This window comes from Phocoena phocoena, chromosome 1 (genome assembly GCF_963924675.1).
Source record: "Phocoena phocoena chromosome 1, mPhoPho1.1, whole genome shotgun sequence".
In the NCBI taxonomy this organism is placed as follows: Eukaryota; Metazoa; Chordata; class Mammalia; order Artiodactyla; family Phocoenidae; genus Phocoena; species Phocoena phocoena.
Genome location: NC_089219.1, coordinates 75103051 through 75169334, shown reverse-complemented (window position 1 = coordinate 75169334; position 66284 = coordinate 75103051). Strand labels below are relative to the sequence as shown.

Here is a 66284-nt window from a genome sequence, read left to right as displayed (position 1 = left end):
ACTAATTTTTCCAACAAGGATTTGTGAAAATGTGGTAAACGATGGAGAACAGATTTTATTTTTAATGTTCTAAGAGAAATTACAACTTTATTGCACTAAATTTTGAGAATGTGTTGCCTGTACAAGAGTTTAAATTGGAGAATAGATTTTCAATTGCCTCACATAAGTGCCAAAAGGAAAAAAAGTCCATATGTTTCATAAGCACAGAAAACAAAAACTTTTAAGCGTTTTTTTACTACAAATATATTTAGCCTTTTCAAGGACAGGAACAATGTTTACACCAAAAATACAATAACAATTCATTATATTTATCACATTGTTTTAATTCATTCTCATAACATATTGTACATTATTATAAATTCTATTATAAATTCTATATAATAGTAATGTTCATTTAAAATTTTTCTGATTATGAAAATGATACATGCTCATTGTAGAAGTTCTGAAAAAAATAAAAGAGAAATCATTTTAGTAGTGAAATCCAGTTAACATTTTGATATACAATATTTTCTTAGAGTTTTTTCCTATGCATATGTGTACATATTCTACACAATATAGATATTTCATATTTTACTTAACATTAAGCATCAATTCCATTAAGAATTCCTCAAAAACCTAATTTTTATTTTATTTATCTTTATTGTTATTATAACAATATCATGTCCATATTTTTCAGCACTATAAATAACGCTAAGATGAACATCTTTGTAATTAAGTATTTGGTTGTAGTATTTGACTGTAGAACTACTTTTGTGAGTAAGAACTCAAGATGGAGTCATATGTAAAGTTATCCAGTTTGCTTGACTTAATGTTCCTAACCTCTTTTTTTTCTGTTATCATTATTGCTTTATTTTTTCATTGCTTTTTAAATTTATTTTACTGAGGTATAGTTGATCTACAATGTTGTGTTAATTCCTGCTGTATAGCAAAGTGATTCAGTTATACATATATATACATCCTTTTTCATATTCTTTTCCATTATGATTTATCACAGGGTATTGAATATAATTCCCTATGCTATACAGTAGGACCTTGTTGTTTATCCATTTTATATACAGTAGTTTATATCTGCTAATCCCAAACTCCCAATCCATCCCTCCCCCACTGTGCTCCTAAACTCTTGAGACCACATTTAAACAAGTGTTTTCAAAATTTTTGTACATCTCCTTGAAAGTCCTAAATGTTAAGTCCCTTGCCAGAAGCCAGCTTTTTATAATAGCAATTTGGCATTTCTAATACATCCTCTTTTTAGGTGCTCTGAAAAACCACGTTTCCTTTTAGAATGCTCCAAAAAACTGTTCAGATTTTAAAAAGCCACTTACCAGTGCTCAAACTGAGAACCTGGTTAATTTGCCTTCAGCAAAAGGAATTGGTGGCCACACGAATTAAAACAAATTTGGGGGACTTCTCTGGTGGCGCAGTGGTTAAGAATCCGCCTGCCAGTGCGGTTCGAGCCCTGGTCCGGGAAGATCCCACATGCCGCGGAGCAACCAAGCCCGTGTGCCACAACTACTGAGCCTGCACTCTAGAGTCCGTGAGCCACAACTACTGAAGCCCGCGCGCCTAGAGCCCATGCTCTGCAACAAGAGAGGCCACCGCAATGAGAAGCCCGCGCACCGAAACGAAGAGTAGCCCCCGCTCGCCGCAACTAGAGATAGCCAGCGCACAGCAACGAAGACCCAATGCAGCTAAAAATAAATAAATAAATAAATAATAAATTAAAAAAGAACGAAAACAAATTTGGAAGTGAAAAGAGGACTGAGGGAAAAAAATAAAGCAGACTCAGCTTTTCTCCCCCACTTCTGCATTATTGACAATATTAATGCAATTAACAGAGAAAAACCTTGGGTGGAGCCAGAAGGTACTGAAGAAATACCCTCTGGTTTCAGGCCGGCCAGGCTTCTCAGATTCCCCACAGCAGCTGGCCTGCCCCACTGCAGGAGGCACCCGGAGCCAACCAACTAAGGGAGAGTGCCAGGGAGCATCTCCCAAAAAAAAGGGCAGAAAGAAAATGCCTCCTTATCGTGACTTGTGGAATTGGGGAAATTCCACAATGGGAGCTCCCAGTAAAGCTTTACCAGAGGGTTAAACAGCAGACTCCCAAGAGAGGAGCTCCCTGGGAGAAGTAACCTTATCCTGCCTCTCATCTTGTCACTTAATCACACTTACATTGTTACCTCACTGCTGACATATCTTATCTTCTTAACTGGATTAGGGGCTGCTGCAAAGCCAGCAGGGCCTTACATTTCTTGTGGGGCAAATTCAAAGATCCGGCACAAAGCAATAAATTTAGAAATTGTTCAATGAGTAATTGAATAAAAGAGAAACTCTTAGCATCTCAGAGCAAATGAGTTTTCAGGGCTTTTCCTGCCAGCCTATTTTCGATGGGGGACTGAGCAAAGCAGCCAAGGGAAAAGAGGACTAGTACAGAGCAGGTTACCAAGGTCCTTATTTCCCTGGGCTGGCCCTGAGGGAAGCTCACCAAGTCCACATTCTGATTCCTGTATCTCAGTTAATCCATCCAACCTTCAATTAACTGAGATCCTCACCCCCACTTCCTCAATTTTTAGAAAAAAATAGTAAGAAAACAATAGAAATTTTTTATTTTATAAAACAACTAAAACCACTTTTCAGAGTTGGCTGTTGACTAGGTATAAATACAACCCAACCTCCTAAACAAGAAGTGTGTTCCAAGAAAACTACTTGCATGTGCTCTCAAAAAAAAAAGAGCTCCATTGACAAAGTCTATCATTCTTCCCTCCTAGAGATTCACCCTGAACCTGACAGGTACAAAGCCTCTGAGGGGCCATTCAATGAAGAACCCTCTTCACCTTCTTGGCCCGAGTGCCTCAAACTTATTTGAGCGCAGAACTCTTTTGAGGACAGCTGGTAAATTTTGCGGAATAAGCTTGAAGACATGATGCTCTCCACCATGTGGAATGACAATACTCATTTGGGTTTACCCTGGTGAGGAGGTCCAGTGGGGGCAGGGATGGGGGTTGATCATTGATGACTCAAGGGGTCAGTAGCTTCAGTAGAGGCTATTTCTAAATTAATTTTCAACACAGTTGTTGAATCTAAAAGATATTTTTAAGATAAACGCAAACTAATACTACTAGGAGATATTATTTCTCACCAACTGGATTGGAAAAATTCCACTTGACAACACACTCTGTTAATAAGACCACAGAGACACAGCATGCTCATACAACACAGGTAATAGGGTACAATGATCCAAGCTCTATGGAGAGCAATTTTGCAAAATCTATAGAAATTACAAATACATTTACTGGTTGACCCTGAAATCTCACTTCTGGAAATGATCCTGTAGATATGTCTACACATGTGCAATATGATATATATATATATCATATATAATATGTACATGATATCCGTGACTATTTATTGAAACATTGTTTATAATAGCAAAATATTGGAAGTAAATTAGTGTCATAGGGGTCTGGTTAAATACCTATGATTTATCCACTCAGTGGAATAGTATACAGTGGGAAAAAAATAAGGATAGTAAAGAAGCTCTTTGTATAGATATGGAAAGATATCCAGGATACACTGTAAAATTTGAGAAAGGAAGTTGCAGAAGGTATATATACTATCCTACTCTTTACTTTCTGTGTAAGAAAGGGAAGGTTAAGAATATATATTCACCAAACAATGGAATATTATTCAGTGCTAAAAAGAAATGAGCCATGAAAAGACATGGAACAAACTTAAGTGCTTATTACTAAATGAAAGAAGCCAATCTGAAAATAACTGTATGATTCCAACTATATTGCATTCTGGAAAAAGCAAAACTATGGGAACAATGAAAAGATCAATGATTGCCAGGAGTTGGTGTGAATGGAAAGGATGAATAGAGAACAGAGGATTTTTAGGGCAGTGAAAATACTTTGTATGATACTGTAATGATGGATACACATCATTTTACATTTATCCAAATCCATAGTATGTACAATAGCGAGAGTGAACTGTGGATTCTGGGTGATTATGATGTGTCACTGTAGGTTCATCAGTTGTTACAAATGCACCCCTCTGGTAGGGGATGTTGATAATGGGGGAGGCTATGCATGTGGTGGGGCACGGGGTCCAAGAGAAATCTATGTACCTTTTTCTCAATTTTACTGTGAACCTAAAACTTCTGTTTAAAAAAAAGTCTTGAAAAAAAGAATATATATTCATATTTACCTGTGTTAGTATAAGGTAATACTAATCCTGTAAAGTAGTCACCTATAAGAGGGCAAGGAAAGTTTGGGGTAGACAGTGACAATGTTGAACTTTACCTGAGCCCTGTGTTCCAGCAACCAGCAAAGGACTGCCCTCCTGTCTGAAATAAGGCCCATCTTCATCCTTCCTTGGAACACCCATGAGATTCCTGTGGATGACTCCTTGTTTACCAGCCACCTTCCTTTTCTTTGAGACATTCCTCATTAATGAACATTCTCTCTATCGTAATAGCCAGAATGAAGTCTTTAATTGTCCACTGCATTTTCACAATAGGCATGGAGATAGAGGTGGGAGAGTTCTCTGGGTAAATCTTTTTCTATCATTTAGATTTTCAAACAATGTGACTGCATCACCTGCTTTTTAAATTTTTAATTTAATTAAAAGTACAAAACAAGCAAAAGATATTTCTGATTAACTAATGGCTAAATTGAAAGTTCCATTAACCAGCCTCTTTCAGTCTCAGCATCCCAGTGAGTAATTTCAGGATAGAAGCATGTCCCACTTTTCAGTCTTTTCTACTGACTGATGAAGTGCTGGCTCTCTAATACTTTCCCAGCTTTCCTCCCTCATAAGTACACTCAGTAATGACAGCAGTGGAGAGAAAGGGAAAAGGCAGGGAGCAGTTTTGTCCTCTGATGTATACTTTTTTAATGCCTGGCTGATGAAATTCCCTACTTTGAGCCCATCATCTCTCCTCCTACTGCAAAAACAAAGGAATGTCATTTTCTCTTCTCATCCTCCACACGTCCCTGCCCTTTGGGTCTTCTTTATCTTTCCCTGTGGGTTGTCATTAACATTTTGGAGGCCTGAGCCTCCCTGTAACTCATGCATACTCACTCCCCTGTCCCTGCGGCCGGAGTGGAGTGGGATGTGGTGCCCGGCTTTGCTGGCGAGCCCTGGGAGCAGGCACAGGAGTGGAAGGAACCTGGGTCCCTGAGTGACAGTGAGGAACAAAGCTGCCCTGAGGACCTGCACATTCACACTGAGACTGTTGCATGAGAGAAAAAGAAACTTCTTTTCTAAGCCACTATGCGGCTTAACTTTATCCTAATGAACACAGTTTCTTTTCAAGAAAAGTGAAAGGGTTGTTCTAGATAATCTCTAAGAAGCTAATTGTTGTGAATCAAAGCGTGATTTTGCTACTTTAAGGGTTATAGAGGCTTTGAAGCAAAGCTGCGTTTAGAGAGCATACCATTGGGCACAGCTGTGATGCATGTGTTACTCTGTGGCCTAATGGATAAGACCTGGACTTTGGGTTCCGCCCTCATAACTTCAGTTCCTGGCTCTGCCCCTCACCACCTGTGACCTTGGGTGAATTGCTTAAGCTGTCTGAGCCTCACTTCCTTATCTATAAAATTCAGATAATACTAGGAAATCTTTCACAAAGTGAGATAATCCAGGAGAAGTTCTTGACTAATAATAAATGCTCAATAAATGGTAGTTTTTATCATTGTGGTTGTTATTGTTATTATGACCTTTGTCAAGAATACAAATCCCAACTGTAGTACTACTTGTATGAACAAGTTTTATCCACATTCTGATTATATGCTTTATATCATCATTTTAAAGAATTAACAGATAAAAGCATCATAAAAGATTGAAATTCCTGTGCAGGGTGAGGGATTGGATGTGGAAGAAACTTCTACTCTTTGCCCTGTATAGTTCTCCTGTCTTTTCTGGGAACCCTAGAGGGCTATACTTCCCAGCCCTCTTGCAATTAGGGCCTCATGACTAGTTCTCATTAAGGGACAGTGAGTCAAAGTAATATATATGACATCTGGTGCAATGTATTTCAGAGTGAATGTGAATTCTCCCTGGTCTCTCTTCCCCTGAAACCCCTGGTTGAGCTGGCAGCATCAAACAATGATGAATCCCCCATTGACCTAGATCTTTGAGGGATTAGGTAGAGCAAGTCCATTTCCCACCCTTGACTTCCCACTCCTCACATTGGACATATGGGATGAGAAATAAATCTTGTTGTATTGACACTGACTACACTATTACATTACCTATCCTTTTCTAGTATAACAGGTAATGACCAAGTCACCATAATATGCAAAATACTTAAGCCTTTGAACTGAATTGAAATGCCAACGTGCCCACCATCTGTCTACTGCTATAGGCCCTTGCTTGAAATCTCCATGACTAAAATTCCTAAAGGTGATGTAAGACATAGAAATTCTAATTATTTCTTTAACAAACATACAGAGATAAAAAAGTTCCAGGACTGATTAATATGGAGGTTCTATGATTAGAGCCACTGGTAGTGTAGGGAAAAACTATTATAGTTTGTGACTGATTGTATTGAGATGATTTTTTAATGCATTTTATTACATAGAAAGTCTGACTTTCGAGTCAGACTGCCTAGGTTTGAATTCCGACTTCATTTCTTATTTTGGGCAAGTTCCTTAACTTCTCTGGGCCTCAGTTTCTTCATTTATAAAATGGTTTAATGCACCTCACTTAAAAGGTTGTTATAGGGATTAAACAAGTTTATATATAGTTCTTCGATTACACATGACACATAGTCCTATATGTGTTAACTATTATTATTCTGATGCTTATTTCTAATAATCTAATGATTTCTGAAATCAGAAATCATGCCATATGGTCCTGGCATAGGAATAGACCAATAAGTCATTGAATAGACAATAGAGAACCCAGAAATAGATGCAAGACAAGACTGCTATCCACTTGGCTTGAATGGTGTCCCTGTAGCAGTGATTTACAGACAGCACCTGTTCTGACTGGCTTGTGTTCATGCTGTTTTGATTGTTTATATTTTGAATACACCCTTGGTCCCAGGGCATATGGAAATTTAGTACATGCAAAATGTACTTCAATTCAGTGATTAAGGACGATTTATTTCACATATATTGTTCGGTTTTTAAAAAATATTTTTTGATGTGGACTATTTTTAAAGTCTTTATTGAATTTGTTACAATATTGCCTCTGTTTCATGTTTTGGCTTTTTGGCCAAGAGGCATGTGGGATCCCAGCTCCCTGACCAGGGATGGAACCCGCAACCCCTGCACTGGAAGGTGGAGTCTCAACCACTGGACTGCCAGGGAAGTCCCAATTTCACATATATTGTTGACAAACACCTCGTTATATATAAGGTAGAATAAAAAGTATGACCATTACCTTATATAAAAGTACATTTTAGACAGATTTGAGATTTAAGTGTAAAAATGTAACAATGAAAATTTGGCTCTAAACATTGGTTGGAGAGTCCTTTAGTAGGAAACCCAGAAGCTGTACAAGAAGAGACAGATAACTACCTAAATATTAAAAAAAAAAATATATATATATATATGGTATGGAAAAAATACCACAAACAAATTCAGTAGACAAATGATAGATTAGGAAAAATATTTACAATGCATGTGACAAACGAAGGGTTAAGAGTTTTACTATACAAAAGCTGAAAGAAAAAAAAAAGGTAACCTAATGGAAAATGGACAAAATGTAAAAAGGCCAATTCGTGTAAGAGCAAAACCAAGATGGCCACTAAACACAGACAAAGATAGCAAGATGTCTGCCTCATAAGGAGTCAGGGGATTGCAAATTGAGGTAACCATGAAATATCCCTTTACAGACATCAGATTGGCAACAATAAAAAAGAGAGATAACAGCTACTGCTTTCAGGAATATGTGGAAAGGGGCACACTCACACATTACTAGTGGAAATGTGAAGTGATAGAGTATTTTGGAAAACAAAGTTAAAATAAAAAATATACATACCTTTTTCCTAGCAATCCTACTCATATGAAGAATTTTTCCACTTAAATAGAAGCACCAGTATGAAAGAGTATATGTACAAGAATGTTTATCGTATCCTTGTTTGCCATTAGGAAAAAATGTAAAACTTAGGTATTAGGTTCATCCATTCAATGGAAGAATAATGCAGTCATTAAAAAGAATGTGTTTAGGGCTATACCAGTTTTCTTGAAGGGATCTCCATGGTATAGTTTAGATAAGACAGATGAAATACAGAGAAATGCCTGTTATAAACACACACAAACATACAAGCACAACATAAATGTATCTGATCATATGAATGTGGGGAAAGAAAACATATCCATACTGTATTTTTTTAAAATTTAATTAATTAATTTATTTTTGGGTGCATTGGGTCTTCGCTGCTGCGCGCGGGCCCTCTCCAGCTGCGGCGAGCGGGGGCCTCTCCTCGCCGCAGTGTGCGGGCTTCCCACCGCTGTGGCCTCTCCCGCTGCGGAGCACGGGTGCCAGGCGCATGGGCTTCAGTACCTGTGGCGCACAGCCTCAGTAGTTGTGGTGCACGGGCCTAGTTGCTCCGCGGCATGTGGGATCCTCCCGGACCAGGGCTCGAACCCGCGTCCCCTGCCTTGGCAGGCGGACTCTCAACCACTGCGCCATCAGGGAAGCCCCATACCGTATTTTTATATTGATTCCCTGGGATGAGAATACAACCAAAGAAGCAATTTTTTAAAAAAGAATTTTAAGTGACATAATAAAAATAACATGTATGGGATTCCATTTACATAAACTTCTATATAGATAAGTGAGATGCATAAAAGGATGAGCACCAAAATATTAACTGTGGTTATCTCAGACAGGGTGATGAGACTTCAGGTCATTTTTACTTTCTTCCTTACATGTTTGTATATTGTTTTTTGATTTTTAAAATGTATTACTTACATAATCAGAAAAACATAAAACTATTTTCATTATTTGGGAAATAAGTAAAGGAATGAAAATCCTCAGCAAACTTCTAGTTAAATTAGATATTAATTTAGGGAGAAACTTGAAATGTTTTCATAGAAACACCTAAGTAATATTGAATAATCTCCTAATTTATTTAAATTTGATTTAAAACAATAAAAATATTTAAGTATCTTTTAAAGATTTTGTTCTAGTTTTCTCCCTTAAATAATAAAATGTAGCAAAAACCTCAGGTCATTTGACCTGAGTTTTTGTTATTCAGAGAGAAATTTTTCACCATGATTCAAAAGAGCTTTTGTTAAAAGGTTTTGTTAAAAGTTTTCTTTTCATACTTTTAATGAAATCCTTTAATTTTCTTCTTTAATGGGTCACTTCCTTGTATCCTGGTGTTTTCCTCATTTCTGGAGACCTGCTAATTTAATGGTTTTATTCCCCCACCCTGCTTCCTTAAATTTGACTGTATACTTTGTGGTAATCAAATTACTACAAGCTTGTCATGGCACACTTTGTCTCTTTATGGTCTCAACACAAAGGATTTATAGTGTTTTCAGTTCTTATCTTGTGAGTCCATTCATATGTATATGAAACCGTTGAAAAGCTGTTTATAAATGAAAAGCTAAATTATAATCCTGAAAGGACCTCTACCCCTTACGCTAAAAAGTGGTATTATAGTAACATATAATATTATAGTAACTACACTTCGGTAAAACTTAAATAAATAAATCATTTTTTTTAAAAGGAAAAAAACGTGATATTATAGGGAAAGAACAGTAGGCAGCAAAAGCACTGTCAGAATAAGCCTGCGAGAGCGATTAGACTGGGTGAGATACGGGCACAGTTTCAAACAGCTTAACTAGACACATACACCACATTTTTCTCTTTTCTGGCTCCCTTGGGCTTCTACATTCCAGCCCTCTCACCATTGTCTACCCACTCAGTCTTTTTCTTTCTTCTTTGACTGAAACATCTTCGTGGTTTTCTTGAATATTATGTTCCAGTAAATTTTCTTTCACAATGAGAAGCTTATTGGTATCTAATTTTAATAAATGTGTTCTCTCTTTAGTGACCAGTGTATTGAAAGCAAAAAGTATAAGCACAAACCTTCTCTGGTCCCTGGAGGGAAGTGTTAGTATGAAACCATGGATCAGGTCAGCGCTAGACAGCTCCACTCCTCGCTAGCAGGAAGCCTCACTTTGTTATGAATTGTGGGTAGGGCACTCCTTTGCTCCTTGACTTAGGCCCGTTCTGCCTTTCTAGAGGCAAGAAAGCTCATGCTGATGTCAAAAATGGGATCTGCAATACTTATGCAATAGGGAAGTTGTAAAACTTAAGCCATATTTTTGTAGTATTTTCCAATCCATTGCTGAAAGAGTTGCGGAAATCCAATGTTAGTCTTGTTTCTACCGCTACTGTGATTCATTTTGTTTCAGTGATGTAACAGGTAAAAATACAATCGTTGCTGATGATCAAGGTAAGTGTGAGGTTTGCATATGACCTAAAGAAGCAAAGAATTGTCAACTGTCTTTCCGTAACAAAAATCTTATTCAAAGGGTTCTCTGTAATGACTGGATGTCAATGTTTTTTCAAATTGGAGAATCTGTTTTGATGCTTTGGAAAATTCCAGTCGCTTTCTGCAGTTTCCTTATTGACAAGGGCTATCAGGCTTTCCGAGAGGGTCTTATCTGCAAGCTGCAGCAGTGGCTGATCGAGCTGCCAAACAGGTTCAGTGGGATTACACAGCTGCCTGGGAGCTGGAGGCCAGGCTGGGTGAGCTCCCAGCTTTCTCCTTTCAAGGTCTGCAGGCTTTGACCTGTAAATAGGTGCCTACACAGGGTCTAATCTGTCACACAAATATGTCTTAGCAAAAGTGGTAATGCCCCTTATTACCTGGCTTAGCAACAATCCCAAGACACATATTTAGAAAGGTACCTGTATAAATTGCTATACTTGAAACTATGCCTGGTATTTCTATAAAACCCTCTTAAGAGCTGATATAATGATTCAAAGTTATTTATAGTAGCCAATGAGAACAAGTCCCTTCTTATAACCCCAGCTCTCAAGAGCAGCCCTAAAATAACAAACCAACACGTATACTAGGTGGATGCCCTTTAGGATGAGCTCAAGTGTTCTGTTCTTGGGGATTGCGTTTTACTCATTTGAGATGACTTTTACCAATTCTACCCACCATGATTTGTGATTTTAATGCTTCCTTTAAAACATATTTTAATTTTTAATGTTTTCTTGATAGTTCAGAGAACAGTTTTCAATTTCTGAAGAAAAAACACCACCTTATAAAATTGGAGTAGTCTCTGATATTCACAGTTGGGAAGTAAATTCCTAGCTAAGATTTTTTTTTTTTATTCCTAAAATGGAGACAAATTGGGTAACAAGTGAAAAGTGCTGTGAAAATGTAAGCCATTATTATGAAGGCCATTGGCAGGTTATTTGTGGAAAAAGGTAATCAGAAGAGAGATTAGGACTTCCATTCAACAACTAATATAAATATTTTAAATATTTCCAGTAGTTAACACTTTCTAATAACAAAAGCCCTTGACAGAATAGCATTCTTCTTTTGAAGTGGGGAGGGTAACAACTGGGTCATTCTGTCATATCAAGTCTCAGCTCATTATCATGAATGATAGAAACTATTAAAACATTATCTTCCCTAATGTGCATGTCCCTGATTATTTTGTTTTTCGGTGTTTTTTTTTGCAGTACGCGGGCCTCTCACTGCCGTGGCCTCTCCCGTTGCCGAGCACAGGCTCCGGACGCGCAAGCTCAGCGGCCATGGCCCACGGGCCCAGCCTCTCCGCGGCATGTGGGATCCTCCCGGACCGGGGCACGAACCCGTGTCCCCTGCATTGGCAGGCGGACTCTCAACCACTGCACCACCAGGAAAGCCCCGTCACTGATTATTAATGTTAATATTTCTATAAAGTAAACAGAAGTTATATTAACAAGTTATTTTAAAAATATTTAGTGTTTAATACATATGGCAAGGCACCCTCTTCTTTAGAGGTACACTTCAATAGAACTGGCTCCCTTGTGGTAGAAAATCGTTAATTATTCAGTGTTAAACAATGACATATTTACCCAAACCTTTTTTTTTTTTTTTGCGGTACGCGGGCTTCTCACTGTTGTAGCCTCTCCCAATGCGGAGCACAGGTTCCGGACGCGCAGGCTCAGCGGCCATGGCTCACGGGCCCAGCCGCTCCGCGGCATGTGGGATCTTCCCGGACCGGGGCACGAACCCGTGTCCGCTGCATCGGCAGGCGGACTCTCAACAACTGCGCCACCAGGGAAGCCCTTACCCATCCTTTTTTTTAACGACAGTCGTTTTTGAAGAGATTATTTAGAGGTTTGTATTTAAGTTGGAAGGACTTAACAATTATTTGCTCTCATCATTAGCTCTGTGGTGGAGGGAAGGAGGCTAGTAGTATTTCCAGGTTTTCAGATTTTTTTAAAGTGGCCACAATTTTTAATATTAGATGAACAACTTTGAAACAATTTATTTTGTAACAGAGTGAACCAACAGGTGCCCTGTTTATCCTACAATAAATAGCTACAAGGTTTATAAATGATACCATATTATTGATACTATGGACTTCTTGGAGTGTTGTCTCAATTTCAGAAAAATCCTTTTTTCTCACAGTCTCAGTCTAATTTATGTTTCTATGTTAAGACTACTGCCTTTTCCTCACTCCTTTTCCATTTTTCCATCCATTCATTCGTTCATTCACCAATTATTGAGCATGTACCATGCTCTGGGGATAGAAAGAACAATATTTGAGCTGAAACTTGAAAAATAATTTGGGTTCTATCTGTGCTTGGTCCCTACCCTCATGGAGCTTACATCCTAGTCTGGGAGATGGACAGTAAACAAGTCAAATATATCATCGGTAAGAAAGATAATTACAATTTGTGATATCTGTTATGATCAGAGACTCTTTGTTGCAGTACTGTTTGAGCTGAGACCTGAAGGATGAACATGAACAAGCTATACATTCTCTGCAAAGAGGAATTCCTGTACAGAGTCCCTGAGCAGGAGATGCTGTGAGGGTCTGAGAAACAGAAAGGTGGTCAGCATGGTTGAAGAGTGGGGAGAGTGGGATGAGGTGAGGATGGAAAGGCGGACAGAAGCCACATCATACAGGCCCTCATAAGCTGAGGGAGGAAGTTTGGAATATCTTATATGAGCAGTAAGACCCTGAAGGGCTTAAGCAGGGGAGGGTCAGGTGAATGTGGAGGGGAGGGGTGTTCAGGATGAAGGGACAGTCACATGCAAAGATGTGGAGATATGAAAACGTGTGGTAAAACTTTTAAAATTCAGGAAAGAGCCCCACATTTAGAATCTTGCGTGCAAGTGGATCTGATGACTAAGTGAAGCAGCTTTCTACACTAAAATTCTGTCACTAGTCAAAAAATTGACAACCCCATAAGTCCAAAGCTTTGGAACACTGCACTATCTCAGTGAAACCAAACCCATAGTTTTGAAATCAATTTATCGTGCTCAGAGGACATATTAAATGAACCAAGTGAGTGACTTTGATCCATGGCTAGTCTTTCAGAGGACACAGAACAATATCATTCCCTTCCTTTTCTCTGGCCACAAGTAATCAGAAATAATTAGTGATCCTTCTTCTTCTTATTATTTTTTTGTGGTACGCGGGCCTCTCACTGTTGTGGCCTCTCCCATTGTGGAGCACAGAGTCCGGACGCGCAGGCCCAGCGGCCATGGCTCATGGTCCCAGCCGCTCTGCGGCATGCGAGATCCTCCCGGACCGGGGCACGAACCCGTGTCTCCTGCATTGGCAGGCCGACTCTCAACCACTGTGCCACCAGGGAAGCCCTGATCCTTCTTATTTTTATTGGTTCAGAAATGTCTGCCTCTTTAAAGGGTACAGGAGATAATTTGTGGCAAAAGCACCCATTTCTGAGTATCAAAATTGCCTTACCAGGATAGGGTTTTTTGTTTTTTAATTTTTATTTATTTATTTTTGACCGTGTTGGGTCTTTGTTGCTGTGCGCAACCCATGTTGGGCTTTCTCTAGCTGCAGTGAAGGGGGGCTACTCTTTGTTGCAGTGCGCGGGCTTCTCATTGCAGTGGCTTCTCTTGTTGCAGAGCACGGGCTCTAGGCATGCAGGCTTCAGTAGTTGCTGCTCCACAGCATCCGAAAGGGGGATTTCCGGTGGGCTCTTCACTGGTAGCCTTTTTAGTTATAACTCATCTTCCTAATTCCCCTTTACCTTTCTGTCTTAACCTGTAACTGACCTAATTCATGCATTTTCTTGTGTCCTTTAGCAAGCCAATTTCCCTGTTTTATTCCCAGAGCAGTTTTGGTATGTTTACATGGAGAATTCGATTTGTTTATAGTTTGCCTCATTCTCTGTTAACATAATGCTATGGAATGAAATCTTTGCTCCCCTTCAGCCCTGACAGGACTTGGCAGTGACTACTACTTATTTCGTTGTGGTTTCCATTTGGAGAAAAAGCACTCACTTCTCTTTTCATACACAGCCCTGCCTCAGACATTCCTCCTGATAGGATGTCCTTTGGTCTCTCTTCCTTTTATCTATCAGCTAATCTCACATTCTTGCTGAAGCAGACCCCTTGCCATTCCCAAGCACACGCAGAACACTCCCATCCCTTTGCCTCTGCTCATGCTGTTGTATGAGCAAAGAAAGAGTTCTAGCAAGGATGCCCTCCCCACTCATTTCTAGTGAGCCAACATTTCGTTCCTGCCTCCTTCACCAAGTCTTTTCAGAACCCTTTAATCACAAGTCTTTGTTTGACTTTTAATTGGGCATTTTTCCCAAGACCATGCAATGACCTGTTCAGGTTTCCTGAGAACAACAGTTAGAACCCAAGAAATCATTTGATAAACAAAGGGTTAAGCCTGTGGCTAGAATGGGGGAGAAAAACCAAACCGCCAGGTATTTGGGAAAGAAACAGATGATAGAGGGAAAGCTTAGGCCTTGGAATCAGATGTAATTTTTTAGTGTGGATTCTAACAGTCACTTACCAGTTCTGTGATCTTGAGCAAGTAACTTTCCCTCCCTGAGTTTCAGGCTTCTCGTCTGTGCAGTGCGGGTAGTGAGTCCTGTTTCTCAGAGTTATGAGGAGTAAATGAAAAGATACATGATTAACTGTTGGCCAGAGTAGGAGCTCCATAAATGCTAGTTCTCCTCCATTAAGTTCCACATGGAAGAGAAGCAAGGGATTGGTCTAGAATTCCTACCTGCATGTAGAAACTCAGGTGAGGTTCCAGTGTGTACAAAGTTGGGAACAACGTAGATAGGCAAGTAGAAGAAGGGTGAGAAGACTTGCAAGTTGCAGATTATGGAGGGAAGTGGGTCAGCAGCTATCCCAGGGAATGGAATACCCGGTGGTATCAAGTGTGATAGCGGGGTTTGAGGAAAACTAAAATCAGGACAGCCCTAGAAGTAGTTAGAAATTCAAAGCACAGGGATTAGAAAAATTGAATATGTGGACACTTGGGCTAGGCCTAGTGACTTTCTTTGACCAATGGAACGTGAGCAGAAATAAAATGTCAGCTCCAAGCCTAGGCCATAAGAGACACGCCAGGGGTAGCTACTGCTCCTTCAGCCAGGCAGCAAAATGAGGCATGTATAGCTAAACTGACCTGTAGCCTTATCAGAGCTACCCCAATTGACTTGCAAACCCATGAGCAAAAAGTAAATAATAATTGTTGCATGCCCTTGAGATTTCATGGTTGTTTGTTGTGCAGTGTTACTGCAGCAATTGCTGACTGATACACCATCCTTCTTATCTGTTAGTTCAATGGCATGAGGAGCCCCAAATTTGGTTGCTTCAAATTACAATTCAGTGGAAACATTTTTGTGTCCCTTGACACAAAATGGATGCATTCTTCTGAAGGGGCCTATGATCTCCCCAACAGAGCTCAAAGTTTCAGATACAGAAAGCAAATATTGTGTGTGTGTGTTGGGGAAGGGGGGGGCGGAGTGGATTGTTAGACATAATAGTGAGAGGAAATCTCTCCCTGCTACTTCGACCTATTATGGATTGCATGTTTGTCTCCCCCCCCCAATTCATATATGTTGAATCTTTAACCACCAGTGGGATGATATTTGGAGGTAGAGCCTTTGAGCGGTAATGAGGTCTAGGTGAGGTCACAAGGGTGGTGCCTTCCTGATGGGACTGGTGTTCTCATTAGAAGAAGAAGAGACACAAGAGTTTTCTCTCTCTCAAGGGTCATGCACTGAGGAAAGGCCATGTGAGCACAACAGCAAGAAGGTACTGTCTACCGGGCAGGAAGTGGGCCCTAACTAGACACCAAATCTGCCACACCTTGATCTTGGACTTTTAGCCTCCAGAACTGTGGGAAATAAAATTCTGTTGTTTAGGCCACCCAGTCTATGGTATTTTGTTATAGCAGCCTGAGCTGACTAAGACACTAGCCTTTGATTCTAGGACTCGTATATTCTTGCTATTGTATAAGTAGTCCCAGCTGCTGATAAAAAAGCATACTCTGCATCCTATAACATCATCCTTTCACAGGGCATTGTCTTCCCCTTGGCACCGTAGCTGAGCCTTCAGGCCATTCCACCATTCTAGAAAGTGACCTGTTCTGGGTGATGGGATAAGTGATAAGACCATGAACTCTGAGCACATATCCTGTGTCACACCGCTTTTGTATCATGAATTCCTCATGCAGGATCAAAGGTATGTTGGAGGATAAGATGACCTTCTGTAAGTCCATGGATGGTGGTGCTGGCCGAAGTGTTCTAGGAGGCCAAAGGTTGTCACGTCAAGGAGGACATGACAGAAGTTGCTCAACATAGTCGATCTGCCGCCAAAGCACTGGGTCACTCCCGGTAGGAACGTTGCCACACTGAAGACAGTGTGAATGAAGCTGATGGCAGATTAGGCAGCAGTTGGCAATCAGGTCAGTCCTGTTGAGGGGAAAACATCCACTTCATTCTACCAGATCATTTCACTGAAGGAATGAAGGAGAAGCAACAGAAATCGTGTATATCTAGGTAAATGTAATAGTCTATTCTTTTCCTCTTAAATTCTTCACAATATATTTGAAGGTTGAAGTCAAAATTATAAGATTTCTAATATGGGGTTTCAATGTAGGTAGATGTAAGGGATAAGACAATTATAATACAAAGGGAAAGGGTAAGAGGGCCTATATGTTGGTTGCTTCCACATTCCACTTGAAGTGGCAAAATATTAATTTTAAGTGGACTGTGAAAAGTTAAGAAGATATGTTATATCCTTAGAAAGACCAACTAAAAAACATTACAAAGAGATAGAGTCAAAATCACCATGGGGGGGGAAAAATCGCCATAGATAAGTTAAAATGGAATACAAGAAAGTGTTAAAAAACCTAAAAGAAGAGAAAAAATGGGAAACAGTGGAAACATACAAAAAATAAGGAATAAAATGGTAGACTAAATCCAAATACATAAATAATTTCATGAAATGTAAATGGAATGAATACTCTAATCAAGTTTCTTTCTGGTATTATTTCTCTTATGTCTGAAGAACTTGAAAAATTCCTTTAGAGCAAGTCTACTGGCAATGTTTTTCTTCATCTAAGAATGTTTTATGTCACCATTCCCTTTAGGAATCTGAAGGATGGCTTATGTCAGTATACAATTCTGAGTTGACAGTTTTCTCGGCATTTGAAAAATGTTGTGCTATTTTCTTCTAATCTCCATGGCTCTGATGAGAAATCTGTAGTCATTGGAACCATTGTTCAAAGATAGGTAATGAGATAACGCACAATTTTTCCTCTGGCTGCTTTTAAGATTTTTTTCTTTGTCGTTTTCAGTAGGTTGATTATGACGTCTGGGCATGGATTTCTTTAGATTTGTTTTTTGGGGGAGTTAGCTGAATTTCTTAAATCTCTATGTTTATGTCTTTCGTCAAACTTGGGAAGTTTTCAGTCATTTCATCCTCAAATATTTTTTTCATCATCACATTCTCTTCTCCTTCTGGGGCTCTGATGATGTGATTGTTAGATCTTTTGTTATTAACCCATAGATCTCTGAGCCTCTGTTCATTTTTCTAAAAATCTTTCTTCTATGTTGTTCAGATTGGAAATTTTATATTGATATATCTTTAAGTTCATTGATTCTTTCTCCATCATCTCCATTCTTTTGAGCCTATCCAGTGAAGTTTTAAATTTTGATCGCTGTATTTTTCAGTTATAAAATTTTCACTTGGTTCTTCTTTATATGTTCTATATTTTTTTGCTGAAACCTTCTATTTTTTTTTACTTCAGAATATTTCCAATTGTTTGTTGAAGTATTTATGTAATAGCTGTTTTAAAGTCTTTGTCAGATAAAACCAACATCTATGTCATGCTGGTATTTATATCTATTGATCATCTTTTCCTATGCAAGTTAAGATTTTCTTGGTTATTTGTACACTGAGTAATTTTGGCTTATAGCCTGCACATACTGAGTTTTATGTTCTGAAACTCTGGGTCTTGTTAAAATCCTATAGAGAATGTAGATTTTTTTTTTTTTTTTTTAAACAGACAATCAATCTGGCTAGGTTAAGGCTGCAAGTTTCAACCAACCTTCTGTGGGTTCTGCTTCCAATGTAAGGTCAGTTTTTCAAACCTTTGCAGCACTGTTCAGATCTGTCCCACGTGTACGTCATCTGTTAGTTAGTTTGGGGCATGGGTGGTGATGTATCTGTTAGTTCAGTTCTCAAAGTCTTTGATATGCTGATTAGGATCAGATCCACACATGCATAGCTCATGGTGAGCCCAGGAGTTCATGAACAATCTGTCTCAGTCTGTTCAGGCTGCTATAACAAAAACACCAGACTAGGTGACTTAAACAATAAACATTTATTTTTACAGTTTATTTATTACAATTCTGGAGGCTGGGAAGTCCAAGATTAAGGCACCAACAGATTTGGTGTCTGATGAGGGCTCACTTCCTGATTTATAGGTGGCTGTCCTCTCACTGTGTATTCTCACATGGTGGAAGGGGTGAGGGAACTCTTTAGGGTCACTTTTTTAAGAGCACTAATCCCATTCATGAAGGCTGCACCCTCATGACCTAAGCACCTCCCCAAGGACCCATTCCTAATACCATCACATTGGGCATTAGGTTTGAACATATGAATTTTGGGGACTCACAGACAACCATTCTATGGCACAATCTCTCAGGTCCTTTTCATTTCCTTGGTGCTCCACTTTTTGGTCTGTGCGCCACCAAGCTGAGGTGTTAGTTACATCTCTCTGCTGTTACTTCTATGACTGTGCTTGCATCCAGGGTAAGCAGCAGAAGGATGGAGAGAGAGAAAAAAGCAATGGGGTTTGTCTCACCTTCTAAGGGGGGGAGGTTACAGCTCCACCATTCAAAGTGAAAGTTTCCCTACCTTACAGAGTTGGCTTCTTTAGCTGCCATTGTGGCCTCTACCATCACTACCACAGGACTGCTTAGTTTCTGGAGCACGAGAGAACAGAAAGAAGAAAAAAAAACCCAGGGATTTCTGTACTTTCTCTGAGCATTTGGGGTTCCCTTGCACCTCCATGAGACAGACTAACGGGCTTCTCCTGGAGGTCTCCTTTTTTGGGTCCCAGTGCCTACTTCCAGGTGTGAGGTTACATTGCATTCAGGTCAAGGGGTACTGGAATTTAAAAAAAAGGTAAACTCACCACCAATTTGGTGTCCTTTGAACTCTGATCTTCCCCAATCCACCTGCTACTATTTACTCTTCAGAGTTTTCAAACAGGTGTTGTATGCATTCTGTTCATGTTTTACAATTAAGAGATAAGAGTGTACATTTTACCCAAGACCCTTGTTTGCCTTTTTGCTTCACAGATATTTTATTGTACTTGTCATGACTGCATTCTAGGGGGATCCATCTGGACCTGTGGGTGTACATTCAGTTTTCATTAATAAATTATATCTGAGAAAGAATTCTATTGTTTCTCCCTGTGTGTAGTATGTGGAACAAATATAACTGTGATTCATATTTTAAATACGCATTTATTTAATTCACTCCTGGGGTAAACAGAGACATAAAACTTCTCATACCTCCGGGCAGTCTTGACTATGCATTGAACTTTGTTTCAGAGCTTTGTTCCCTTTTTATTTGAACAATCTTTGGGTATGGAATTAAGAGGTTGCTGACTGGTGTACAGAGTAAAAAAAAAAAGTTTTCAGATTAGTGAACTTCTGCATTTAAAAAAAACTTTTTTTTTCAATGTAATTTCATAGAGATCCTGGTAAAAATGACATTCCCTATTGGGTCATGGTCATTTGAAATTCTTGTTGTAAAGTAAGTTTTTACCTTTTCTTTCCGCAGACATTTTAGATCAAATACACTCGCTAGTACCATGTTGCTGTTATAATAAAACATCACATTCTAAGATAATTGTTTTGTATTACCAGAATAGTATTTCAATTCAACTACTATTGACATTGTTGAAACATTGAAAAACATGGTTTCCCGGCAGTAACTATCCTCCATGTGAAGTTAAATTCCACTTTAGCAGTTATGTGTGTGTAGGGGGGATGGTTACATGAGGTTTTTTTTCACTTATCTTTTCTTTTCTATATTTTCCAAGTTATCTATGATTTTAAAGAAAGAATCATTTTCATCAGATTCAAATATGCTTTTAAAAATGAAGGTATTTGTGTTAGAAGCTTGGAAAACTGGGCTTGGATCCTCCTTGGTCCTGACTAACTATCATTAAATGTCTTCCCCCTGGGTCTCAGGAGTCTCATCTGAATGTGGTTATGACAGTCTGTTCTACCTACTCCCAAAGACTTTTGGTGAGAATCAGACTAGGAGGTGAAGTAAAACCACTTACTATCAATAAAATTCATGAAGCCTATGCTGATGCTGAGATTATAATGAGAGAAATAAGGCAGGAGAAGGAAATTTGATCATCAACACAGACACTGGCCCATTGGATACTGGGGTTGACAATAGGTTATTTTTATTTTATTTTATTTTTTTACGGTACGCGGGCCTCTCACTGCCGTGGCCTCTCCCATTGCAGAGCACAGGCTCCGGACGCGCAGGCTCAGCGGCCATGGCTCACGGGCCCAGCCGCTCTGCGGCATGTGGGATCTTCGCGGACCGGGGCATGAACCCATGTCCCCTGCATCGGCAGGCGGACTCTCAACCACTGCGCCACCAGGGAAGCCCGACAATAGGTTATTTTAAATTATGGCACTGAACTTTCCTTTCTTCTGGAAACAATTTTTGTGTATTCCTTGAAGGCAAGAGGTCAAAAACTGGAAACCAGTACATGTATTTGGATGATCCACTCACAGTTAACCTGTATAGTATTTTTTTAAATTCACCTCCTTAGTCAGTTAAAAAAAGGAAGATGAGGGACTTCCCTGTTGGTTCAGAGGTTAAGACTGCACTTCCCACTGCACGGGGTACGGGTTGGATCCCTGGTGTGGGACCGCATACCTGTGCAGCGTGGCAAGAGAAAAAAAAAAAAAAGAGGACGATGAGACAAGGAAGATGAGGTGGTTCTTTGTAGTTCTTCATTCCTTGAGCTGGGAAAGCAGTTGTTCCCTTTTAATAGGCAGGCATGTTCTCTGGTTCTATCCCTGGACTGTAAAATCATTGATAAGACCTGCCAGATCCTGGTGGGCACTGAGCTTGGACTCTGTTGTAGATGTCTGAGATCAAGTTGTCTTTGCATGAAACTCCCCTTTAGCATCTTTCAGCACAATTACCAAGTTTTTGTAGGGCGCTGGCCCCTCTGTTGACCATTACACTGTCGATAACTTTGTAGGCTCTTATCTTCTCTTAATAAAGAAGCCATGGGACATCCTAGGTGACGCAGTGTTTAAGAATCCACCTGCCAGTACAGGGGACACGGGTTCGAGCCTTGGTCTGGGAAGATCCCACATGCCGCAGAGCAACTAAGTCTGTGCGCCAACACTACTGAGCCCGCGAGCGACAACTACTGAGCCTGCGAGCCGCAACTACCGAAGCCTGCACGCCTAGAGCCCGTGCTCTGCAACAAGAGAAGCCACCGCAATGAGAAGCCTGCGCACTGCAACAAAGAGTAGCCCCTGCTCGCCACAACTAGAGAAAGCCCACGCGCAGCAATGAAGACCCAAAGCAGCCAAAAATAAAGAAAGAAGCCACTTATATGTATTAGTTGAATATGTAGAATTGAGGGCTCTGTTGAAAAATAGGATACAATGCATATATGCATAAGACTAAATATTTTACCACTTCAATTTACCACTTCTATAACATGTTACTTTAAGAGCACTCCTATTTAAAAGGACACACTTGTCTTAGTCTGCTCGGGATGCTGTAACAAAAATTCAATAGACTGGGTGGCTCAAACAATAGAAATTTATTTTCTTACAATTCTGGAGGCTGGAAATCCAAGATCAGAGTGCTCACATGGTTGGTTTCTGGTGAGGGTTCTCTCCTTGGCTTGCAGAGGAGCTCACACTAAAGACTGAATGTTTGTGCGCCCCAAACTCGTATGTTGAATCTTAATGCCCAGTGTATTTGGGTGGTATTTGGAAGTGGGGCCTTTGGAAGGTGATTACGTCATGGGTGTAGAGCCAACATGAATGGGTTTAGTGCCCTTATAAAAGAGAGTCTAAAGAGCTTCCTTGCCCCTTTCACCACGTGAGAACACAGAGAAAAGATGGCCCTATGTGAACCAGGAAGTGGGTTCTCACCAGACACCAAGTCTGTTGCTCCTTGATCTTGGACTTCTCTGCCCATGGACCAGTGAGAAATAAATGTTTGATGTTGATAAGCCACCCAGTCTTTGGTACTTTTGTTATAGCAGCCCAAATGGACTAAGAAAAGCTCACACGGACTTTCCTCGGTCTGTATTTGGAGAAAGGAATCAAGCTGTCTGGTGTCTCTTCTCACAAGGACAGTAATTCCATTAAACCGGGGCCCCACTCCCTTGACCTAATTACCTCCCAAAGGTGCCATCGCCAGATATTATCACATCGGGGCTTCAACATATGAAATTTGGGAAGATGCAAATATTTAGTCCATAGCACCACTTGAAATGTGTTTCTTGGCATCTACCACTTCTACACTGAATGGGCATTTCTGATCTTGCATATACTATGTTCCCCTCTCTTGTATGTGTCATAAATGATTCATGTACCACAATTTAAAACAGCACCTGAAATAAAATTGAGATTTTTCTAAAGTAAAATCATGGAGGTATTAACAGTTATTAATAGTTATTAATTAATAGTTATATGCGCTCTCACAAAAATGAGATTGGGAGGAAAATAACTGGTTTTATACAGTAAAAAGAGCCTAGCATTCTTTCCGGATTACCTGAAATAGTTAATAAATAAGTGCTTACCCGAAGTTCCCTCTTGACATATAACTGAATAATCAGAAGATGATTTTAATCAGGAGAAAAGTTATCAGGCAGTTTTTGGTTTGGTTTTCCCCTCAACTCGTTCCCTGCTCTTGCAAAAATAAGTAGCTCCTTACCCTGTGCTTTAGACAAAATCCTCCAGTAGAAGAATACAAAAGGCTAAAACTGTGTTTACTTACTTACCTCTCTCACTGTAATTATGGGTTGCTTTTTTTTTGTAGTTTCTTGCTTATAAGTGTAAGTAATGCTCTTTGGTTTTGTTTACATGAAAGAACCATGAGTTTCCAAGTAAGAAATGAAAGGAGGTTATTTCTAAATGCCGAAAATGCTTTTGTCTTTGTTTTCTTGGTGGTAGTGAGAGGTTGAGGGGGTCAGAAAAGTCTTCTTGTTTATTTAATTTTGTAAGTCTAGATTTGGTAATTGATATTGATAATTACCAAATATTGACAATATTTCATATTGATAATTTGGTCATTGACACCAAGTCTATTACTTGGTAATTGATAGAGAAAAGTAAACTGTAAGTAAGAAGCCACTGGTATTTATTTGTTGAATATGTAGAAACTCTATTGAAAACCTAGGATTTGGTATATGAAAGCATTTCTGACAGATTTTGCCCAGTGAAACAGCGGCCAAGCTGTTCTTATTTGCATCTCCAATCTTCTCTTAAAGGTTCCTTTAAAACATTTTTCTTTCATTGAGATTTTCCATGAATATTAGCTGGGAGTATAAAGATAAAAGGGCAGGAAAATACAGCCTCTTTTAAAAAAATGAGATGTAATTTGCTTACCATAAAATTCACCATTTTAAAGTCTACAATTCAGTGATTTCTAGTATATTTACAAGGTTGTGCAACCATCACCACAATCTAATTCTAGAATAGTCTCATCATTTTAAAAAGAAATCCCATGCCCTTTAGCAATCAATCTTCATCTTCCCCCAGTGCCCGGCAACTACTAATCCATTTTCTGTCTCTATGGATTTGCTTATTCTGAATAGTTCACATAAATGAAATCATAAAATATGTCACCTTTTGTGTCTAGCCTCTTTCACTTAGCATAACCCGCCTCCCCAACTCCGCAAAGTGCAGCTTGCAGCATCTTAGTTCCTTCCCTGACCAGGGATTAAACCTCCCAGGGCTCACGGTAGTGAAAGTTCCGAGTCCTAACCACTGGACCACCAGGGAACTGCCGAGCATGATGTTTTTAAGGTTCATCTATACCCTGCTAAACAGTAGCAATCTGATTTTACCAGGGAGGAAATGGAAACATATATTAACTTGCTCTTGGGTGTGAAAGTCACACATTCATTCAACAAATAAGTATGGAGCACTAATCTACCAGGTGAGGTTACAGCATTTGGGGGTGTTGCTGGTGTCACATAAACAAATAAATGGACATCTCATGCAGTATTAAATAGTAATAGGTACAATGGAGAGAAATAAAGCAAAATGAATAGATAGGGGTATTATTTTAGGTAAAGTGGTCAGGGAAGGGCTCTCTGAGGAGGTAACATTGGAGGTGAGACCTGAATGGAAGGAGGGGGCAAGTTTCCCTGAAATGAAATCATTTCAGGCAGAGGGAACAACAAATGCAAAGGCTCTGAGGCAAGAGTGTGTTTGGGGTGTTGGAGGGCGAGGAGAGGAGGGAGGAGAGGAGAGAGGTCAGAAAGTTAGCCTCAGGCAGGTGCAGGGCAGCCCATCTAATGTAAGGGAGTAAGGGAGGTGGAATATCAGGTAATGCCAGCTGGTAGATTTCGTGGTGGAAGAACAAGGAAGTTCTCTCCTGAATGTTTCCATTATCTCAGTGTAACAAAAAGAAAAGTGATAACTGAGAGTGAGGAGGGGGGTGGTGTCAAAATTAAGTTCAGAAAGGGAAGAGAATGAATGCACTGGGTTATTCAGTGGAGTTGTTTGGCAGCATCCAGGAACCACTTGAAGTCTGTGATGTTTTTCTCCAGTCACATTACGCCATTCAAGTATCAGTGCAAAGTATGTGGGAAAGTTAGTTTTAACCAGGGATTGGGGTTTTGCCAAATGAGTAGGACAATGGGAAAGAGGGACAAAAGAGTTGAGGATGTATGCTAGGGACTGATTATACGAAGACCATGCAATCTAAACTGGAAAAGCAAGAAGGGGAGTGATAGACTGGAGGGATAGTGCGATCAAAGTATTGTTGCAGGCAGTGCTATAGGGAGCTGGAAAACAGGAAGTGGTGTCTGAAGAGTTTGCAGTTATTGGTTATGACAAAGTCTAACATATGACTCTAGGACTGGGTGGCTGAAGTGGGTGAAGGACAAGATTATTAGAGAAGTTCAAGAAAACAATAGGCCAGGGTATTGGGTGGATCCTTTCTGTGAATAATGAAATCACCAAGAGTGATGACAAGAAAAATAGTGGAGAGAAATATTGAGGTAGATGTTAGCAGGAATGAAGGGGAAGTTGGTAGATGACTACAAAAGCAGAGGCAGCAGGTGGTATTTCAAAAGAGCTGTGGAATTTTAGAAGGAAGGGGAAATACTGATCTGGAATTGGCAAAGATGAGCAAAAGTTCACCATGATCAGTGGTTTTGGGGTATATGATTGACCAAATTAGGATTTGAACTAGTTCTATCAGATTTCAGATCATTTCCATTATACCACTCAGAGTTTGGAATTATATAGTTCTTGGACCTAGATTTCAATATTCTCTTGACATCCCTGCAGTGTATATTATGTGGCTGCCCTCAAAGTTGTATTGCTTTAAAACAGTTGCCAGGATCTATTTGAAAAGCTGGATTCCAATTAAAATTTTGAAAGTTCATACAGTGTAATTGGTTAATATGTTGAAGAAACTGGATCCTCTGACCTGTAGCTTCCCATAGTCTGGATTTTGTGATCACATTCCCATGGTGCTATCTAACATGTTCCTCTGTTCTCTGTAATTCCTGGAAATTGGTAATCAGATCTTGATCAGACTCAGGTTTCATTTTGGGTAAGAATACATCATAGGTGGAGTTGTGTACTGGATCAGAGGCCGTGTAGTGTCAGGTTGTCTCTTTCTCCCTTTGTGATGTTAGTAGTCATTGGTGACTTTTGCCTAGGTCTATTCCTAGAGCCCTTATTTCTTTAAGGTAAGAAATGTTGATATTGCATCAAATCTTGTTATTAGAATGACAACTCTGCAAAAGAGCAAATTCCCTTCAACTATGGGTTATCCTGAGGCACAAGTCATTTAGGGAAGACAGGCTATACCAGTTCGCTTTTCAAGGGGCTTATCTGAGGTCTCCTGTGGTTTTAAGGATGCATATATTTTGTCTTTAAAGTATTTAATTGTAGCTTGTCCTACTTTTCAAATTAGATGACACTTACAGGATGCAGTTTCACATTGTGGCTTAATATTTACAGTTAAATGGGAATACATTATAGGATTTAGTTCTAACACCCTTGAAGAGGACTGCACAGAGAAGTATTCCAAATGTTAAACAAGCAGCTTTCCAATGTTCAGCTGCATTTCACAAAAGCTCATAAAATATTAAAATCTTTCTGAAAGGTAACCAACTAAATAATTTATGAAAACAAAGGTTCAAGTCAGTGCAAGTGAAAATGTCTGTTCTCTTTTTCTATACAAGGAAATATCCCAGGGCTGTAGTGGTTTTGGAATCAGATAGATGGGGTCTGAATTCCCCTTCACTTATTATGGTGACCTTGAGCAAGCTACTCTGCATATCCCAAATATGTAATAAGAGAAGCTGAAAGAGTGAATATTCTAAAACATTATAAATTTCTAAATATTAGAAAACACATATGTACTTAGCAAAAGCCTCCTATTTATTACTTTGGTTGGAGGTGTGGGATGAGGTGAAGAATATTACCAATTGCCAGACACTGTTACGAGAAAACTAACAGAAAAAATTGCTCTATTGAGGACATGCCTTCTTTGATTCCCAGGGCAGTGGTGATGTGGTCAGCTTTAGGCTGAAGCCCTTTTTATTCAATTATTTATGGAACTGCATGGCAGACCATGTAGGTCTACACCAGAGGATCCCCATAAGGCAGTTTAGAGAGAGAGAACTGGGCAAATGCCAAGTTAAACTTGCCTTTGGTTCCACTAAGAACCAAGAATGGAAGACTGAGTAGCAGTGAGAAATGCACCCTACATTGCCTAGAAAATAACCATAAGATACCTAGATATTTCCCTTCTACTGCTGTTAGACTTAGCTCTCTGCCTCAACCTGCCCTGCCTTTCCCGCCTTTTCCTAGATTCAGTATGACCCCATCTCTAGTTTACCTCCCTGCTTACTAGAGCCCTGTTATCCCATAGTTATTTTATCTTTTGTGATAGTGCCGACACATAGTTGTTAATTCATGGGGCATCAGAATGATTTCCAAGTCACTGAGAAGCAAGTACAAACACTGGAAAATATATCCCTACCTCCTAGTTTTCATAGGAATCTGTTGATTAGAAACATATGAAAACTGAGGTAACTGTGGGAATAGGGTAGAAATTGTTAAAACACAAAAAGGATTTTACACAATATAGCTTATGTTCATATCTTGTCACTGTCTTAATTATATGCATATGTAAGTTTTGAGGGCACTGTCTTCTTAGAATTACATTTTTATAAACTTATTGAAGTGTTATGCACATACAGAAAAGTGGGATTTGCATTTCTAAAGTCATTAAATAGTGTCACATAGCTATGACTGCCTACATTGCTGTTGTGACCCAAAATACTTCTTAAAAATTGGGAATTTATACGTTAGAACATTCTCAACTTTAAAGCAACTTTAAGTTCAGTTGTGCCGTACAGCATCAGACTTAGTTCTGAATCATTCTTAGAACATTGCATAATATTTTATACTGGCCAATGTTTTATAGTTCCTGAACTCAACAAGATGACAAGTTGAATTAAGGATGAAGTTCAACCAAGGCTTACCACCTTACATTTTTCTATTCATTTTAACAGAGATATGCAACTTATGGTATTCTTAACAACTGTGTTAACTACAAAGAATAAAAAGATTTTGCAAACAAGAGTTGGAATGGAAACAATTTCTCAGATAGAGATCAAATTGTGTTTATAGACACCATTGGCAGCTTTATCATCAGCCATCTCCTGTGGGAATATTTCACTGGGACATAATTTTATGCCTTGACTATTCATTGAATAGCTTTGGTTCCACAGAATAAAAATAGTGTAGAACTATAAATAGTAATGTATGCAAATTGTAGTGTAACATTTCACTGTATTTTCCTAGATGAGAATTAAGATTATTTAACAAAGTATGTTCTTACACATCACTGAAAGAATTTTAAAACAACAATAGAGTATGGTTTAGTGGAGAGTCAGGCAATAGACTGGAAATTAAAGTCATTTGCTTCCTTCAAATTAAAGTTGACATTAGTTTTAAAATATTTATTCATCATGTACAGTGTATAAGATGTTATACTCTATGAAGAATATAAAAGTCAAGTATAAATAGTCTCTGCCCTCAAGGAGTTTATGAATTTTCTTGTATGGGAGATAGGGTGCACCTTGTAAAAAACAAAAAATAATAAACATACTTTGAGTGGGTATGAATAAAGTACTATTGGAGTTTGGAGGAAGAGAGATAGTGTCCATGTGGAAGATCAGAGACGACTTCATGAAGAAAGCAGCTGAATGGAATCTTAGAGGATGGGTAAGATTTCTGCAAATAGAGATGCAGGTAAAATTATTCCAGGATGCAGAGACTAGGTACTAATAAAGGAAGTATAGGTCAAAGCACATTTAGAGGCTGGAGCCTTTGACTGATAGGAAAAAAAAAAAAAAAGGAACTTACATAGATATATATCGTTGAAAATAGGGTCAGTTAAATTCACTCATGCAAGCATTTGTTTATTCAACAAATATTTCTTGAGTACTTACTAGGTGCAAGTACTGTGCTAGGAGTTAGTAGTATACTTATGAGGTACTCGGACAAAGGCCCCTTCTAATACGTAAGCGCTAAAAAGTTTAACTCTGAAATCAGATTGATTCTTATCAACCACAAACAGGTCCACTGCTCTGTGGCAACACAAGGTATTTTACAAATGTTACACAGAACATGGAATTTAATGCTTTTGAGAGTTGGTATTTCCAAATAACATTGTTTCTCAGTTTCAACCCAATTGTTTTTCAACCCAGTTTTAATTAAAACAAAGTGTTAGGTGATGGGGGAGGCTATATTTGCGCCTCCGTTTTACAAGTTTTGGTTTATGCTACAATTAATTTTGTGTTAGCATGCATTAACAGGAAGGAAGGAAGGAAGGAAGGGAGGGAGGGAGGGAGGAAGGAAGGAAGGAAGGAAGAAAAAAATAGACTTTAAAAAGAGACACCAGTGGTGATTTTTTTGGGCAGAAGGGTTCTTCCTAATTGAAAAGGAATCTCTGCAAATTTCCTTTAAATGGGCAGCTCCCTGTACAAATTAAAATGATTCGGAACGTTTCTAGAACACACTTCACTAAGTGAGATACACCTGTACTCATACCTTATCCGTCAAAACAATCTTTGTTTTCTCTCAAGCTAGGACTTGCACTATAGGACACGCCTCGTGCAGTGGTGGCAATGCGGAGGGTGGTGAAGGTGACTGAGTGGCAGCCAGGAGGGCACTTTCCCTTTCTCCGTCTCCCCAACCAGAACTTTGCAGCCTCCAGAGCAGACTCACCTTCCCGCTCCTTCTTTTTCCCGCCTCGACTCTTACTGCAACCCCCCACCCCCCTCGGTACGCTCTCTCTGCATCCTTCGGTCTTCCTTAGCTCTCACCCACCTCCCTTCCCCGCCCTCCGCCTTGCCTCGCCCGACGCCCGCAGAGCAGCAGCCGGCAGCCCGCGCGCCCCGTTGCGGCCCGGGGCTCCGGGGCATGCGCTCTGCGGCGTCGCCGCCCTCCCCCACCCGTCCCGCGGCAGAGTTATGCCAAGAATGTGAGGAGCCCGCGAGGGCCAGTGTCGGTCATGGGGAGCCGCCGCCGCGAGCGCGGCTTTCTCCCGAGCGGGACTCCGAGCTCTCCCCGCACCAGGGGCGAGCCTGGCTGCTGAGGCGGAGGGGGATGACGGACCCTTTGAGGAGGACGCTGTCCAGGCTCCGGGGGAGGCGGGGTCCTCGTGCCGCCGGGGGGCCCGGGCGCCGGGTGGCCACAGCAGCCACCGTGGCGGCCTCTTCGGCTGCCGAGGGAGATGCCGGGGGTGCTCCGGGCGGACCCCTACGCGAGCGCGCCGGCGGAGCCCGGCCGAGCCTGGAGCGACCGCCGCCGTCGCCTCAGGCGTGGGGTCCTGAGGCGCGGGTCCCGGGAGGGCGGCCGGAGAGGTCGGGGGCGCTCGGGCCTCGGCCGCGCGGCGGGAAGGAGGCCGCACCCTCGGGCCGCGGTCTCACTCGCGCCTCTCTGCACGCTCCGCCGGTCTCCGAGGGCAGCGTGGAGGACGACGCCGACTATTACGAAAACCTGCCCGGCGGCTCCCAGCCCGCGCCGGAGCCTGAGGGGGCGGAGGCGGAGCGGTGGCCCCCGCCTCCCCCGGCCGCTGGCTCCTCCCCAGGGGCGGAGGGCGGCCGTCTGGAGACAGGCAGGCTGCAGACCCAGTTGCGAGAGGCCTATTATCTGCTGATCCAGGCCATGCACGACCTGCCCCCTGACTCGGGCAGGCGGCAGGGCGACCGGGGCAGGGCGGATCGCGGCTGCCCTGCGGGAGCCCGGGCTCCGGGCCAGCCGCCTTACCCCTGCGGCGCGGCGGCCCGCCGAGCCTGCCCCCGAGACTGCGAGCGGGGAGGCGGCGACTGCCCTTGGCAGCAGGTGTCCCCTCCCCGGTCGCCTCCGAGGGAGTCGGGGGGAGGCCGCCCGCGGACTCCTCGGATGCGGCTGTCCTGCAGCAGAAGCCTCGACAGCCTCCGCGTGGGTGCCAAGCCGCCTTCCTTACAGCGGTGGCGGAGCGACAGCTGGATCAGGTGCGGCGCGCGCGGGGAACCGGACGAGCCCCCGCCACGTGGAGGCGGGATGGACGGCTGGAGCGGAGGCAGCTCCCGGGCCGCGGCGCCCTCCGGCCTCCGGCCTCCCAGCTCCGAGGACCCCCGCCGCTCCTCGGGAAGCCGTGGCAAAGAAGACGGACAGGAGGGGCTCCCCTTCCTCAAACCGCCCGCGGTGACAGTCAAGAAGCTGCAGAAGTGGATGTACAAAGGACGCCTGCTGTCTCTGGGAATGAAGGGTCGCGCTCGTAGGACACCCCCCGAAGTCACCCGAGCGCAGGCAACGTCTCCAAATCTGGGCGCTTTGAAAATGCGGGAAAGCCAAGTCGTCTCGGTGCCGCCAGACCAAAGAATTACGCTGACAGGTAGGATACCTTGCAATCAAAATGTGTTTACCGACCGGGCTTCTGTCTTAAGAGCGAAGAAGAAGGTATGGTTTTGCAGACTACGGTACGTGCTGGTGCCAAAGTGAGGGTCACGTCAGTGGCAGCCTAATGCCATTTCCAGGTTACCTAGTATAATGCCTTATCTCGGGTTTGTTTGTTTATTTGTTTGTTTTTTTAAGACAGTGGCATGAGAAACTTGGGGTTTTTGTTTTTTCTTCTCTAAGAACCAGTGTACCTAGTTCTAAGCGCAACAGTGAGTAAAGGTTAAGTTCACCACAGTTTGCTTTTCAGTCTCGGCTTAAGAGTTGGCCGGCGCTGCCTTGACTTTTATTCTTTGTAGCTCTGGGCTAATCTGTAGACTTTTGTGGAGTTTGTGAATTTGAATTTGATCCAAGTTAGACTTTATGGGCTTCATAAACTGTCATTTTACTCATTACACCTCCCGGTCAGAAGCGTTTGTGTACACAGATACACACAACCAAAACCCAAAACCAAAGCAAACCGAAAAAACTATCATGGTAATACTTCTTTTTAGTCAGGTAGGATTTCACGTTTCTTCTCTTCACCTTTCCCTCCCCTCCCCCTCCCCCCTAAAAACATAACAATGTAGGTAATCTTATTATTGTGGAAAATGAAGGGCACTTGGGTTTTAATCAGAAGAAAAGTATGTCTTATGTACTTTTTAAGAAAGTGTAGGCAGTTAAAGGAATTTGTAAAAAGTATATTTGTCCTAATAATAGGATTTTACTCCCTATTTTATATGTGTGTGATTTTTAGTTTTCACTGAAGGTTTAAGTTATCCATTCTAGAAATCTCTTACGTTGTAAATAGTAAAAGAATTCTCTTGTGAAAGAAGTACCTTTAAACTGAGCCAAAAACAACATGATCTTTCGGACTACACTTTTAAAGACTTTTAGTGAACATAATGACTTACATATCAGTAATACTTTAAAAAATATTAAATGCTGAAATGTAAAAGTATTCACAGTACTTGGCGGTTTCTCTGTTAAGAATTACAAATCCTACAGGACTAGGTTTGTACACATTAACTTTTTAAACCAATAAACACAAAACGGGGAGAAACAAAGTTCACAAAACTTTTTATTACACAATGAGGACAAATCAAATAATTCACTTCAAGTGTATACAAAATGAGAAGTTCTTTTGAATCTATAAATCTCTAACCCACACCTGTCAATTTCCCTCAAATTTATTCCATTCCACCTGAATAAAAAGATAGTAGAATGTAAATTTTTGTGAAGAGAGGTATACTTTATGCTGTTTATATTAAAATATACATTTCCAGTAGTAAAGTATTTGTAATCATTTATTACGTTTTAGTGCTATTATATCTTTACCTCCACTGATTTGGGTTCAGTTAACTCTTTTTAAGACAGTTAATTTTTAGCCATAACAAAAATCTGTATAAAACTTCAGTAAAATATGTATTACCCTTTTGTTGCAAAGGTTAGACATTACTATCTGATGGCTTTTAACACCCTCAGTTGTTGTGTAAACATTGAAGTGTTTTAAAACTAATAATAACTGTAGTAACTCTTAGGAATGAATTCATTGATTTTTTCATTGAGAAACTAATTAAATGAAACCAATTTTAAAAGAAATTAAATGACACATTAGAATTATTATGTGATGGTATTTTAGATATTTTACAAGAAATCTAAACAAAAGCTTAGATAATCTCTGGTTTTAAAAACTTTCTCAGGTGTTATTTCCTTTCAAATCATAAGTTCATCTTTTAGGAAAGATAAAAATAATTTGTGCAATGTTTATATATCTAGTATAGATTTGAAGAGTTAATTTTTTTTAAACTGTTTTTTATGAAGGTTAGTTGAACTTATTAAAACCATTCTGAATGCTTTGTGGGGTTTTCATATAATCTTTATTACTTCCCTTCCCTCCCCCCTCCATGGAGGTATGACAGCTGTTATTGCACAACAACAGCAAAAGCAAAGAAGGGGTTAAGTAGTTTGCCCAAGGTCACTTAAACTAGTATTTGGTTTATGTATACTAGTATATAGATTCAAACTATTATGTGGATTCAAACTCAGGTCTTTATGACTCCAAAACCCCTATTTATATAAGGTCAAAGGGACTCTAAATTTCTTTAGAGGTTTGATCCAATTAATTCTATTAAATTGCTTGGACTGAGGAGATGGATGGAATTTCAACAAGGTTTAGAGGGGTAAGTAACTTCCTCAAAGTTGCAAAGAAGATGGGGGAATCCTAGAATAGGTTTAAAGTCTTTCTTTTAGTCAATTGCTTTATCCATCTTAAACCTTTACCTTTAAATGTTTAGTTCAAATTGGTTACTGGGATTCTACTTTTAATCATGTTTTCTAAAAAGTTAACTGGGCAGTCCCGATGAAGCAGTACATTCTTGGTTGTATAAAGATGTTAAATAGCTCAGAAGGGGACTTCCCTGGTGGCTCAGTGGTTAAGAATCTGCCTGCCAGTGTTGGGGACACAGATTCCAGCCCTGGTCCGGGAAGATCTCACATGCTGCGGAGCAATTAAGCCCGTGCGCCACAACTACTGAGCCTGTGCTCTAGAGCCCGCGAGCCACAACTACTGAGCCTGCCTGCCACAGTTACTGAAGCCCACACGCCTAGAGCCTGTGCTCCGCAACAAGAGAAGCCACCGCAGTGAGAAGCCCATGCACCGCAACGAAGAGTAGCCGCCTGCTCGCCACAACTAGAGAAAGCCCGCGCCAACAACGAAGACCCGATGCAGCCAAAAATAAATATAAATAAATAAATAAATGTATTAAAAAAAAACAGCTTAGAAGGTTTATATCACATTTTTCTGTACAATATTATTTGTGGCGATGTTTTCTTTCAAAATAGTTATAGTTAGAATTTATAACACAGAATAACTATGTAAGGAGATAGAAATACCTAATCTGCTTAGGTGTTTTGGAAATTTTTGAAGCCATATGACAAATGGAAGCCAAAATGATATTCAGTTTTGATTTCTGGCTCCTACTAAGAACCACTAAAACTTCTGATAGTATAATACTGCCAATGATTTGATGCAGTTGGGAATGTAGTGCTCACAGATTGACCAATTTGTTACTAATTGAGATGATTATTTAAGAAATCTAAAGTCATTACACATGGTAAATATTGTAAAGTTTCTTCAAGCCTTAAGGTTACAAAGGAATTTTAATCTATTTGCTGACTGTACTTCATTATAACTCTTTATAAATAAGTTTTAATTAGCATATAGTACTCAAAAATAAATCGGAAAGCACTGGGTTGAGCTATTTTGGCCTTTTACTGCTTTAAAAATAATTAGCCTACTTTGACTCTACTCTTCTTGCTCTGTGATCTGTGAAAGAAAAAAAAATTGGGGCATGTAATATTCTGTTCAAAATCTTTAGACAGTTCTTTAAAGGTAGTATTAAATAGCTGGTGTGATCTTGTGCATTATATCTTAAAGTGAAGTTGACACTGTTAATGCAGATTTCTATCTATTCCCTTCTCAAGTATTTGTAGCTTCAATTTCTTAACTTTATGAGCTACATTATCTTTATGATTTTTTCCAACAAATTCTTTTGTGCATTAGCCCTCTCAAGACTAGTAACTATAGGCAAATACTTTTTGAGTGTCTTCTAGCTCTAAATTCTTCTGTTAGAAATTCTGCCATCGTGGCCCCAGAAGCAAGTGAGTCCATTTCTTTGTTTTTGTTTTTTGTTTTGGGAAGAGTGCCATAAAACATTGAAGTTGCTGGTGGCAGGAAAACATTGAGAGTTACAGATTCAGCAGAAAATAGTGTTGTGTTGATTTTTGAAAGTCCTCCATTTCTAAGTGGTGTTTATGTTTTGAGAATCCTAAGGCTGTTTTCCAGACCTTTGCCACTCAACGTGTGGTTTGCAGTTATAGAGCAGAGCTTTTCAAACTTAATGTGTATATGAATTCTCTGAAAGTCTTGTTAAAATGAAGATTTAATATGTGTGGGGGTGGGACCTTGAGATTCTGCATTTTAACGAACTTGCAGTGTAGATGCTGCTGTTTGGTACACACTTTGAGTAGTAGGCTCTAGAATTCTCAGTATCTCAATCACCTATCTTGATACATTTTAAAAAGTTTTGAAAAAGCATTCTACTTTATTCTGATACTTGATACTTAAACTAACCCCTATTAGAGCAAAGCACTTGAGCTCTTTCTGCTTCAGTTTTATGTGTATGAATTTATACTTACTACTTATATATGCCAAGTTTAAGCAGATCCCTCCATGTTAGTCTCATCTTGCACCAACAAAAGTGAGATTTTAGAATCTGCAAGAGAGAATGCCATGTAGTGTAATGGCTAATAGAATAGAGATTCTGGGTTTCTGATCAAATCTACCACTTACCAGCCTTATGACCTTGGACAAGTTACTCAGCTCTGCATAGCCTCAGTCCTCAGGTTGCTGTGATGATGAAAAAAGATAATCCATTTGGTACCATGCCTGGCACTTAGCTGTTATCAAGAGAAAGGCAAGCAGGCTTTGTGAAAATATATTAGGATTCTGGATAGAGAGTGAAATGATCTGAAGTTGAGAAGGACTGCTTTAGGGAGCATTGGGAATTGAACTAGAGGACACCACTTTAGGAGCACTTATTTATTCTACTCATCTTTTCTTCTGTGCTTCTTTTCTCTTGTTCCTCCTCATTACTTTCAGGGAACTGAAAAGAGTCTCAAAGTTTCCTTCTCTACTTTCCTGTCCCCAAAGCTAGCACACAGCTTTTTTCTTAAGAGTTTTTATTGCTAGTCACAAGGGAGGAAAAATAAAAGATAGAAAATACCTTTTTTCTTTTCATTGTACCCCTCTCCTCATTTAGATTTATCTGGGAAAGATAAAGACATACATATAAACACACTCATATGTAAACCTAAGGCTTAAGTTTATTCTAGTAATTTCATTTGGGCTGCCAAGCTTGACTCTATAAGCAGGGCTGCTTTTATTTATTTAAGCTCAAATACATTGTTCACAAGAATGCTTTTATTTAGGATTTTTAAAAGAGAAGTAAGCTAAAACAACAGTTTGTTTTTGCAGTAGAATGTTTTAAATGATGAAAAGATGTTGTAGATACTGTACATTTTCAATGAGGGCTGCAGTACATAATTTCCCAGAAAGTTTGCTGTTGATTTTGATCTGGGGCACTAGTTAAATGTTTAGTAATAGTAACTCATCTAGATTTATTATGAAATACGTAATAGTTGAGAACACAAAATTGGCTTGAGTAGTTCACCACTATGTAAATATTTTTCTGAGTGAAAAACTTTTAATTGCCACTTCCGCATTCTCTTACAGATTTTCAAGGAAAATGACTTTAATTAGAGTCTGATAGTTATACCATAACGTGTATAGTTGCAAGAGAATAAAGACTTTTTTGCCTTGCAACTTTGCACACTTATTTTTATATCTTTTTAACTTTTGTCTTCTTTCAACATATAAATATATAAATGTCAAAATATATATACACACACACATATATATAAAATTTGAAGCTAAAGGTAACTTTTACATTTATGCCAGTAAGGTTTAACATTAATTTTAGCATAAATGGGGAGTGAAGAGAAGATGGTAAATAGCTTTCCATTTCTGTGTAACTTATATTCATATGCATCCATTTAATTAACTGAGATAAAAATGAAATGCTTTAAGTTATATATAAATAATTGCCCAAGTAAAATTTTCTACCTTGAATAATGTGTCGCTTATATTCAGTTTTAATAACGGAATAAATTTGGTTTTTATCAGAACGTATAATAATGTACCTCTTTATCTCTAAATTTAAACTTCAGCATTATGTGTTTTTAAATATTCAGCAATAGCAAGCAGACTGTTTCATCTCAAGTTTATGTAGTTTGTAGTTTCATGAAAAATAGTTGTATTGTGTTTCACGATGTAATTATTCCTTTTAATATTACATATTCATTACATATCAATAGATGTATCGGTTTAAATATGGGATACTGGTAGCTTTATTTTTCTCATTGTAGTTCCTTGGAATATAGTACAAGTAGAAGCATGTTTATTTCATTTACAATGTACATCAAAAAACTCTGAAAGGGGCTTCCCTGATGGCTCAGTGGTTGAGAGTCCGCCTGTCGATGCAGGGGACACGGGTTCGTGCCCTACGCTGGGAAGATCTCACATGTCGCGGAGTGGCTGGGCTCGTGAGCCATGGCTGCTGAGCCTGCGCGTCTGGAGCCTGTGCTCCGCGGCAGGCGAGAGAGGCCCGCGTACCGCAAAAAAAAAAAAAAAAAAAAATTATAGTAGGTCCTTTTTTTTTTTTTTTTTTTTTTTTTGCTGTACGCGGGCCTCTTACTGTTGTGGCCTCTCCCATTGCGGAGCACAGGCTCTGGACGTGCAGGCTCAGTGGCCATGGCTCACTGGCTCACGGGCCAAGTCGCAACGGGGCACGATCGAAATGTGGTTTTGTTTTAATTATCTATGTGTAGTGAGTTAGTTTATGATATATATTTATTTAGCTTATTGACTGTCATTGAAGCCGGGAAGCCGGCTTTATGTAACTCTTTGGAAGTGCAAAAAATTTTCCCCTTTATATGGAATTAATGTTACATATACATTTTTAGAGTCTTATCACATTATACTAATACATACACATATCTAAGTATTTGACATCCTCCATTGGGCTATGAATTCCTTAAGAGCAGGGGCTATTTTGTTCATTCTTGTATTCTTGCTGCTCAAGTTTGTACCTGTCAATAATATAGCTGTGTTGTGCTTGTTGTGAGACAGGATACCTGGTCCTAATCAAGGGCCTCCTTACGGACTTTTATTTTTATTTTTGCCCTAGATATTTAGAACTTAAACTCTGCATAAGTTGCTACTGCACTATATGGTTAGGAAACAGATGTTATTTTGAAATTTTAATAATCAGTAAGACATTCAGTAATAAGTAAGGCACAATTGTTTTGAAAGATTTATTCGAAGTTAATCTTTGTATGAAAAGGTAGTAATCTTACTTGTGTTTGCCAAAGTCCTTGTAGCAGTGAGTTTAAAATTACTCAAATATTAATTAAAGGCATACTGTGTATAAAGCATTCTATACAAGCTTTTTATAAAGCATGTTTTGCTTAGGGTAAAGCTTTTTTAGCCCTATGATATTTATAAAGGCAGTCTCAGAGATTGTTTATCCTTTTTCTTAGAATTCTTATGATACCTATACTAGCAGTCTGATATCTAAATAATAGAAATCATGTTTAGGTGGAAAATCCAAAATTTGTCTTGTTCAATTTTTGTCTCTGAATGTGATTAATATTACTTTTCTTTCTTTTTATCTTTTTAAAAATAGTATATATATATATTTTAATAATTTTATTTATTTTTATTTTTGGCTGCATTGGGTCTTCGTTGCTGCACGTGGGCTTTCTCTAGTTGCGGTGAGGGGGACTACCCTTTGTTGCGGTGTGGGAGCTTCTCATTGTCATGGCTTCTCTTGTTGCAGAGCACGGGCTCTAGCCACGTGGGCTTCAATAGATGTGGCACGCGGGCTCAGTAGTTGTGGTTCGCGGGCTCTAGAGCGCAGGCTCAGTAGTTGTGGTGCCCGGGCTTAGTTGCTCCATGGCATGTGGGATCTTCCCGGACCAGGGCTCGAACCCGCATCCCCTGCATTGGCAGGTGGACCCTTAACCACTGCGCCACCAGGGAAGCCCCTAAAAATAGTATTTTAATAACTGGTCTGAAGTGACATGCCTTTCTTGGTATGCCAGGCATTATATTCTGCCTTCTTTTTTCTTTGAAACAGACTTATTTGAAAATGTCTATGAGTCTTCAATGAAGAGAAGAGAACTTGAAGATCTGAAGGATAATATTGGCTTCAGGGGTCATAAGCCACTTAATAGCATCACTGTGTCAAAGAAACGCAATTGGCTATATCAGAGTACTCTGAGATCTTTTAATTTGGAAGACGAAAATAAGAAATGCCAAGATATAAGTCATTTATCCATCTCACCCGTTTCTCTACCTAAACTGCAGCTGTCACGACCTTTCCTCAAATCATCTGAAGAATATTGTACGTATATGGTGTGTACTGCTACAAATTCTTCATTATCAAGAGACTGTTCATTAGACTTTAATGAGGAAAATGATGCAGATGATGAAGGAGAAATATGGTACAACCCCATTCCTGAGGATGATGACTTTGGTATTTCAAATGCCTTGAGTTTTGGGGAGGCAGACTCTGCTGTTCTGAAGTTTCCTGATGTCGGTTTGAGAGTATTATCTGGTAGTGACCTAATGAAAGAAGAGCAGCACACTGAAGACTTGCTGTGCTCTTCTGAACACACAGGCGATGTTCAGACCACACAGTCAAATGAAATAAATCCTATAGATTCCATCTATTCCACAGAGTTTGTGGAGCAGTACAAGCAAAGGCATGGACACAAGACACAAGAAGGTATAATAGTAGAGGAGAGTCCCACGTTGAAATCTCCTTTTGCAGGTAAAGATGATCATATATCTGCCTTCTTCCATTTTTCAATTCTTTGGCAGTATCTAAAACTAAATATAGATGTCTATTGTAGCTATGTACTTTTCCTTACAAAGTGAGTATATTTTCATGAAAATAAAACTGAAAAAGGTTTATAAACATTTTTATATACATGGTGGTTTAATTATTCCTATTACAGACTTGGTTTTGTAAGGGGTGAAGGAGCTGGGGTAGTCCTACACCAACTTTTAGTGTGTATGGTGTGGTTTTAGTATGTCTATCCTTTGAGGCCGTAATTACTTTTCTCTTAGTTGAAAGAATGGAGTCACAGGGACTGGAAGAGATATATTCTTCATGTATGTCTTGTTTTGCTTCATTCATTTATTTATTCATTCATTCATTCACACCTGGTCTGGCCACAAATGAAAAATTGTATATTCAATATACTAGCAGTCATTAGTTTTCACTTTTGTGCCTACATTTCCTCAGAAACAAAGGAAGGGAAGAAGAGAAAAAGAAAGGAGAGGTAGAAGTAAAGATCTTGCAAATAGGTGCTACAATAGATATGGAACCCAGAAAGGAAATAATTGAAGTTTGATATGTATTAGGTTGAACCATATGAAACTGCCAATATTTAACAGTTTTTGGTCTGAAAACAAAAACAAAAACAAAAACCTGGCAATTCATGTAGTTCAACCTAATGGTGTTATTTTTCCTTGATTGCCTTGATTTCTGGTGTGCTTCTTTTTAAATTTAGTCCCAGACACACTACCCAAGAAAACACTACCTAAGCACTTTTAGTTGCAGTTATTAAATGTTGAATAGAAAGCAGTTCTATATAATGAGTCATTTTAATTTATAAAATTTCAAATGATACAGAGTAGTCAAAGATGTGGGGTATAGAAGATGCTGTTAGTACTTGTCCATATCCCTTGGGTTTTATTACTTATTTAAATGGAGGTAGCCTACTTCCAAAAATCAGTATCTGCATCTCTACTTGAGGACTCCTTCCAAAGTGTTAGAGAGTCTCCTGCAGGACATCCTGGGAGTGCCCCTCAACAAGTGACTGACAGGAGTTGGTATAGGCCTACCCCAGCTCCCTCCACACTTGGGTGGGATAATTGTATATTGTTTCCCAGAGTTTTCTCATGAAGTTAAGCTCCAGGTGCCCATAGTGGTAGCAGGCTTGATAATTCACCTTGAATTTTCTCCTGAATTTTCTCACTTTCTTGCTGATCTTTTTGTACTTTACAAGTAATCTACTTGCATTTGGATCCTTTTCTCAGGGGTATGAGGAGAAGGAGTAAATATTATATTGATAAGAAAGAAAGTGAGTTAAAAAACAGTGTGAACTATATGATGTCAATTTTGAAAGAAACAATGAAAAGCTGTCCTGGAACTGTTAATGCTTGACCCATCCTTACCCCCTGTGTTGGGATTAAAATTGTGTGTGTGCATTTCTAATTGTAGTCTGATTTTCCAGAGCAAATGTGTGTTTCTTTTGTAATATGGATGGGAAGAGGTATAAATAGTCTATAAAATAATAGTTTGGAACAGCGGTTGTGATCAGGATGGAGTGATGAGGAAGGCTTGCAGGAGTAGGGCAGACAGATAGTGATGGGTCTGGAATGGTGCAGAAAAGGCAAGAGGGCATAAGTATAAGAGCAACATTAGAGAGCCAGTGTCTGTAAAGTGATATACACTTTAAGTACTGTCTTTAAACTTTATTATTTTATGTTTGTGGCAAATTGTGAATCTGTAAAGACTGACAGACATTACCAAAAAAACAAAAAAACCACCCAAATTTGAAAGTACAGTAGGGCTGCCAATTATGTCTCCTTTCTTACTGTTATTCTTCTCTTAAGTATATTATTACAACAAGCACGTTCCTAAGTTGACCAAAGGAAGTATTTGGACAGTTCGTTTATATGTCATCTTTTTGCTTTAGTTTGATCAGAAAGGTCATTTACCTAAAGTGGTATGTTTTCTTTAGCAACATTGGCAGAAATCTGTTGAGAAATAGGCAAAGAGAATGGTTGAATTTCAAAATAATTTTTTGTTCAAGAAATAAGAAAGTTTAAGTATTTTTAATATGAATGACAATTTTATGATCATCCTAACACAATTGTGACTTGTTTTTTCCCTTTTAACTTCTGGTTGTTTATGTATCTTTTACCTAGTTGCTGACATAGTGGACTATTTTTGGTTTTTGCTAATTTCACTTGCTATCTATATTTTGTGTTGTTACATGTAGATTAATCTTATGATTGTTTCCCTATTTTTAAAGTATTTAATTGAGTTGATGTGCCCTAATCTGTTTGACTGGTTCCTTAATGTTGGGTGTTAATAGACTCCACTACTGTTGCAGTGATCTTTATCATGATCTATTTTACTTCATTAGGATCCATTACTAGTATCTTTACTTGGTCTTTTTAGCTGGTAACTATTTTAGGTAATATCTATATTGTATTTCCTGAAAGGTTCACCAATTTATAGACAATTAACAATTGGTTAATTCATTTATTCAATAAACACTGAGTTTCTGGTATGTGCCAGTTACTGCTCTAGATGCTGAAGGAGTGTGCCAGTTTCAATAGATTCAAGCCTGGTTCATAAATTTATATTTAAAGATTTTCATTTTATGTTTTCCCCTTATAAGCTGTAGCTAATCTGTGATTTGGTTGGTATAATTTTGGTTTAATTTTAAGTGATTGTTCAAATTGGTCATATTTCAGCTCTTGGATTTTATAAAAACAAAGCATTTAAAAAAAATAAATTCAGTCTTGTCTGCAGTAGAAATTGCTAACAAATACAGTATTTCATTTTAATAATTAGGTAAGGACTTCAGTAGGAGATATTTAATGCATAATATGTAAAAAAGTCAGTATGTTAGATTAACTCTTTATTGATTTAATAAAACCTAGAGCAATTTCATATACTGAGTAGCTTTTTTTAGGCCATGACAAAATAGATTGTAGACTACAGTAGGACTCTGACTACTATAGAATGTTTTAGACCAGGAAACCAGTAGAATTGTACTACAATTTACAGTACAAGGGAACGCTTTGTCTAGTTTATCAAACACTCCATTGCTTATTAGTTGCTTACCAGAAAAGCCCAGCAGGCATACTTAAAATAGTCCTTTCTCTACAAAGAAACTACTTTGTCAATAGGACACATTGAAGGGTGGGGGGAGAATACTATATTAATACTTTAAAGAAAGGTCATTTAATCTACTGATTTTTGAAATGAATAAACACTTTTTTCTCATTTTAGTTGTCAAATGTAGTATTACATAGAGTAACCTCTGATATTAGGGTCATTAAGGATCTTTATAAGGAATTATTAAATAAAGTATGAACAATTAGTTTAAATTTTAAATAATTGGGATAATACCAACAGAGTTTTAGAAGTTATTTTCACTTTGTTCTATTAATTTGAAAACGTACTAGGAACAGGTTCAGATTTTTAAATGAAATTGATTAGTCTTTACATTCTTTTTTTTGGGGGGGGGATTGAAAGTTTAAGGTTAAATGGAATATTTTAACTTCTTAATAATAGTTGAGAAAAGGTATCTGAAAATCAGTTTGATGTATATGTATGGACAGAAAATTGTTTAAAAGGATGGAGAGACTGAAAGCGTAGTACTTTAGAGCATAGATTCTGAAAGCCTGTTGTTTAGGTTTGAGTCCTGATTCTTCCACTTACCAGCTTTGTGATCTTAGACAAATTAGCTCATGCATGAGGTTCCTTACCTGGAGAATGGGGTGGTAATGGTATCTTAACTCTGAAGGTTATTATGAGAGTTAAATGAGGGTCTGCCCATACTAATTATTAAATTAATTTTTCACACTTTGTCTAGCTCAGTAAATGTTGGCTGGTATTAATTTTAATAATAACTAAATATTAATAATTTAATAATAACAATAGAAACTACTTTTAATATTATTTTCACCACAGTATTTACCATCATTAATCTCCTGGTAGTGCGGTTTTACAGTGGTTAATCTCTTGGCAATGTGGGCTATTATTTACTTTATTTGTACTTTTTTGAATTTTTAAAAAACGTTTTATTGTAAACCTGAGTAATTTTGACATTTAGGAAAAAATAAAACTATTTTTATGTGGAGAAGAATTCGAAAGAATTTTAACACTTTACTCTTTATGAAAATTGAAAATTATAAGAAAACATACTTTATCTCTGTACTGTCATTTAATATATTACAATAGCAAAGAAACGCCCTAATTTAGCTTTTGAAGTTCTACGGAATTATTGCATAAAGATAATACAAGAAAGAAAATGTCTATACATTTAAAAAATTATTCAGGTAGGTTTATGATATTCATTATTCAGTTATTCTTGATTAACTAGAGTTCATTCTATATAATCTTTGGTGATATGTTCTAATACAATTTTTTTTGGTACATGGGCCTCTCGCTGTTGTGGCCTCTCCCGTTGTGGAGCACGGGCTCTGGATGCGCAGGCTCAGCGGCCATGGCTCACGGGCCCAGCCGCTCTGCGGCATGTTGTATCTTCCCGGACCGGGGCACGAACCCGTGTTCCCTGCATCGGCAGGCAGACTCTCAACCACTGCGCCACCAGGGAAGCCCGTTCTAATAGAATTTTAGAGCCAATTAAGTTGGCTCTTGGTTGTCAAAATTATACACTTGTTTGGTTTTTAACTTTTTTTTTAACCAGCAATGCTATGTGATGAAATTTAGTTTTTAGAGTATTGTAAATATAGAGGAATCATTCTTATATTAGGTAGAATTTATAAATAAACATATTAAAATAGGAAACATGTTGAAATTAATGTTTTAATATGTTAAAATGAACATATTAAAATAGGAAGCTTTCCTAGTTTTCTCTGATATTCACTGTTTACAGTTATAAACACATGCTCACTGAAGTATATTGCAGTGAGAAAGATTTAAAAGAAACCTGTATTACCTTTCCTCCAAAGCGTCAGAATAGAAGGGCAGATGGAGAGGGAGATATTTCTTTCCACCGGAAGCCATTTGTAGATCTTGATATTCTGCTTGAACATGGTAGTGGAGATTCATCTAAACTTTTGACTAAATCTCACCCTTAAGATGAGACAGGAAAGAATTTGTGTCCATGTGAGAGCTTGTTAAGTTGGTGTTTTATAAAGTAAAAATAAAAGTAGGAATCAAAACATTTCACCTTATAATGTCTTTTATTTTCAAGGTCCTGGGATAGTAGCTGCTACAAATAAGCCTGATTTGGGAGTTACAGGACCGTCTTCTCCAAGCCCTAGCCCTGTGAAAAAAGGCAGTTCAATTCATTGGTCTTTCCCGGATAAAATAAAATCTCCACGAACTGTGAGGAAACTTTCCATGAGAATGAAAAGGTTGCCAGAACTTAGCCGGAAACTAAGTGTTAAAGGAAACTTGAATTATGGAAACAGTCCGGATAATACTCCTTCCTTGTCTAAATGTAACTGGCAAGAAATTCATCATGCTGTTATTCTACCTTCTGGGAACACAACCACAGCTGCTAAGAGGAATGTTATAAGCCGGTACCATCTTGATACTAGTGTGTCTTCTCAGCACAGCTACCAGAAGAAAACCTCTGTGAGTTCTAAGTATTCCTGCAAAAGTGGTTACCTCAGTGATGGAGATTCTCCTGAACTTATAGCTAAATCTAGCAAACATGGATGTGAAAACAAATTTGCAAAAGGAAAAGAAATAATTCCAAATAGTTGTAGCAAGAATGAAATAGACATTGATGCTTTTAGACATTATAGCTTTTCTGATCAACCTAAGTGTTCTCAGTACATATCTGGGCTCATGAATGTGCATTTCTATGGTGCTGAGGATTTAAAACCACCTCGGATAGATTCAAAAGATGTCTTTTGTGCAATTCAGGTAGATTCAGTAAACAAAGCCAGAACAGCTTTGCTCACATGTCGGACAACGTTTTTAGACATGGATCACACTTTCAACATAGAAATTGAAAATGCACAGCATTTGAAATTAGTAGTATTCAGTTGGGAACCCACTCCAAGAAAAAATCGAGTGTGTTGTCATGGAACTGTTGTTCTTCCCACCTTATTCAGAGTGACAAAGACACATCTGTTGGCTGTCAAACTTGAACCTAGAGGTCTTATTTATGTGAAAGTGACTCTTTTGGAACAGTGGGAGAATTCACTTCATGGACTAGATATAAATCGAGAACCAGTAATATTTGGTGTTGATATTCGAAAAGTTGTAGAGAAAGAAAATATAGGCTTGATGGTACCACTCCTGATTCAGAAATGTATTATGGAAATTGAAAAGAGAGGCTGTCAGGTATTATTTTACTGTGTTTCTCTACTGCCCCCTTATTTGTCTATTTGAGTAATAATTAAATTTATTTATAGTAAGTCTTGGGGGAAGGAGTTCAAGGTAAGTTAAAAAAAATCCAATTTAGACTTTTTCTCATTTCGATTCTTTATTTTTATTCCATTGCTGTTTAGGATGTAATTTATGCCTTAACCTATGTTGTCAGTGATTGAAAGCGTGCTAGATGGTTCCATAATTTATGTTGTGATGCAGAGCTGCATGGTCTTATACTTAAAGATGAAGATTGCTTTACAATGGCATTCCTAGCAAAAGCCAGAGCTGATAACATAGGCTAAGCCTAATTCATTTAAGGAATGTTTCTGAATGTTTTGACGTTCTTTTGGTAGAGAGTTCGACAGTGAATATTATAACCCTGTTTCACTCCTAAAATTAACTCCCTGCCCTTATTCCCTGTTCTCCCTCAGTTCCACTCTTTGGAAAGCATAAGCTTATCCATGTCTTACCTTTGGGATAGCATGGAGGATAAGGAGAGGTCCTACTAATAAAAGCACATCTCATTCTCTTTTCCTTTTAAAGAAGGTAAAAGCAGTTCATTAGAACAAACAAAAAACCTGGTGTTATTTGTAACAAGATATGTAAATGTTAACTAGTTAGTAGACCTTATCTTTATTTTCATTTATACATGTAGACTATGACAATGAGAAACAGTGTATGACTGAGGATATTAATGAGGTATAAGTAATTATTTATACTAATTTTTTGCAATACAAAATAAGCCTAAGCATCATTATGTTCTGATGTATTTTGCTTTAGTGCTATCAGAATTTATAACATTCATTAAAAAATATCGAGGATAAATACCACAAAATCTGAAATATGATTTCTTTATAAGAATGTAGATGCAAACTTAAAATAATCTACCTTGAATTTAACATGGAAATGATAGAAATTGCATAAGTTAGTGGAGTTTTGTATAAAGGTACAAGAGACTTGGATTCTGGTTTCTCATCCATCATTGGCTCTGTGATGTTGGTCAAGTCACTTAATCTCTGTGGGTCTTTTTTGCTTATATTAAATAAAAATAGATGCAGTAGCTTCCTGAAGCTGAGAGGTAGGACATTTGAATTTTTGAAACCTCTTTTCAGATATGTGATTCCATCAAGTCAAGTTTACGTTGTCTGGGTGGAAGTGAGGCCTTCAGTTTCCAATCCAACTTTTGGTCTAGTTACTTTTTTCTTAAGATCCTCTGTTTTTCCTGTATTTTTTTTTTCCATGCAGCATGTAGGGAGGCCAGAGATTAGGCAGACTTTAAAGCTAATTATTTAAACAGAAACTTTTACAATTGTATATTAAAATAAGTAACTCAAATAACGCTGTACTTTTGCAGTCTATTTTCTGAAAATATTTTATAAAGAGCAAGTATATAAGACTGTAATAACTGATTTTAAATGTCAAGAAAATATTTTTAGCAATGCTTTTTATTTCTATACTTAAAGTTTAGAAAGTTTTATTTTAATAAAGAATTATTTCCTGTGAAATAAAAAGTAAAAAAAAAATTTACAGTTGTATGTTTGGAGCTGTACTTTTTCAACACCTTTTCTTGTTTTGTCTCTTGTGCTTCTCCCTGTTGCACCCCAACACACGCACAGAAAGAGGCTGATTGTGCCTGCAGTTTACAGAGCAGCATACTGCTTAAATTTTGTTTACCTCTCTAGTCAGTAATTATTCTTGTTTTTTTACAATGAACATCAGGTTTTTACATCAGGTTTTGATAGTCAAACAAAAAATGGTTTGTGATATCTTCGAAATACTTTGAAGGCTACTACTGCCTGTCTCCTGCTTCCAATAGGAAAAATTAGTATAGAAATCATCCTCATGGTCCATCCAGTTCAGATTCTGTCCTCAATAGAGGCATCAAGCATGTACTTCAAGTGTTTGATTCAAGAAGTCAGCCTCTGAAGGTAGGGATATATCCTAAAATATCCCTGCCTGACATATCTATATTAGCTCTTCCTTCTTTTATTCACCTTTAAAACTATATTTGTAATTGCAGCTTTTGGGATAACATGTTCCATTAATTTATTACTTGCTATTGAAGTATTGCTTTCTTTAATTTGTTCTAGGTTCATCTCTTTCTCAAGTTTAAGAGGATACATCCTTATGAAATTTTGTGGCACTTAAGTGTGCATACACCAGAAGGGCTGTACTCAAGTTAGTTTCTTCTCGTGTGGTAGCATTTCCTTTGATCCTGTTTAATATTTTAGTTTCATTGTCTGGATCATCTACCGTTCTACTTTTCTTTCTTGTGATGATGTGAATGTAACATGAATGTGGATAAGGACAGGAAATTTGAATTTTCTTTCCAGTACCTTCCCGATTTCCCATATCATGTTGATTCTTTTGAATGCAGCAGCACCTTGAATTACCTTTTCTTAGAAATATTTGTAGGTTCTTTACTATCTTTCAATTAATACTTAATGCTTGTCATCGCAAGTATTTTGGATAACATTTCCATGTATCCATTACTGACGCTTTCCTATGTTGAGACCCACTTTCTGTAGTGTATTCTATCAGTTATTTAAAAACTCAGAAGAGGTTGTCATAAGTAAACCGGGAAATTTCATTTGCATTCTCCCTCTAGATCACTTTTAGCATTTTAAAGTGATTCCTAGTTCAAATCCTTGGGGATTGCACTGTGTGTTTTCACTTTATTTCTGTCTTGAAATAATTTCTTTATCTGTAACTTCTTTCAATTCAAGGTGATTAAACTTCCTAAATAGTCTTTGATGTGGAAGTATAGGTGACAACCGCTTTCCTGAATTTTCTTGAAGGTTTATCATTTTAAAAAACTCCAATTGCTTAATCAGGCATGTTTTCTCTTTAAGATACCATGTTGATTTCCTCTTAGTGAATTTATACTGAACTAACAGTGTTTAAAAAACAAATCTTTTTAATGTAGGTTGAAGGGAGAGTGAGTGGTGTCTTTGCATCTTATATACATTTTGAACTAGAAGTTTTATTTTACCTTTAATGTATAATTTTAATTGAATTTCCTTCATTGCTTTATAATCAATTAATTTGATAAGTTAAAAAGTCCTAGATTTATTTCTTCCTCAGAAACTTTTTTTTTTTTAAAGATAACTTTACACAAATAGTATACTGGAACCTTATTTCAAAAATATACTTTTTTCGAGTTTTAAAGAGATTAAGTAACTTGCTCAAATTCACCAAGCAAGGAGTGATAGTGTGGGGCTTTATGAATCCAAAACCCTAGTTTAACTGCTGTGCTGTATTACTTCAGTCTAGAGCAAAAGATGTGAAAGGGCAACATCTTGGGGCATGGAGATATTGTTTGAGCATGTAAAACTAAAGGGTAAGGATTGTATCTTTGCTTAAGATATGATAGGCAGCATTACAGAAATCACAGTATATTGTTCAAATTTAAAGGAAAGAATATAATTTTTTATTAAACTATATAACTATAACTATAATCAGTATAGTCTATGGTGAGATTTCAAAAGCTATGTTTGAGATATTTTTAATTAAATGCCATCAGAACATATTAATTGCCAAGTTCATGTGATTTATACATACTGCACTATAATATTTTCTAGTGTTTCTAGTGTTTCTAATGTGGCCATAATTTTATTTCTAGGTAGTAGGCCTATACCGATTATGTGGCTCGGCAGCAGTCAAGAAAGAACTTCGAGAGGCTTTTGAGAGGGATAGCAAAGCTGTTGGTCTGTGTGAAAGCCAATACCCAGATATAAATGTAATAACAGGTAATAAATAGATGTTATTTTTATGTACACATTCTGGAAAGACTACATCTGCACGAAAGAGAATTGAAATACTGTTTTGTAGCCTAAATTTAATTTGGTTTTATTCTGCAGTCTTAATTTCCTTCTTTTACAAACACTACTGTGTTATTTTCTGTGGGGAGATACCAAGATATGGTCCCTGTCCTCAAACAGCCAACAAGTGTTGGGAGGAAGAGACCTACATTAAATTAACTGTAGTAGCTAACAGAAGGAAAAGGGCACCTTTTCTTCATAGAGAGATAAATAAAATGTCATCAGAGTTCAGTTTAACTGGAGCTGACATAATATAAGGGGCATTGACTATCTGGTTAGAGAATTTAGATTTATTTACTAGGCAGAGGGGATCCATCAACGATTTTTGAGCAGGGGAGTGAAATCTTTAGAGATAGTCTTCAGGAATATTTATCTGGCAAGTCTGTGTGATGGACTGAAATTAGAAGATACAAGAGGAAGGAAAACCAGTTAGGAAGCCTTGGCAATAGTCTCAGCAAGGAGTTAATGAGATTGGATGGCATCTGGCAGCAGCAGCAACAGCAGGAAGAAATAGAATTGAAAGTATTTGAAGAAAGGGAGGGCCCAGACAATCCTGACTTTGACACCTGGTTGATTGGGTTCCATTAGCAGAAGTAAGAAAGCTGAGAGGAAAGCTACTGCTTTCGGTGGAGAAATGTAGAAAAAGATTATGAATTGGGTTTCTTTTTCAAACTTACATATTGAATTTGATGTACTAGTAGGAGATCTCAGTGGATATATCAAGGATGTATCTCCTACAGCTAAAGAGAGGATGTAAGTAGAATGTGAGGGATCTGCTGTTGACCCAGGTGATGAATGCAATCCAATGTATAGCATTGTAAATACACTTCTAATACCCCGACTGGTGGGGGTAGAAAACGGCAATTTGATGGTCATTGGCACTAGTTGTAATTAACGCCTTGCAGTTGTCTATAGAGTTTGAAAAGACAAGAACTTTGAGGATCTCCAAACTTTGGAGGCAGGCAAAGAAAGAAGAAACAGCTAAAGAGATTGAGAGGAAAGGAGTCAGAAAGTATGGGAAACAAGAGACTACAGAGTGTTAAGGAAAGGTGTGATGCACTGTCATTCTGAGAGATCATATAAAATGAGAACAGAAAAAAGGCCTTTGAATTTGACCATTAGGACATTTTTCATAACTAATCGATATTCGAGGCCTATTGGCTTATAATTCCATGTTTGTTTTTTGTTGTTGTTTTACTTTTTATTAGCAAACTTTTCAAGCATATACACAAGTAGAGAGAATACTATGATAAACCTTCTTTATCCATCACCTGGCTTCCATAATCAACACATGACCAAACCTGTCTCATTTATACCCCTCATTTGATTCTCCCCAAACTTGGATTATTTTGAACCATATCTCAGCTATCACATCCTTTCACCTACAGATGCTTTGTTATGTATTTCTAGATCATCTATGTATTTTGATAGTCTTTCTCTTCTCTCTACTGTCAACTACCGTTTTTTTTTTCTTGCTGTAATAGTTTTTGTTTTTCTCTTCTAATTTACTTTCTTATTTTACACACAATTAATTGTCTAGGTGAGAATTTGAGGAAGGTTCAACTTGCACATATTCAAGAGATTTTTATTAGTTGAAATCCTTAAAGCTAACTGTTAGGATTGAGGCTTTCCAGATAACTGAGCTTCCCAATCTCTGAACTCTGAATGACTGTATTTCATAGAATATTTAATATTATATTCTTGGATAACTAAAACTTCGATCCCAAGCATTTTAATTCGGAGAGGGAGCAAACTAAAGCACTTTTTCTTTCTCTTAAGTTTTAGCAAACCAGAAATAATGGTTACTTTTATTTTATAAAGGAAGAAGGCATATTATTTCTACTAAAAAATGGGTCATTTCTACAAAAAAGTAGAATTTTTCCCTTAATAATGTGTAATTAACAAAATCAGCAAAGGACTCATTTTATGAATTTATTAAAGAAAAATTTTATAAATAGCAATCCTCAGAAAATTACACTCTATAACTAAATAAAAGGAGATTTTGTCTTGGTTGAAGACTTTCTTGGAGATAAAAATTATGTCAAATGTGTATAATTTAAAAAGATGAAGTGATGTGGTTTGACTTGATTATTTGTTATAAGAGAAGGTCCTTAGTTGGAAATTTGCAGCATATGCAGAAGGTATGACAATAGGTCAATGAAACATTTATAGAAGCATTCTTTTCTAAAATTGAGAGTTTACATAATTTATGAATTGGGTATTTCTTGGCTTTATTCTTTGTATATTCCATTTCAGTAAACCTGTTTTTCAGAAGAACCTAGAGCTGTTTTCATTCTTGATAAAAAGCCAATGGGATGACTTAAGATTTGCCTGAGAAATATCATTGGAATTACAATAAAATATACACAAGGGCTCATCGTGGCTCAAAGTAAAGGGTATTGTTGATTTGGGGAACCGGCCAGTAATAGTGTTGCCTCATGTGTTTGTTCCACGTGAACTCACATTTCAAGTAAACTTTAAAATATAATTAACTGTTAAGTTAAAAGAAGAGATATTAATGGAGTGAATGATAGAGTTTACTCACAATTTAATGCATTCTTAGTAGTTGGCTTGTCTGGAATACAGAATGAAGTGCTCCAGACAAACCAGATTTTTTTCAGTCAGGTGCAAAATTTAAGGTATAAAATCTATTCATAGTACAAGAGAAGAAATTAGAAAAGTCGACATTATTTATTTAGTGATTATTAGAGTTTTAGGCAGAGAGAACAGGGTGAATTTTGTGATTGAGCATTAATAAAATATAGGTACTTCAAACCAGCCTCTGAGAAGAAGTAGTTTTAGAGATTAGAATGACTTGTTTTTAGTGTAGTGATACGTATATCCCACCATGGGGATGAGTAGAATTTCTCTGTGTAGTTGGTCCTGTGCCTGAATGAGGATGAGAGGCATATGGTTTCATAGTATCTAACTATTACAGGGCAGCTTAAGAGATGTAACTAGAACCAGCTCTTTATTTATCAATAATTGCCTGCTTCAAGTACATGATAAAAGTTTTACTGTGTTGCATTAAATAAACTTCATCATAAATTCTCCCCAAGTCTTTTTTTAAGTAGCTCCTGTCACATTAAAGATTGTCACCACAAATTTATTATCTTACGGTTTTTATGTCCCAAAGTGTTTGAAAGATGTTAAGGCAATATGGCTTTAAGATGCTCCTGCCTATCACTAAGTTTCTGGGATAAGGCCATATAGCTAATTTCTAGACTGATGAGTAGTCACATCATACATGTTACAACGCACTATGAATACCATCTCTGTTTCATTTTATAAAATCTTTTGATCATTTTTCCTGTGACGTTTGTCTGCTTATAGAAAAGCAACTATAATTTTTACTTCATTGAACATAATGTTCATTGAGCATACTTTAAGTGCTTAATATTTGTTATAATAATTCTCTCTTATTTGCCCTCAAATTATAGTGAAGCAAGTAATCTTGAACTTGGGTTAATTTAAAATTCCATTTATATTAATAGTTGTTTAGCATATTAATCATATAAAGGATAATGATATTTGAAATACATGTTTCACTAAGGTATAAAGTTATCTTTTCTGGAGATCTTTTAGGTTTTGATTTAATATAATTGCATTACAGGGCAAGTCTCAAGCTACCAGGGCATATTGAGTTTTATAAGAACTAACAAGTCTTGCTTTGTCAAGGAACAACTATGGAACCTTTAAAAAAGATTATGCCCTAAAGGGTTAGTAGTGTCTTTATTTGGCAGCTACAGAAAATTGCATTTTCACTTTCTAATTGTAACTCAATGCTCTTTACACTGAATGTTGCAATTCATTGTAGGAAACTAACGATAGTAGTAAAGATCACGTGATATAAGTTAAGGAATGTGAATAAACAATTGTTGCATGCGTACTGTGTACAAAATGCTTTATCATTATCATCACTGTATGTCTAACATGTATTGATTATTATTATATGCCAAGCACTTTATATATGTTGTATCTCTTTGTATATATCGAAGAAAAAGTTTGGGGCTTCCCTGGTGGTGCAGTGGTTGAGAATCCATCTGCCAATGCGGGGAACGCGGGTTCGAACTCTGGTCCAGGAAGATCCCACATGCCGCAGAGCAGCTGGGCCCGTGTGCTGCAACTGCTGAGCCTGCGCTCTGGGGCCCGCGAGCCACAGCTGTTGAGCCCATGTGCGTAGAGCCCGTGCTCTGTAACAAGAGAAGCCACCACAGTGAGAAGCCCGCACACCGCAACGAGGAGTAGCCCCTGCTCGCCGCAACTAGAGAAAGCCTGTGCACAGCGATGAAGACCCAACGCAGCTAAAAAATAAATACATAAAATAAATAAATTAAAAAAAAAGAAGTTTGGTCAATATCCTCTTGGCTCCTTAGTGCTATTTCCAGGTTATTACCTTTTTACTATTAAGTAGGAACTTATGCTCAATGAAGGAATAAGGCTTTTTGGAGGCTCATGGCACACTCTTGCACCACCTCTGCCTTTCGTATTTAACATCACCTACAGAACTCTTGGGCATTCCCATTTATTCAGTGAAGACTTTGATACCTCGCCTATGGTTAGATTTCCAACTGGAGTCCTGCCATCATCCTGAATGATTTTAACATACAAATGACCAATCCAGAACACTCTTCTTATCTAACCTAACTCTTATCGGGTATCAACTGCTACCTTAAACTCTTGAAACGTTCTTTCCTTGGCTTCCTTGCAGCATATTTGCCTGTCTCACCCCCACCCCCATCCTGCCTCTTCTTACCACTCATACTCCTTTAGCCATTCTTCCTACTGATGTTCTTCATGGCCTTCTCTTATCACTAGGCCTTCTCGTATCATGCTGTATGCTGCCCTGATTATCGCAGTCATTCCCAAGTTTCCAGTTATCATCTTTAAGTTGATCATTCTCAGATCTGTGTCTCCAGCCATCTCTTTCCTGAGCCTCAGATTTTTATATCCAGTAGGCTTGAATGTCCCGTAGATACCTTAAGCTTAATACGTTCAAAATGAAACTCCTTCCTGTACCCTAAAACATGGTTTTCCTCCTTCTTCTCCTATTTCAAGTAATAGCACTGTTATTCACCTAGATGCTGAAGCCCCAGACCTAGGAAATATCCTTACACATCCTTTTCCCTCAAAATGATAAATGTATTTTTGACCCAGTGGTCCTGTTTTGGGAATTTGTCCTACCAACATACCTGCATACATACAAAGTAATGATGTGCAGGTTATTCATTGTAGCATGTTTTGAAATAACAAAAGATTAGAAAGAACCTAAGTAGCTGTCTACTGTAACTGACTAGATCAAATTATGGGACATCCATACATCGGAAAACTGTGATGTGGCTATACAAATGTTTGAAGAAAATCTCTGTGTACTGAAAATATGGCAAGGATGTGATGTTAAATGAAAAGGCAGGAAACAGAACAGGACATATATGCTATCTTTTATGTAATAAAGGGAAACAAATTGTAATATATTATTTATATTTGCATAAGCAAATACTGGAAGGATGCATAAGAAACTAATGAACCATGGTCTATCAAATTTAAAAGATTTATTAGATGGGAAACTTCCTTTATGATCATGTTTAAATTCAAATTAAGCTCTCAAACTAAATTCTTGGCTAAGCTGAGAGCATTTTCTAAATCAATATTGTCTCTATTAAGGTTTTTGGTGTCAGAAATATCTTCTATATTTCCTTGTGATCACATTCTAGCCTTTAGCTAGAATCTTACCTACCTTCCTTATATGTAACAACCATTAATTACTCTTTCCTGTTTCCTCTAGGTATATCATCTCTTAGTTCATAACTACTTGTGGTGTGTTTGAAATTGACTCAGCCTCATTCTTACTATTCTTACTATAGTGACAAGTCTGATGTTTTCTGTTCTTGGCTTTTGGTTTCATTTGTTTGGTTTTAGGAATGATTTTTTCCTTCCATAGTATAGCATTAGAGATTATCCAGACTATCCAGTATGTATGTTTAAGCCATATCTTCTGTATTAAAGAGGAAATATATTTATATAGCTCACTTATTTGCATGGGCTTATGAAAAGCCTAGAAATTAAAAATTCACATAAATGGAATAATTTAAAATTAATATTAGTATGCCTTATTTTCTTTTACATGCACTTAGAGGAGCTTTTTATAAGGGATTTACTTTATGAACAAACCTAATATGTATGATAATTGGCTATTATGTGTGTACATTATTAGCATGGTTTCAAAACAAGTCAGTTAGTGAAGCAATTTCTAAGGATACAAATTGCTATTGTTTTGTTATAATACTTCTTTTTACATTGTTGCTTTTATTGTTTTCAGTGTTAAAAGTTCGCTGTAACAATTCTTTGAAAAAAAATTCACCACAGTTTTTTATTTCCCTCTAAAGACTAATTGCCATCTGTCTCTGGTTTGTTTTCTGAAGGTGTTCTTAAGGATTATTTAAGAGAACTTCCTTCTCCTCTGATAACAAAGCAGCTTTATGAGGCTGTATTAGATGCAATGGCAAAATATCCTTTGAAAATGTCATCAAATGGTTGTGAGAATGATCCAAGTGATTCTAAGTACACTGTTGACCTGCTGGATTGTCTGCCTGACGTCGAGAAGGTAAGCACAGTTGATATGCATTGAAGGTAAGCACAATTGGTATGCATTGAAGGTAAGCACAATTGGTATGCATTCTTTCTGGAAGCCAGCTAATGAATTGTATACTTAGCTCCAGAGCTACAAATAATTATTTAGATATTTGACATTCGTAGCACTCATGAGTTTTAGCTCTGCCTTTGCCAAAGGCTACTTAAACAGCATAAATCTAGAAACTGCTTCTTAAACAGAATAAATCTAGAAAATAATTTTATCTTTTCTGTATATGATTTTAGCCTAGGCATGAATACTCCCTATAAGTTTTAAAAGAGTATTGTTATTATTAAAATGATATATGTTTATTATAGAAAATTTAGGAAGATATAGAAAAGAAGAATGGAAATTATAATTATCAATATCTAAGGGCAACGATACTTAACATTTTGGTGTAGTTCCTTTTAGTATTTAAAAAATATGGTACATGATTGGTGTACATGGCTTAGCCTCAAGACTTAAACAACCCTCACCACCACCATTTCCTTCCTCCTTGTCTCTTTCCATTTGCCCCCTCCCCACAATCTGAATCTTGGGACCAGTATCTTCAGGTATGCCTGCAGGAGAGATAGGATGCCTGAGTCTGCAGAACTAGTTTTAGCCTAACTTTAGCTCTTGTTCCTTAGAACAAAAGGGAAAATAAGGGAAAGAAATGTGGCCAGGCTTATCCAGATGAGGCTGGCTTTGCCTATGTTTCTTTCTTTTTAAAATTTATTTATTTATTTATTTGGCTGTGTGGGGTCTTCGTTGCGGCGTGTGGGATCTAGTCCCTTGACCAGGGATCGAACCTGTGACCCTTGCATTGGGAGCACGGAGTCTCAGCCCCTGGACCACTGGGGAAGTCCCTATATTTCTTATCATATGAGAACAGAAAGTCCAAGAGTGAGTGGGTAGAAATGTTTTAAGCCCAATACCTTAATTCACTAGTTGATTGTAGTCATCTGAATGGCCTGTACTCTGTCTGGTTAGATTAGCAATTACTTTTCCTTTGAGTGGGGAAGGGGAGCAGCTACAAAGGTAGACAGAAGCAGAAGGGTGGGGTGTGGGGTAGAAATATCCCTTCACCAATATAAGGTAAAGTTATACGTGTCATTTTACTTATAAGTGAAGATTTGAGTGTCAGGGAATGTAAATCACTTGCCCAAGAGTATATAGCTTTTTTGAGTGTTGTAGTCTATCATATGAATTTAGGTCTTTCTGGCCTTAAAGTTCATGCTGTTAATATTCTTTCTAAAAAGGCTGCATAATATTCCATTGAGTAGATCTGACGATTTATCACCATTCTGTTTTGTGTAATATTTAGGGTTTGAACCTATTTGTATATATTTGTCCACAGATTTCTTTTCAGTTAGAATTACTTATTTGGAATAGAATTTCAGAGTGGAATTGCTGATTTAAATAATGTGAACATTTTGAGGCTCTTAATACATTTTTCATATTACTTTTCAAAAGGGACACAACAAGTACATTTTTTGGCTGATCTTATTTCGTAGACAAAAAAAAAAAGATTTCTTATTTTAGGTTGTGTTTCTTGGCTTGCTATTGAGATTGAACCTAATGTATTTAACCAGTTGTGTGTGTGTGTTTGTGTGTGTGTGTGTGTGTGTGTGCGTGTTAACTGTGTTAATCAATGTGTGACTGGTTTTGATTTCAAAATATCAGTCTAGTCTACTCTAGATCCATTTTGATTTCAAAATATCAATCTAGTCTACCCTAGATCCAATTTTCCCCTCATTCCTTCCCTTCACAACCAAACATTGAGCAAACGTTTATTCTGGTGGTTATCACTTCTTCACCACTCATTTACTACTCAGAATATTGTCATCTGGCTTCCTGCTCCACCTCTGTGGACCTGTTCTTGCTAAGGTTACTAATTACCTTCTAATCATCAAATCCAGTTGTCACTTTGACTCCAGAAATGTCATTTTGATTTTTTTTCTTTCTTTAATAATTTTTAAAAATTACAGATTATAGTTGGCACTTATTTCTGCAACACAATTATGAAGAAGAAATTACACACTTTGTTAAATGATTGATCATATGCTAGTATATCAAAAAACATCATTCCTTTCCATAACTGCTTAAACCTAAATAACCATCCTAACTTCTTGAACAAACTCCCCTTACTAGTTTTTTCAAGGATTAAAAAAAATATTTTTCAATCAATTTTTTTTTCATTTCTAATTATACTATTCTTCCCTTTTCCATGGTTTGTCTACTTAAAATATTTATTAGCTAAGAAGCGCATTGACCTTTTTCCTAACTGGATCACAATAGAACCTAGCCATGGTTGGCTCCCTAGATTTTAGGATGTTGGTCCCTACTTACGACTACAGGATTTATCTGAACTTAAAAATAAACATTCTCACCCTAATCCCCTTTCCATTGTTGCCTTTGCTGTTATCTTTTTAGAGGAGGGAAGAGAGGAAAAAGTTGATGGTATATTTTCCCAGGGACTCCAGCTGAAATTTGGAATGCATTCATGAGCACTTTATAGAATGTATATTTTAACCATTTAATGAATCAGATTATGTCACTGAAACCTAAGGGCCCTGTGTAACATTTCTATAAGAAAATATATTTCAAGTTCCAAACATCCAACTTACAATCAAATCTTTGAAACAACCTTTTAAAAAGTGATAGTATGCCCATCTATATTTTCTGCTATAAATTGTGTCCTTGAATTTGCCCCTGTGTGACTGTGTTAAGTGAAATTTAATTTAATTCAATTTAGGCAACCCTAATGATGTTGTTGGATCATTTGAAATTGGTGGCTTCTTATCGTGACGTGAATAAGATGACTTGCCAGAATTTGGCTGTGTGCTTTGGACCCGTATTATTAAGTCAGAGGCAAGAGACTTCCAGCCATAACAACAGAGTCTTTATTGATTCAGAAGAACTTGCAAGTGCTTTGGATTTTAAAAAACATATTGAAGTTCTTCATTACTTACTTCAACTCTGGCCAGGTAAATGATTCTATGGAAATATTTTTCTCTTTCAATGATAGGGTGTTTGAATTAGCTAATCATTAAATATGCCCATGTATGATTGAAGAAAATCTTTTCTAGATTTTGCTTTTTAAAATAGTTATGAATTGATACCTGCCCTTTAGATTTCTCCATTAAAATTTTCTGCTTTTGCTGATATTATTGTAGACATAGAGATAGATCAATGTATACATTCTGGATTTGGTCAGCTCTGGATTTGAATCCTGGTTGTGTCACTTATTAGCAGTCTGACCTTGGACAAGTTCTTTAACATCATAGAGCCTCAGTATCATCTTTTGTCATGTGGATTAGTAATATGTTTATAGAATTTATAGGAGGATTAAATAAAGAATTATGTGTGTAAGGTGCTCAGTACAGCTCTTAGCACATAATAGGTACTCAGTAAAATATTAATTTCTTTACCCTTCTTGTTTTTATTTCAACTGATATAAAGCAGAATTCATTTTTCTCCTTAAATCAGTTCTTCCTCCTGATGTCTGTACTGTATTCATGGTCATTCTTCAAGTTATCCAGCCTTGAGCTGACAGTTACCTGCAATCTTTCCATCTTTCTTATCCATCCCCATTCTACTCAATAACAAAAGGCTGACAGTTATTTTTCTAATACATCTCTTATGTAGTTTCAGAGCTAAAAGGAATATGTATTTAGTTAGATGTTTTATAAAGGATCCTGTATTTAGGTTCCAAAAATTTCTTACATGGTAGTAGCCCCTGCTTCCCTCCCCGCCCCTGCATAGTACCAAGTGTGAAAGTACTTAGATGCTTACTGTAGTGCACAGTGGTAGAAGTGCTTGGGCCCTGTAGTCGGGCTTAGATTCGGATCCGACTGTGGCACTCACCAACAGTGTGGACTCAGGCAAACACTAGTTTTCCTAGGCCTCAGTTTGCTTCTCTATAAATAGTGCCTACCTCAGGGTTTTTGTGAAGATTGAGATAAAGCATCTAAGGAAATGAGCAGAGAGTTTAGCATAAAGTTAGCCCTCAGGAAATGTGCGGTGTTACTCTTTTATTAATGTATACGAGAAGAATATACCAAAGTACAAAGGATTGTTTGATTTAGTCTTTTAAAAAATCTAATGAATTTTAAAAAATGAATTAAAAATTAAGCTAATAAAAATTTTCAACTTTTAAATTTGTAGAGTTAACATTTTTGCCTTCTTTTAAACACAGGCTTAAAAAAATCATTTCTAATTTATATTTTACCTGAGTTAGTATGTGTTACTTATTATTTAAAAGTCCTGAATGAAGATGCTCTGGTTAATTGGTCTGATTTCTGCACTTGGTGCCCAACATAAGAAATCACTCAGGTTCAAGTTTTAAATGTGTGTTTCTTAGCTTTTCCTAGAACTGCTTTAATTTTAATAAACATGAGGAATTGGGAAAGGAGCCATCTTATTCTAATCACAAATGAAAGCTTGTTTGCCTGGAGATACTAAGTTTACTATCAGTACCTGAGTTTTTTATCATTAATTCTGTACCAGTGGTTAATATCATTTCATTGTTTTGTAATAGTCATCTTAGTCTTGGGTTTAGGAGCAAAAACTTAACTTGTATGTTATAGAAAAAGGGCAGGTTCAGACTTGAGATTCACTGTACAGTATTTCAATGACAACCTTAAGCAATTGTCTCCTAATGTACAGTTCCTTATTCCAAAGGTTTGTGTGATTGGATTTAAAAATAACTGCCCCATGGTCTATAACCTGTTACTTTTCTTTAGTTATAATACCTCAAACAAAGGACAGAACAGGGCAGAAAGATAAGAGGAAACAGCAGTTAGTTTTGCCCTCTAACATCACTTGCTTTTGGATTCAAGAGGCAGAAATCAAGTAGATATAGTGCACTTACTGAGCCTGAGAAAATTGATGGTGATGTAGAGACTGGGCCACACCATATTAACTTGGTGAATGCTCATCTCTATGCATTCAGTGGAAGGTTTTAGCTCCCTTGCTATCTGTATCCTACTTATTTTTCTTTTCGGAACTTCCCCTACTCCAGAGGTAAAAAGAATTGGTTCCACCCTTTCCTGCCCACCTGCCTTTTTACTTCCTTAACTTTTTATTTTGTTCTGTGTTATTTTTAAATTTTGGGCAAGAATATAATTTTCTTTGAGCTTTCTACTTGAAAAATCTGTCTTCATTCAAAGTGATCAGTTAGAACCCTGGCATATTGGTACTGGAAGGTAAAAGTCAGCCTGCCAATTGCTTTTCAGATTGTCTTCTGCCAAAGCCCTAAGTTCTTTAGAAGCAGCCTTGAGGCCAGATTGGCAACAGGTGAGGGAGCAAAATGGAAACATATTTCCCTTTTGACCAAAACAGTCTTCTTTTCATCTCTCTTATGTACTGGGTTTTTACAAAGTAGTTGCTTTTTAAAAATAGGGTTGCTGTTTTAAGAGTATTGGAAATTAATGATAGGCTACCCTTTCACTTTATAGATGGGGAAATAGCTTTAGAGAGTGTGTAACTCTTAGACCAGCTGTTTGGTGTTTCACATATTTTATGATGAATAGATTCGGGATAGGGCTTTCTTTTTATTTTTCTTTTGGAAAAGCTATCAATTTTCCCTAATTCTTTTTGTTTCATTTTTCTCACTAGACTAAGCTTCATGAGGTCAGGGACTATATTTTGCTTACCCTTATATTTCCAGGTCCTAACAGAATACTTGGCACTAACTAGACACCCAATATATTGTATTAAATAAGGTAATTATACTATAGATAAAAAGCTAATAAAGTGGTGACTAAAAATATAAATCTATTGGAAGAAAACAAGATAAGAAAATAAAGTTTCTTAGTAATTATCATTATGTTTGGAAAAATTTTCAGCAAATTTATAGACTGCATGTTCATTTTATCCTGTTGAAGGTAAGTAGTCAACAGTGCTAAGAAAACCAGAACTTTTCTTTTGGGGTTAAAATTAGCCATTTTATCTACATATTTAATAGGAAACCATTTCACCATCAGTAGTTTAAAAAGCTAGTAAAGTGGACTTTGTAGAAATTGAAGTTTTAGTCTAAAAGGTGTAAAATATTATAATTGTTTCTTAAATATTTTCCAAGAAAGTATACAAAAATAATGTTTGGATAGGAACTTGGTTAAACAACTTTAAGCACCTGACAGTAAAATGAATGTGGGCTTTGCAGGTGAATGTCGGAAAATGCAGACAAAATAAGACAAGCTTAACACAGAATCAAAAATGTTTTACTTTGGTTGGATCACAAACCAGTTGACCTCAAGGTTAGCAGAGTGCTGTAATGGGTTGGCAAAAACAATAGGCATGACACTTAAGCACTAAGAAGAACAGGAAAAGCACAGAAAATGAAGGGAGGAAAGCAAGGAGATTTAGAGGAGAGAAGCAGTTTCAACAGAAGAAGGAATATGAATAATTAAACAGTGGAAAAATTCAGATATCAATTCTGCAATTACATCAGTTAATGGCATAGGACATTCTATATTAATATTGTTATTAAATATCAAGGTAAAGTAATTATCAGAACTTTATTTTCTAGAAAACTTTAGATCGAGAGCTTTTAGCTGTCATAATGATCTGTAATAACCATCATAAAAATGCAGATAAACAAAAATGTTAAAGACATACCTATACAAAGTTATCAAGTATTTTAATAAAATAAGTTAAAAAATTATGCAATCTCTGAAAATGTTATAAAATCACTGTATGTCTGGAAAACTAGAACCATATACATGTTTGTATTATTCTTCAATTATTTTACAGTAGGAAACAAGTATTTATTAGATGTTGGAGAGTGTAAAGTTGGTGCGTTATCACTGATTATATGTCCCCTTTATCTTAGTGAAGGGAAGTATTAATGGAGTATAAACAAGCAGAAAGGGAAAGGTATTATGGACAGTTTTTAATAGCCGTGCCTCAACATTTAAATTAAGTCCATTCGACAAGTGTTTTGTTCAATACACACAAAAGAATAAGCTGTAAAGCCTTGGTTTGTTGTGAAATAATGTGTCTCCATGGTAATATATTTGGCCAGTGCAATGCATACTAATAGGGGAAATAGTCTTAATATGAGGAATGTTATTTGAGATTGTTAGATTCCTAACCAGAATGGGAAAATAAAATATCTGTACTATTTTCAGGCAATAAATGAAGACTCTTAGTAGCTAATGCCGTATAATCAAGCTCAGGTAACAAGTGGACAAGTCTAGATTTCGTTCATTTTATCAAAGTGAAATTTGGGCTGCTTAAAGTAAATTATGACACTGCTGCTAATAGAATTGCAAAAAAACACAAAGGTTAGAACTTTTAGAGTGAGCACTTTAGATGCCTTGGCCTCATTTAGATGTTCGCAGATGAAGGAACTTTTGTTTCGTTTGTACTCCAACATGCCTTGCCTGCTTTTTGCTGTAGCTTTTAATTTAGAAGAAGCTACCAGCTTAGCTACTGTTTGAATTACATCTAGATAATAATTAACTTGCACAGAAAGTTAATCAACATTGGAAATTTATTTGGGGATGTTGTGATATAGCATGAATTAGCACCACTGAACACTCTACTGGCTTCTGTCCCTAATCTTGATTATGTCTGATGATAGAAAAAATAATTATGGAATGCTTTGTTTTGGTAGTGTGCATGTGTTTGTTTTAATGCATGTTTATAGTTGATTATTAAATGGCTTATATTTAGCTCTGTGTTTTTAAATTGGATTCAGTTGGATTACTGTCGCTAAAGCAAATTTATTGTTTGTTTCTAGTGCAACGTTTAACTATCAAAGAATCAGCAAACAATTTGTTCCCAGAGCAGAAGTCTTCTCTAAATTATTTGAGGCGGAAGAAAGAACGACCTTACCTGTTAAATTTGAGTGGTACTGATTCATCAAGAGTACTTAGGCCAAGGCAAACCAGATTAGACAGTCCACTAAGTAATCGTTATGCAGGAGACTGGAGCAGCTGTGGAGATAACTACTTTTTAAATATGAAAGAAAATTTAAATGATGTGGATTATGACGATGTGCCTTCAGAAGACAGAGAAAATGGGGAAAACTGTAGCAAAATGTATGAACCAGATATGATTGAACAGCCAACTCCCACATCCAAAGAGTGCACATTTCAGACATATTTGACAATGCAGGCTATTGAGTCTAGGGACCGAAAAGTCAATCTCAAAGACCTACAAGAAAGTATCGATACTTTGATTGGAAATCTGGAGCGTGAACTCAACAAAAACAAGCTTAATATGAGTGTTTGAGGTTGAGAGGTTTTTTTTTAATAATGTCTTAAGTTTCACATCAATCTTCGTCACTTTCTTGTATCCCTCACAGTGATGTTTTAAATTTTTTACTCTTGAAAGCTTCAGTTACTTTCTAACAGGTTCATGTGATTCAATTAAAAACATCATTCATTAACATAATTTTTACTTATTTCATTAGAAAATTTTTCTTGAGGTAAAAAGATAACCTGGACTTCTTGTGGATATTTGTTTAAATCTTGCCAATTCTATGGATATAACTTTAAAATGCACTTCTAAGATTCACATAAGTTATTAGCCCCTCAAGATTTTTGTACTTTATAGGAACTGCTTTTCTGAAACAGATGTTCCTTCTAGAAGAATGCTGTGGCTGCTTAGTCTGATTTGCAGTATGAGTCCATGCACACTGCAATCATTCAATCACATTTCATTTGCAATGCAAATGCTGCTATAAGAAAACCTTTTTATAAATAAAAGTAAAATTATACAAATATTAATGTATTCTGTATTAACATTCAGTAATTATTTAAATATAAAATTAAATATTTTTATAATCCCCAAAATATGTTTATATTTATAAGTGCATATATATATAGGTATTAGAATGAGGGGAGGGATTGGCTGCAGAATCACGTGTATCTTTAAAATATATGTCATGAGGCCAAAATCATTAGCTTAAAAATGTCCTTTTCAGGGAAATAACATTTAAGTTAAAGGAGGAGTTGCATAGAAACACTTGAACCAAAACACTAGAAACATCTAAATATAGAAAAAATAGACTTTCCTTTTTTGATTCACAGAAAGTCACAATATCCCCAGTGAGAAGTCATCCTTTAAATTGAAATCTTCTAATTTTTTAAGGGATTAAGTTTCGAGATTTCTGCACTGGTGACTTAAATTTAAAATTCTTCACCTAATCTATGTGTTTTTATCTTCTGCTTTTTAAAACAAAGTAATTATACTTAGAACATATTTATTTGTAATACATATATAACTTTGACTTTATAATTACCTTCATTTGTTTCTAAAGAAATCTTGCCAGCATACTACATGTTATTGATTTTTAAAAAATTAACTTATTTTGGCTAATTATATCTTCAAGATAGTCATTATAGCAATCACAACAGTGTTTGAAAATGTAAATTTAGAAGTTTTTTTATT

General features: G+C 37.5%; 1 protein-coding gene across 1 annotated transcript; it reads left to right on the top strand.

Moving 5' to 3' along the window:
* The first annotated feature begins 30732 nt into the window (after window positions 1–30732).
* SYDE2 (synapse defective Rho GTPase homolog 2) lies at window positions 30733–65621 on the top strand. Its single transcript, XM_065892656.1, has 7 exons — window positions 30733–31624; window positions 39426–40121; window positions 45319–46421; window positions 50071–50197; window positions 56692–56873; window positions 59638–59869; window positions 64630–65621. The coding sequence occupies exons 1-7, from the start codon at window positions 30913–30915 to the stop codon at window positions 65121–65123; spliced, it is 3546 nt and encodes a 1181-aa protein (XP_065748728.1). The 5' UTR covers window positions 30733–30912; the 3' UTR covers window positions 65124–65621.
* Window positions 65622–66284: the final 663 nt, after the last annotated feature.

Bases quoted from the DNA above. Each gene is read 5' to 3' on its own strand.
- SYDE2 (XM_065892656.1), top strand. From the start codon at position 30,913: ATGCACGACCTGCCCCCTGACTCGGGCAGGCGGCAGGGCGACCGGGGC. The intron at 46,422-50,070 runs GTATTATTTTAC...TTTTATTTCTAG, and splicing joins TTGAAAAGAGAGGCTGTCAG to GTAGTAGGCCTATACCGATT. The intron at 56,874-59,637 runs GTAAGCACAGTT...AATTCAATTTAG, and splicing joins GTCTGCCTGACGTCGAGAAG to GCAACCCTAATGATGTTGTT.